A 72089-nucleotide genomic window follows, 5' to 3' on the forward strand; every position below is an offset into this window, starting at 1 on the left:
AAAATCTAAATTCATTGCTAGTAAAATTCTAAATATAAAAGTTTGCGTTGGCTTTTGCCGTACGACCATGAAACTTAATGGTAAGTTTCTCCGTAGTCGTAGATCGTCTCTTGTCCGAGGTCTTCTTCCAATACCGGGTAGTTCTCGTATTGTACGGAATAGCGGCTCTGATCTATTGAGTCGTAGAGACATTTCGATTAAATTATTGTCATGTAACATTTCGAAAATGTTTTGTCTAATTCTAATCTATCTTGTTAGTTCTAAGCTAGTTTGTTTTTAAGGTCTCATTTGAGACTTATGGTCGCACCAGATGAGTTATGTTCTTAGGTCTAACTCATAGAGTAATTTCGGATAGGGTACACCGTCTGCTCGTCACGCTAACTTATTTTTGGCCGGATAGATTCGTGCAACTTCTTAGTCTAATACCGATCCTAATCTTACCTTTATATCTACTAGTCTCAGGGTGTTTAACTAGTCTCTGCTAGGCTCAATAGATCTGGCTTATTGCGATTGCTAAAGATCTCTTGGAGAGGTAACTAATTTCTAAGTTAAATTCAAATCTCTCTGGTGCTGAAATTACTAGTAATTTCAGCACTTAAAAATAAGTGGGTTGTTAGTCAGATGAATCATGATTGGTTAATATCAAATATTTTGTAGTGATAAAATATCTAATTTACAACCAATGATAAAATGTAGTTTAGATCTGGTTCCAATTAGTTTATAAAAGTTGATATTTTTCTGTTTTTCTGCTCTTAGACCCATTCTGCTCTTAGTTCATTCTGCTCATTGACTGGCCACCTTTAAATACAATTCTGAGAAAAATAAAACTGAAATTTTTTTAACAATTAAACACACATCAGCTGTTATTTCCCAAGTTTGGGACAAAATGGAGGTCAAATTTATTCCGGATCAACCATACAATCTCTCCCCCCCTTTAGTTGTTCGTATTCACACCGCCGAAAATTAAAAACCTATTCACAACGCCAAAAAATAAGAAACTACTCACAATGCCGAAAATTAAAAAGCTCAAAATTGTTTCCTGAAAAATCCATATTTTCTCTCTTCGAAATCCTATTGGGGGGACTTTGCGGTTAATTCTTTTATTGCTTCCAATATTTATTGGGACGGCCTTGCTAGTATTTGTGGAAAGTTCAGATGCTAATACATTTTTGTCGTCTAAATGTCTTGTCGCCTTAATTATCCTGTCGCCTCATTTGCCTAGCTACAGTTATACCCGCCTCGAATAATCTGTGATAGATGTATAGAACGGCCTCAGAAGAGAACTAACCATTTCTGAGAAATGCATTCAAGAAGTAAAAACGCATACAAAGAAATTTATGACACGTTTGAAGCTAATTTAGGAAAGACCATTTTCACCTGTTCATTGTTAGGAAAGACCATTTTCACCTGTTCATTGTTATAAATGCGACCGTGTTTTTTTGCAGGTCTCAAAAAGCAGCTCAGTTAAATAACTTCCTCTATACTTCGTTATCCTCAGTGTGTTCATAGTCAAATTAATTCCCTATATTATTTTTTGTTTAGCTATAACAAACGTAAGTAAAACAAAATCCGATTAATGCTCATTTTATACCCATATTCAGGGACTCGCAAAATTAATTGCCATAATATGGAGCACTGAAAATCAGGCGCGGATCTAGGATTTTCTTGAGGAGGGGAGGGGCGGATTGAGAAAAGTTTGACGAGGATTGACGAAAACAATGATTTATTTACAATAAGAAAATGAACAAAATTAAACAAAATTGAGTCTTCGATTTTTTGCGGCAAATCTGTCGATGACCTCTTCGACATTGATTTCTACATCTTTGTGAATGGAAATTAGCGCCAAATTTGAGAGTCGGTCCTCCTTCATGTTGGAGCGGAGGTAACTTTTTAGTAGTTTCATGCTCGAAAAAGAGCGCTCAGCAGTGCATACCGTCACTGGGAGGGTAGCACCAATCAGGAGCAAAGTAAAAATTACTGGCATTGTGGCTTTGTGACACACTCTGAGTGCAGCTGTAAAGGTTTCTGGGGTATCGGTGTACAGGGGGAAGTACCACATATTTTTCCAAACTTCGAACTCGCTGGGGAAGTCACCATCTGGAAGTATTCCTTCGTATAACTGGTCCAGATCATCAAAATCTTCCTCCTTTGCATCCTTCTCACTTATCCAACGGGGTAGCAGCTTGCACACTTGGGCACAAGAAGAAGCTGCTCCAACGAAGCGTTCCTTGAGATCCATCAGGACAAAGTCAAGAAAAGGCAAGTAAACGGTCTGTCTGAAGTGATCATAAGCCGATGATGCTACAGGAGGTCTGCCTCTTCTACCCTCTATTTGAATATCGTCCAGCTTTGCGGCGTCAGAATGGACTTTTTCGTAGCGGCCATTGCTTTCACCATCGCGCCATTGTTGAAAGAGGTGACGCAAGTTCCGGATGTGATCCATTGACTGAGGCAATTCTAGCGAAGGTCCCAGAAGAGCAATGCTAGTAGCTTTAGTCGCCCCCAGCAGGTGCTTCATAGACATCAGGGCAATCAAGAACTCTGACCGCATCATGCTAGCCAGATAAGCACGGCAGTCAGAAGCACACCTTTCCCCAGGCCAATTGCTGATGTCTTCTAGTGTAGCTTCAATGGAAGGCTTCAGCTGGATAAAAGTCAGAACAGCATCGTGTCGTTCAACCCATCGAGTGTCAGACATCTTTGGTCTAATGGAGTATGTCAGGAACTGGTATCTTTCCAGGTGCTGGGGGCCTAAAGTTCGCTTTTCTTGTTTTCCTTGTTTCGTCACAAGTTCGTATGGCCAGACTTGCAGTGGGGGTTTGTTGGGGTTGTCCAGCAGTGCAAACATGATTTCCCTGTTCATGTCCAGTGAGCTGAAGTTGTAGATGCCGACGTCAATGTAGGATGGAGAGTGTAGAGCTTGCCCAGAGAGCGGAGATATAGAACTAATTGATGAAAGAGATTCATCTTTAATGGTGGCTAAAGGAGCCAGTGGCTCTAAGAGCCTTGAAGGTCCAGGTATGGGCGTCTCAGGAGTGGATGATCCAGGGTTGTCAGGCTCAGGAGTGGTTGCAGTGGATGAAGGTGGTGACTTCTTGGGTCCACTGGTGAAGAAAGCCTTGAGCGTCTTGAAGCCAGAAGCCTTGGAGTCCTTGGGAGCAGTCCGCTTTGACATCTGGAAGGTTGAAGTTGAAGTCCAGGGTCCAATCCAGAGTGCATTGTGAAGTCCAGCGAAAAAGATTTTAGAATGAGCTAGGTAGTTTTGAACGGGGTATATATACTGCGAATGAGGCAGGTTGACAGGTACCTGTTAGCAGGTACCTGCCTCGAGTCAAAAAATGAGTCCAATTTGAGGCCTCAAAAAAGACGCATTTTCACACCTTGAATTTTCACACCTCAAAATTTTCTTTGATATAAAGGCCAAAGGCGCCCTTTGAAAAAAAATTAAGTGAATTGTTCAAAGGGGGGACTCTTTGGTAATTGTTACGGTCAAACTCCCGAGGGGGGGGGGGGGCGTCCAACACTAAAAAATCCGCCCCTGCTGAAAATAAATAATTGCCCTACTACTCAATTCAAAATAAATTATTTTTATTTTGGTGGGAAGAAAATAAATAATTACAATAATTGTTTTTTTTCGGAAAAATATAAATATTGCAACAATTGATCACAAGTCAACATGATTAGATGCCAGTTGAGATACAATTTTTGCGTCCCAAAATTTTTTGTTCACAAATAGGAACAATTCCGCTTCCAAGTGCATAGGCGACATGTTGTGCCGTAGATAGCCGACGTTCAAAATAACAGTATGCTTCGTTGCTTTTGGCGCCACGCTATTGGCTTGCCGCAGCCAAGCAATTATTTTAACAATAATTGTAATTGCTTCCCTAAATAATTGCCCTAACGATTGTCGAAAATAAATTATTCTAATTTCCAAACAACGAAAATAAATTATTTATCAAAAATAATTTCCCTACAATTATTTTTGCGGAACCCCTGCCCATATTTCGCCCAAATTTTTCCCTATCACAAATGTTAGTAATCGACTCTGAAGGCTCCCTTATGCTGTTAACCCTTGTCGAGGTCTGCGACTAATTATTCGACTTGGTCGGTCGGGCCGGTAAGTTCCGCGACCGAATATCTGAGGTAAAGATATTTCGCGCCTTCTAAGTGAAGTAACGCGAAGGAGGCGGAGCTTGTTTTAAAATTCTGCTGACTATCAACATCGGTACACAAAAAAACTGCTAAGTTCTCTCACAAGACTGCTCGCAAAGCCCTGAAGATTTCCGAAGGTGAAGCCCCATTTGCATCAAGGTTTCTTTGTGCCAAAATGAAAAATCGGTCCAATTTGTACCAAAATTATTCAACTCGGTTTCTGATTGGACGAATTCTGAGCCAAGGGGGTCTTATGCACAAAACGGCCCAAAATCAAAATCTTTGTAGCTTTAGCTAAAATTTATGCGGCAGAATTTGATTGGCTAATATGAGCCAATCAAATTCAAGCAATATGGTCAGGCATTTCAACCAAATGTTCCAGCAGAAAAAATAATAGCCGAATTTACCAAAAAAAAGAATCTTATTGTTGTCAAATTATTGTCAAATTATTGCAAAGCCGAATATTCTAAGCTCTTGGTTTGAAGTCAACGGTGGGCGCGCTTCGGGCGCGTTATCGCTTCGCGGCAATAACCGGCTCTAATTTTCGTATAGAGTCCTACTATATGTTGGCAAGCTTTCAACACGTAGGTGGCGGTCAGAATTATGCTGTTTAGTTTTCTGCTGCTTGAACAGAAAACTAAATTAATAATTTCTTGGCTGGGTGTTATGCATGCACTAAACGGCCCAAATTACGTATTTCTAAATCTTGATCATAAATCAATGTGATTCAATCTCATTGGTTAATTAGCCAATCAAAACAAACAACATGTGACATTTCATTTAAAATTTAAGGCATATAAGATTATGGGCCGAAATGACCAAAAAAATAAAACTTTTTTTTTGCCGGTGGAGCCATTTTACTGAGCTTTTCCCGTCTGGGCAAAATATCACAAATACATCACTTTATTTCATCAATTGACTCAAATAATAAAATAATTTCATGTTTTTTTTTGTAAAATTTTGCCCAGACGGGAACAGTTCAGTAAAATTGCTTCACTGGCTGTAAATTTACATCTATCTGGTCAATTCGGCCCATAATCTTATTTACCTTGAAACTTAAATGAAATGTCACAACATGTTATTTGTTTTGATTGGATCATTAACCAATGAGATTGAGTCACATTGACTTATGATCGAGATTTAGATATACGTAATTTGGGCCGTTTAGTGCATAACACCCAGCCAAGAATTTTTTAATTTAGTTTTCTGTTCAAGCAGCAAAAAACTAAACAGCATAATTGTGGTGTGGCCGCCAACAGAGCTTGCCAACAGATAATAGGACTCTATACAAAAATTAGAGCCGGTTATTGCCGCGAAGCGATAACGCGTGCGAAGCGTGCCCACCGTCGACCTCAAAACAAGAGCGTAGTATATTCGGCTTTGTAGTCGTTGGCCAATTGGGAGGCATAGCAAAAAGCAGCGCGATCCAAGGGCAGATTGGGTCCAAAGGCAGAAAAACCAAAAAACATCAACTTTTATTGGTCTATAAGGGCTTGATAAAAACAATTTTTAGAATCGTCAATAATACCAAGATGTATTAAATAAAATGTTGTTTAAAATTTTTTACCAACTCGATTAAATTACTCAAACTATGCATAAAATGTTAGTTTCTCTGGTAATATTGACAATTCTTATAGTTAATTCACCGATTAGCTGTTAAAAATTATTAGCCCATTCAAGGGTCTAGGACTATAAGCCGACGAGACTTCAAGCCGAAGGGACTTCAAGCCGAAATTGCAGCATTACAAGCACATCAAAACGCTCAATTTTCATCAGTAGAAAAATGTTTTTCAAAAATTTAGGCAATTTTAGTTCAGGATTTTGAAGTGTATAAAAACACATGAAAAAACTATCAGTATTGTTTTAATTTTTAATATTCCTAAGCATCAATTAGAGACTTAAAAATTATGAAAAAAGCCAAAAACTTGTTAAGAGAGCTCATAAAATTGAGAAATTCTTCAAAACAGTTTTCAAAGTAATCATGTTTTATAAGTTTTTTGACAAAAAAATTCGGCTTGAAGTTCCTAATTATGCGATTTGGCTTGAAGTCCCGTCGGCTTGATACCCGGTACCCCCATTCAAAAGTTCGTTTAAAACTGTGGTCCGTCACTCGAAGTATACTTCAAGTGGGTAAACACAAAAAGAAAACTGGGTGCCAGACATAAAGCCGACGGGAATTCGAGCCGAACCGTAAAATTAGGGATTTCAAGCCAATCATTTTGTCCAAAGTTCGAAAAAATGATTAATTTGAAAACGATTTTTAAGATGTTTTCAATTTCATGAGCTTTGTAGAAATTATTAGTTTTTTCATAATTTCTAGAACTCTAATTGTTCCGACTTTCGAAGAAAAGAGGATATTTTTACGCTTGAGGTGGTTTTTTTAATCAATCACTTTTCGGTGATTGAAAAGATATTATACCATTGATCATTTTTGCAAAGTTCTGGGAGTTTGATAGTTGCCAATTTGGTCATGCTCTGGACTAAGTTATTTGCGCTTTGAAGATTTTTTCATAATGCTGAAGGCGTAATGCGAACTATTTATGGGGCAGTACAGTAGTTCATAAGTACCACAGCCAAAAAATGAAGTGTTGTTGGAAATTTTTGTTTGAATACTGTCTTAACTCATCCTAAATCACTGACAAGCAACTCAATTCAAATGGACGGAAAACACAATCGGCCATTTTAATTGATGCCGCCTGTTAAACAAAACAATCCCCACGCGGCCTCATATTTCAGAAACAAAAGATGAAAGAATATTTCCTCATATTTCAGATTAAAAAAAAACAATTAACTCAGCAATTTTTTTCCGTTCAGTATCCGTCCAAAAAATAATAAAATTCCCGCAAAAATGCCAAAAATTCACAAACAGAATTCGCAATGTTCAAATATCCTCAATTTTGGCACTGCTAAATACAATTTCTAGTTCGGCACTGATGAGCTTCGGCAATGTTGAACGCACCCTTAGTGCGTGAAGAAATATCCCGCACAACAATGAAACAGTGTTGTGAACAACCGTACATTCTCCCCCCGCCTCTTGAATGGCCTACCGTAGAATGCCCTTCGCAATCATTTATTAATTCTGAAAAAATGTTTTGTATAAAATCTGTATTTCATACAAACGCGCAACTACAAATGGTTTAACATTTTTTTTGTGGGATTGCATTTGTATGCTATTAACTGGCCAAAATAATGTTTTATTTCATATTTCCTAAAACGGTTAATTTTGAACGAATCTAGGCTATACTCAAAATTAGTTTATGTAAAATCCGTATTTTCTACCATTAAATCGATATTGGAGAGATTGCACGGTTAATTCCATTATTGAAGGGTTTTTCATGCAATTAATTGATGCATTTCAAAATCCGCCGAACCTAACCATCTGAAGGAACTCTTAATTGATATGTTGAAAACTTATTATGAATTGAACTTGCCAAAATTTTTGACGACAAACATTTCACTGATGAAAGCTAAGCGTTTCGAGGTTCTTGTAAATTTTAAACTTCGGCTTGAAGTCCCTTCGCCTTGAAGTCTTGTCGGCCTGCTGTTCTAGTCCCAGGAAATCTTGGTTATCATTTTTTTGTTAGATTTGCTTCTAAGGTTTTCTTTAAAATGAAATTATCAAAAAGATCAATTAACTGGCATACTTGGAGAACTTACATTTCGACTAACTTATCTGTCTGACTTTGTATAGGGCCAATGGTAGTTTTTTTTGCGACCATACTTTTAAACGAGGCTTACAGAACGGGTACCAATTAATTTTTTTTGGTACTAACGCGATTGATTGTTCAATTTGGTACAAATGAGACTGATTTTTTTTGGGAAACTTGAACGTCCAACGACTGCCACTTCATCGGTATTGAATAGTTGTTGGTAAAGAAAATTGTAGGTCCCGCTTTTGAAATGGTTTACATAAACATATTTAACGTAAGCATAAATTAAGTAAACTTATTCCACATTAATTAATTTGTTCAATTATTACACGCGAAATACATGAGGGAGCTGTTTATCATAAAAGCTTATTTCTTGGGACCACTGCATCATTTTAGCACCTAATCTAATTTCATGATTATAACGCTTGAGTTTTTCTTTGTTTTCTTTTTCCAAAAACTAATCGATATGGATTATAAGGGGCAGTCGGAACATTCAGGGCTTTGTACGGTTGATTCCGTTGTTGAAGAAATTTTTTTATGCGCCTAATTTAAGCACTTTAAAATCCGCCTGATCTATGTAATTGATAGAAATCTTAACTGGTGTATTGTTATTTTCAAAATTTATTATGAATTGAGCTTCCCTAATTTTTTGAAAATAAACATTTTACTGATGAAAATTTAGCGTATCGAAGTTCTTGTAAAGTTTAAATTTCGGCTAAAATGAAATTATCAAAAAGATCAATTCACTGGCAAACTGAGAGAAACTACCTTTCGACTAACATATCTGTATGATTATTTTTTTTGTTCCAACGCGATTGATTTTCTTTTCTAATTTTGTACAAATGAGACCGATTTTTCTTTTTGGTACATGTGAATGCCCATCGACTGCCACTTCATCCGTAACGAATAGTTGTTGGTAAAGAAAACTGTTGGTTCCCCTTTTTACTGGTTCACATAAACAAATTTAACGTAAACATAAACGCACCAACAACATTAATGGGAAGCAGTCGAAATAATTAGTTTTTCAATTTTTGTTTTTTGTGCGTGGGTTGATACGAAGAGTCAGACGAAAGTTTAGATAACTAGTAAATTAGGCATAATCTAATACAATTGCATTGAACTGCGAACCAAAAAAAAATTAAAACATCCAAAGAAGTTTCTCTCCGTGTTCTGTGGTCGGATCAAAAAAGCGTTCTTTACGCTTTTGATTAACAAGCGTTATCAAAGCGGAATATAGACTTTTCGGGTTAAAAACTTGTGTAATAGAATCAGATTTTTCATGGCAATGAATTGGTTTTCATTCCTGGCCAATTAAAATAAATTGAAACAAGTAAACATGAGACATTAATTTTTTTCCATATGTTTTGATTTTCCAACAAATCGTTTTTGACGAATTTGTTAAACAGTGTTAAAAATATTGATGGCTTGAGCTCAAATTTTGATATATTCAAGAAGGCATAAAATTTTTTTCTTAAAAACTATTGTTTCTATCGCCAAAAATTAAGCGATAAAACAAACTACACCAAGCATAAATATTCCGTTTTCTTCGAAAGTCAGAATGATAAATCTCTGCTTAAGCGTTATATCATGAGTTAAGTGTCCCAAACTGGCAAGCTTTAAGCCCCCATAACTTTACAAAAAAAGAATCAGCGATGAAATATCATTTAAATTCTGAGCTTTTCCAGTTCTATATAAATATCCCGTCAATATTTTCTAGTTGAAAAATCCAATTTTGTCCAAGGAACAAAAACACCGCAAGCACAAATTTTCTCACTTTTTTCGGAAGATGGAACAAAAACATGATTAGTACGAAATTAATACGATCAATTAGCTTGCCTCAGTGTAGTTTGGAACGATTTTGTAGTGCGGAATAATGTGCCATACATAAATGCAACGCGTTGCAGTTTCAGAGTCATAATTGAAATATTCACAGACAGCATAAATTAGTCCTGAGCAAAGCACAACTAGCAATATTCAAGCCACCCCTTTTTTGCGTAAACAACTTTATTCACAAGCTGATCTCTATTTTTGATATCTCTTTTTTCAGCACGTTGCAAGTTTAACAGTGCCTATAGTTAATGCGTTCCTTGATGTACAGTTTAAAAAGTTCATGTAAAATTGTTTCGTAGGCTTAATTGATTTCGGCCCAATTTTTGTCGGTTTTTTGCCGGGTGTGTTTTTTAGAAGTTCTCTACAATTGATTATTAAATTCAATTCAAAGAGAAATTTACGATGAAAGGTTGTTTTCACACACGTTTTTTTACACGCGTTATACACACGCTAAAACCCTCAGTTCAAAAAGAAAAATCTTTTAAGCTAGTTTTTGTTTGATTTTTTTAAAAATTCGTTTTCAGTTTTCTTTCGAGTGCAAGGTTTCTGATTATAATTTCAAAATCAGTCAACCATCCGGCGCATTAGTCGTAGAGGTAACACGCCTGCCTGGTGTCAATCCGATCTGTTTTTGAAAACTTTTTTTTGTCGGCGTGATTCCCGTAGCCCAATTTTTTTAGCGTTCTTTCAAGTTGTAATAACACGATGCTTGAGACGACAAAGGTCTGGAGTTCGATTCCAGTTTGGACCTGTTTCTTTGCAAATTGAAAACTTTCGGCTATTTTAGATGTTCGTGCCTGCTTATATTTGCCGACTTAGTTCCCGCAGAAAAGAGTTTTTTGAAAGTTCGACTTCATCTTAGCATTCGGAAAGCCGTTTACGAAGTTTTTAACGGTGGAGGTAATTTTGTTCCAGATAATTTGGGCTTAGCAAATTTTTTAAACAAAAATGGGTTTTTTGAGTTTTTTCAGTGTTTTTTTTATTTGATTTCAATCATAGTCATTCACTCTTGAATCGCAATTGGTGCAAAGCTCAGTTTCGTCTCTGTGTCAAATTTTTTGTTTAAAACTACTAATTTGTTCATCAGAATTTTGCTATAAAATAAAAGCCACCCCAAGCATAAATGTTCTGCACTTTCTTCGAAATTCAGACCAACAATTGAGCTTAAAATTCGTTTCAAGTTGAATAGAGACAGGTTAACTGATCCATCAGTGACCCAAAGTTTGTAAAAATGTATTTTGACAATTTCAACAAAATTGGAAAGTTTATCATGTTTTTCAAAAGCTTACCACTTCTTTAACAAAACCAATATCAGTTACATTAAAGGACCATGAGAACATTCAGGTTTGCGCTTTACATTAATCAGTCTTGTTCAGCATTATAAACAAACTCATTTGGCCATACTGTTTTTGAAACCCCCATTACTTTACTAAAATTGATATCCGGTATAATATCTACCAGTTTTGAACTCAATTTCTTGATATCTTTCACGTGGTTCAAAATGTTCCCGCTGAAATGGTTTCGATCGTGTCAAAATTGGTCAGAAAAAGCAAATCAAATGATCGTTGAATAACTTCAAAAATCGGAGTCAAAAAACTAACCGCGACCCTGGATGATTTACTGTCCTTCCATAACTTGTTTTAAATTATTTTGTTTCAATTGATATAGTTTTTATAAGAACATGAAGGATAAAAATCAAAAGCGGTTCAGCTTTGAAGAAAAAACATTTTGATAAGAACTATAAAAATATTTTGCATAGGAAAACATCGCATATTTTTTGGATAACCCTCCTTCAATTTAATTTGAAAGGTGTATGATCCAAATTAATCCACCACCCATGCGTTGAGCATAATAGAAAGATCGGAAAGCGCGCATGAATATGACCACCATTGCACGAATATTTTACGTCATTGAATGATACCTGTGAGATGGCACCCGTTCAGAGAACCACAGCTGAAACAGTTTTTTTTTTTACATTCGGAACTGTAAACGTGTGGAATTCACAATATCTCTAGGCCGACCTCTCACTCTGTTCCGCGTCGCCGCAATATGTTTCCCTTTAGCACTGGGTCGGTGGGGCAACCAAATCCCAGTACTGTTCACAATCCCAAAAGGGTTGATTTGGTGGATAGCCGTTCTGTATCGTATTATGCTGCTCGCCCCTTGTTTGTGCTCTTTCGACTGTATCTCGCTCGCAATCAATAGTCAATCGCAACAACAATTCCAATAATAATAATGAATTAAGAAATAATCAATCCAAATACAGAATAGCCTATAAGTGGCTGGAACATAAATTAATCATTCAACCAAAGGAATGGGTCCGCGATTACTATTATTCAACCAACTGCCTCCTGCAGTTCAATTAACGCCTCACTAATATCTAATGTTCTCCTCGAGAACTTCTATCAATTATCAATCGTTCGACAACGATTCCGCTATCCTCTAGATAGCCTAACTTACTTCACTAACTAATCTACTTTAACTTTCAACGAGTAACTTAACTCGTTCTCAATAACTCTGAGATACGACTCGTTAACAATTAACTCCCCATCGTTCTGACGCCTAAAGGCCGTTCCGCAACATCCGTGCCTTATGTCTATTTACTCTTAGTTTTAGTTAGAGATCCGTCATTCCGTATAAGTCTTAACATTTACCTATATGCCTCCTACGCAGCGTTCCAGTTCATAAATCCCGCATGATCACATTAATTTAAATGCCAAGTTCAAAATGCCAATCAAAGCTATGCTAAACAAATAACAAGTGCAACTTCAACTTAATTCAAGCTATGTTTACATATCCAAATACCCAAGGACTTTATTTAATTATCCCGCATCTTTTCCTTTCTCCCATGACTAGGATAAATTCCCAATGAACTTAATTTCCTAATTATCGCAATCCAAAAATTCCAATACATAACCCATTCAAATTTCAATCTAATCGACCTTCAGGGTAAGCCGTTCCCTCAACTGGGGTCCAATTGAGCCAATAAAACATTCCCCAGAAGCCAATGGAATATCCAGTACATTTCTAATATTTATGTTAATTAATTCCCTATTCCCTCTGTCATATTGCCAAATTAATATGTGACTACTTTTCTGTGCCATTGACGCATTTCTATTAATAGTTCATTCGCCAAGTCAAAATTTAACCCAATGTTTATTTAACTAACTCGTATTAAATCCAACAATATACCACTATACATTAAGCCAAGATATTCCATCGAATTCCAGGAAATGCCTAACTAATTTCCTATGCACGCAAATTGTCACACAGTAGGGTCATCATCCTAATATACGATAGACCATGTCACTATCTACCATCCCTCCAAGTTTCAGCTCCCTAGGGTCATTGGGGGTCGAGGAGTAGCCTCCGGGAGTCGTGGGGGGGTTTGTTTGTTTAAGGCATAAATCGGGCCGGGGTGACCTTGAGGTTCCGAAACTTCAAACTTAAGCTTCCCTCATCCAGGGCTACCACATATATAAAAATGAGCTCAATCGGACCAGTAGTTAAGGATTTCCGGTGGGGCCATTTGCACTTCCGGGAACCGTTATCACCCGGCCCCAGGGGGTCAAGCGGGTCCGGCGCTTTGCATGCCCGGGTCAAATCATCTTTAGTATCACTCCATTAAATTTCATAACGTTCGCCCTTATAGTTCCCGAGTTGGGGGGGGGGGGGTTGGCGGGAGCTATTGCATTCACTATTTTCACTAAAGAGGGGGATTAATCCCACGAACTTAATTAAACACGAGTTTAATTCAATCTTAACTTAACCACTCTATTATTTACCGATCTTTACCAGACGCTATCAACGAATCAGCTCTACTACTACTTAGTTTGCATGTTCAAGGTTCAAAGAAAAAGCCATGTACGTTATACAGTAGAATTACCGATTCTACAGTCTTCCCTTCTAGTCTATTATTCTCCCGAATAATGAAAAAGTAACTCGTAAAAAGCCTAAGGTTAACTTACATAACGCTTCGCTCCGCTACGCCGTACTCTCGTCTTAATTTAGTTTCCACCCTTTAAATTAATATCCTTAAAGATCGCGGACCCATCAGTTAGTCCCCATAAAACAAACAATGATATAGCACAATGATTAACATAAGAGGGGACGTAACTGAAATTAATTTTACTCTTCCTGGTACGATCCAACCCTTTCACAATCATAATAATCACTATCAAATGTCCGCACAACAGTTCGGGTGGACTCGCACTCAAGTTAAATAAGCACCATATAATGAGATCAAGAAAAGAGTTTAGTAAACTAAGGTAAGTTTTAACTCACAAAATCGTCGATTCCAAACCTCACAGGTTGTCTCCTAACTCGAGTTGGTCGACCGCCATCATCTGCAGTGCCATTATCCATCACAGGTTCAGCTTCCACCGCATCTCCCGGAGGTATGCCTTCCTCCTCACTTGGTAGATTCGCTGGCTCCTCTTCCCTTCTGGCCTCGAGCTCCGTCGCATCGTACGTCTCAATCGCATCTTCTTCACTCCTAGCCACTTCTCGCATCCGAGGTGGGTCAACAAAATGTTCGGGCATCACCCTGTTTCGCACATTTTGCCCGGGTGGATTCACTGGTGGCTCTTCCGCTCGATTCCTCACAGGCAACAATCTCACTGGTCCATCTCGTGGGCCTGGGTCATGACTAAAACCCTCCCGGTTGTTCTGCCATAACAACTCATCTTCATCACGCATCTCCCGGTCATCGAAAAAGTTAACCGACCGATAGGGTGCCGGTCGCTTACTTGCTGTGGCCTCCTCTGACTGGATCGTCTCTTCTTTGACTCGTTTCAGCTTGTTGAAATGCAGGAACTTCACTTTGCTCGGAGTTGATTCCTTCGCAACTTTGTAGTTCACTTCCGACATTCTCGCCAGTACAACATAAGGTCCTTCCCACGGATCGAAGTGCTTCTTCGACTTGAACTTTTCCTTCGCCCACACCCATACTTTATCGCCAGCTGTATAGGGTTCACCATGAACTTTCTTTCAGTACTGATCCTCCTGTCTTCGTTGATCCGTCCCTACGAGTTCTCTCGCACTGCTATGAGCATCTCTGAAAAGTTCATCCAGTTCCTCTGCAAAGCCATCCTTCGTCAATACTTCATCGTGGGGTTTCGCGTAGAAGAGGTCAATGGGATACTGGCATTCCTGTCCGTGAACCAAACTAAAAGGCGTAGCTCCCGTCGTTCGATGAGTCGTCGTGTTATACACAAAGCCCAGATACGGCAACATCGTATCCCACGTCTTTGGGTTCTCTGCACAATACTTCGAAATCACCTTCGCCATCTTGTCGTTGTATCGACCCGTCAGTTCTCTGCCTTCAGGTTTGTAGGGTAAAGTCGCAGTTATGTCAATTCCCAAGAGCCGACACATCGTCTTGATCAGTTCGCTGCCAAAGACTTTTCCTTGGTCCGTACGTAAAGCATTGGGAGTTCCAAACTTCAGTACCCAATGTTCCACAATTGCTTGAGCCACGTCTGATGCATCTGTAGATACGAGAGGGACCGTTATCGCATACATTGTGAACAAATCCGTCATCACTAGCACATGCCTCGCCTTCGTCTGAGTTGCCATCGTCATTGGACCAAGTACATCCACTGCCACTGTGTTGAATCTGATTCCGGGATCAAACGGAGCTTGAACCGCAGCTCGCTTTCTCTTCCCGCTGACATTATGTGCACCCTGGCTTAAGCACCACTGGACTTTTCTTTCGACATCCGTCCTCATCGTCGGCCACCAATATCGTCGTCGTATCTTCGCTAACATCTTCTCGGTCGCAAGTTGTCCTCCCCCAGTTTCCATCGAGTCAAACCGTCCGAGGATCTCCTTTCGTCCCGCTGCTGGAACAACCGTCAAAAGTGTCGGCTTTGACCCATCTCTCTGGAACCATTTCTTGTAGAGTATTCCACCTCGAATACTCAGCTCATCCCATCTCGACCAGTATGCTAGTGCCTCAGGTCCGTACTGAATTGCCTGTCCCTTCGGAATAAGATTCGTTCCCAAAGAAGGCATATCGCTCGTCTCGTCTGCTGTTTCCGCCCAATAGAATACTTGCGCAATCGCTTCGTCTTCTTTCTGCATCGTCGCAATTTCTTCTTTCGTTCGTTCCCATCGAATCGCATCGCCGTCGTCCTCATCGCCCATTTTTGTCTCTTGAACCACCGCAACTCTCTCTGATCGGCCTCCGCCACGAGTCAATCCCAATGCCTCATCCAAGGAAACAGGCTTTGGGCATCCATACATTTCATCTTCTTCAGCTTCGTTCTCTTGAACCACATTTACACTGTGATCGTCATAACTAGTCGGCCATCCTTCTAAGATTTCATCAGGAGACTCTACTGCCGCTGTTATCTTCGCAATCAACCTCTTCCGCATGTCCGTTCTCGGAATATCTTTTCCCTTAATCCGCCCGCCCGGATCATGTGGCAGAGAGGGCATCCGTTCCGGAGAATACCGTTGATTCACGTGCCGGATTGGCACCATTGAACCCTCTCTCGTCCCTGTCCACAAGAAGTCTTCTCCACGACTGAACATCAAAGAGCACTGATACTCTTTCATCGATCGAAGTCCAAGAACCATCTCCGCTTTCAGTTTCGGGACCACAAGAGCTTCGATGTCTTCATCAATATCGCCCAACTTGAAGCGAGTTGTGACGACTCCATCGACCGCCATCACTTGTCCGTCTGCTGTCTCCAGTCGACCAGCGTAACGTTCCATCGTAGGTGTTTCCACCATTCTCCGAGCAACATCTGTCCTTATGAGGTCAGTTGTGGCTCCGGTATCAAGCAGCACCTCCACATGGGTTCCTCCTATGCGAGCATTGACGACTGCCCCGCGTGGTTCGTTCACATCATGACTAATCCCAACACGCTCGATGCGCATTCGCGAATTCTGTTTCGTCTCCAACTTTGGGTCGTTCTCTCTGATCCTGGGTAGTCGTTCCAATATCGATAGAACTTGTTCCTGCTCCATTATCTTCTCGCTCTGCCTTTCTTCGTCATCAATCGCATTCGTATCGTAACGCTGGCATGACTGAGTTCCTGTAGCTTGCGTTCGCCTTTCCGCCTGCTGTTTCTTGAATTCGGCCGGGACAAATCCTCCTTCGAACTCCCCTACTGTCCCGGCCCTTGGTAGTTTAAATGGTTCGCACTTCTTTGGGGACATCCTTTCGCAATGTGGCCCACCTGACCACAATTAAAACAAGCACCCTGAGTCCATGGAGTCCTCAAGCCGTATCGTCCAGCGCCATTTTCTGCACTGTTCTGACTGTTTCCTCCCGCTTCAAATGACTGCCGTGACTTTGGTGCCGCTTCATCTCGGGGCAAGCCCTCGTACTGGGGAGCCGGGGAAAAAGAAGTTACTAACTTGCTCATCATAGATGTCATGCTCTGCATCTGGGTCGTCATATTCTGTATCTGGGAGTTTTGCGAGTGCATCTGCGTCAACAGCTCGTCATGCCTGGAGTTTTGCGTCTCCACATGTTTCGCCAGCTGATTCTGGCGCGCCCCCTGCATCTGCATCTGCTGAGTGAGCTGGTCTAACCGCTGATCTGTACTTTTCTGCCATCTCGTGAAGTCCGTCCGCAAGTGCTGAGCCCCGTCTGCCTGCACTTCGCCTCCAATAACTCCGGATTCTATCTCTGGAATATCGTGCATTTCCCGAACAGCATTTGGACGTCTTCGGTTACGCAGTCTGGCTGTCCTACTAGCCATCTCTAGTGCTTGGGCTCGAGCCACGGCTTGACCAAAACTATCGAAATCTTCGCGTAGGAGCAACTCCTGTAGATCCGCATCGAATATCCCATCGATGAACTGCTCGCGATTCATATCGTCTCGAATCTGCACTGGCATATTTGCATTCGCCACTTCACCCACTGATCGCACTCGCCGGGAGAACTCCCTCAGATCCTCCCTTTCGCCCTGAATGAGGCTTTTGAATTCAGCCCTCGCAGTCGATCGTGTCTGAAACGGCATCATCCTCTGATCGAGCTCGGCCAGCATTCTGCCTAAAGTTGGCTCATCGAACCCTTCCACTTCCTCTCGAAAGTGAGCTGGCATACTGGTGAACTCATCCAATGCCCAGCCCGTCAAGCAAGTGGGCAAAACCATCCTCGCCTGCTCATCGTCCCATCGATTGGCGTCTGCTATCCAGGCGAAGTGTTTCCTCCAGTCTCGCCAGTTCTGATAACTGCTCGAGGGAAACCGATCTGGTCGTATCGTTCCAAATCCAAACACTCCCTGCTGTCGATCAAGAGCATTCGCCGCAGCCACCGCAGCCTCCGCCATGAGCTGTCTTTCCTGATCGTTCATCGCCATCGCAACTGTTTCGTCGATCGTCCGCTCTTCTCGTATTCGCACAAATCGTCGTTGCAACTACAATCCAGGATAGCGCCCACCCAGGAGCGCCACTGTAAACGTGTGGAATTCACAATATCTCTAGGCCGACCTCTCACTCTGTTCCGCGTCGCCGCAATATGTTTCCCTTTAGCACTGGGTCGGTGGGGCAACCAAATCCCAGTACTGTTTACAATCCCAAAAGGGTTGATTTGGTGGATAGACGTTCTGTATCGTATTATGCTGCTCGCCCCTTGTTTGTGCTCTTTCGACTGTATCTCGCTCGCAATCAATAGTCAATCGCAACAACAATTCCAATAATAATAATGAATTAAGAAATAATCAATCCAAATACAGAATAGCCTATAAGTGGCTGGAACATAAATTAATCATTCAACCAAAGGAATGGGTCCGCGATTACTATTATTCAACCAACTGCCTCCTGCAGTTCAATTAACGCCTCACTAATATCTAATGTTCTCCTCGAGAACTTCTATCAATTATCAATCGTTCGACAACGATTCCGCTATCCTCTAGATAGCCTAACTTACTTCACTAACTAATCTACTTTAACTTTCAACGAGTAACTTAACTCGTTCTCAATAACTCTGAGATACGACTCGTTAACAATTAACTCCCCATCGTTCTGACGCCTAAAGGCCGTTCCGCAACATCCGTGCCTTATGTCTATTTACTCTTAGTTTTAGTTAGAGATCCGTCATTCCGTATAAGTCTTAACATTTACCTATATGCCTCCTACGCAGCGTTCCAGTTCATAAATCCCGCATGATCACATTAATTTAAATGCCAAGTTCAAAATGCCAATCAAAGCTATGCTAAACAAATAACAAGTGCAACTTCAACTTAATTCAAGCTATGTTTACATATCCAAATACCCAAGGACTTTATTTAATTATCCCGCATCTTTTCCTTTCTCCCATGACTAGGATAAATTCCCAATGAACTTAATTTCCTAATTATCGCAATCCAAAAATTCCAATACATAACCCATTCAAATTTCAATCTAATCGACCTTCAGGGTAAGCCGTTCCCTCAACTGGGGTCCAATTGAGCCAATAAAACATTCCCCAGAAGCCAATGGAATATCCAGTACATTTCTAATATTTATGTTAATTAATTCCCTATTCCCTCTGTCATATTGCCAAATTAATATGTGACTACTTTTCTGTGCCATTGACGCATTTCTATTAATAGTTCATTCGCCAAGTCAAAATTTAACCCAATGTTTATTTAACTAACTCGTATTAAATCCAACAATATACCACTATACATTAAGCCAAGATATTCCATCGAATTCCAGGAAATGCCTAACTAATTTCCTATGCACGCAAATTGTCACCCAGTAGGGTCATCATCCTAATATACGATAGACCATGTCACTATCTACCATCCCTCCAAGTTTCAGCTCCCTAGGGTCATTGGGGGTCGAGGAGTAGCCTCCGGGAGTCGTGGGGGGGGGGGTTTGTTTGTTTAAGGCATAAATCGGGCCGGGGTGACCTTGAGGTTCCGAAACTTCAAACTTAAGCTTCCCTCATCCAGGGCTACCACATATATAAAAATGAGCTCAATCGGACCAGTAGTTAAGGATTTCCGGTGGGGCCATTTGCACTTCCGGGAACCGTTATCACCCGGCCCCAGGGGGTCAAGCGGGTCCGGCGCTTTGCATGCCCGGGTCAAATCATCTTTAGTATCACTCCATTAAATTTCATAACGTTCGCCCTTATAGTTCCCGAGTTGGGGGGGGGGGGGGGGTTGGCGGGAGCTATTGCATTCACTATTTTCACTAAAGAGGGGGATTAATCCCACGAACTTAATTAAACACGAGTTTAATTCAATCTTAACTTAACCACTCTATTATTTACCGATCTTTACCAGACGCTATCAACGAATCAGCTCTACTACTACTTAGTTTGCATGTTCAAGGTTCAATGAAAAAGCCATGTACGTTATACAGTAGAATTACCGATTCTACAGGAACAATATGAAAGCTTCAAACTCTTATAGCAAAAATAGTTCATGAAAAATGTTTCATTTTAGAAACTTCAATCATTGTGAATCGAAACTCCTTTTCGGTGATGGATTCTGACGAGGATCTAGCCGGGGAGGGAACGGAGTTTGGACAAAGAGAACCCCTGACTCGCAGAATTCGAACCCTCCTTAAAGACTACGCAGATGGTCTCCCAGTTCCAAAGGAGCTCATACAAAATGCAGATGATGCTCAGGCAACTGAAGCTTGTCTAATGCTTGACTTGCGAACCCACACAACTGAGCAACTCATTAACGATAAACTAGCCCAATTCCAAGGACCAGCGCTTGTCTTCTGGGACAACAAGCCTTTCCAGGATGCAGACTTTGAGAATTTGTGTGAGTTTGGCGGTGAGACGAAGCTGGATGACCGCAAGAAAGTTGGCAAGTTTGGACTGGGTTTCAACTCTGTGTACAACTTGACTGACCTACCTCAATTCGTGAGTAAGACTTCCCTCTGCTTACTTGATCCCCATGAGAAATTTCTGCGAGGTAAAAGAGGGGCCAGGTATGACTTGACTGCAATTCGCGAAAAAAACGGAAAGCACATTGCTGATTCCATGATCGGTCAGCTGAAACCATTCGATGGACTTTTTGGATTTTCGGTTGACAAAATAAAGAGCGGAGAAGTTTTTGAGGGCACCATCTTTCGATTTCCACTAAGAACCGAAGATCATGCCAAATGGAGTAAAATATGCGATGAACCGTACACCATAGAGAGTGCAATGGAGCTGATTGAAATGACAAAAGGCTCTTCGGATCTGTTTCTTATCTTCCTGCAGTTCGTTAACAAATTTGAGATCTGTTTGAAACGAGATCAGGGAACTGAAGTTCTGTCGAATTTTGGCCGTAATTTTCTGGACTCCAATGACATCGGAGCTCGCGTTCTTTTCAAACTTGAAGACAAGTTTAAGTCATCATACAAGATCCAAATTCAAGATAATCAAAAAAGCCAAAGCTACCAATGGGATATTTTTGTGACTGCGCCAGGCAAAAAGTCATCAGACGGAACCAGGTGTGTGGGATCTATTGCTTTTCCTTCACATGATTTGGACTTGAGGAAAAACTGCCAGGTTCGAATTCTGTTCTGTTTCCTACCTCTGCCCCACCCTCAAGACACTGGACTGCCGTTTCTGGTGAACGGGACGTTTGCGGTGACTTCTTCTAGACGCTACCTGGAGCTGAACTCGGCGGACGACAAGTCGGCTGATAAGTCAAGTGATGGATCTTGGAACCGAGACATCCTGCAGTTGGGTGCCGCTGAAAGTCTTTGCACAGCTGTACTCACCAGGAGCTGTACCCACTCTCAGGAACATCTTTTTCATCTGTTTCCAAAAATGTCCAACGATGCAGACCCGCTTTGCAAAATGGTGATGGAAACATTCTACACGCGAATTGCTTCCGATCCTTTGCTCACTGTATTCTGTTGTCCGAACTCGTTGAACTTAGTTGCTCTTTGCAACACGAAAGTGTTCCTTATATCTGATGATATTCCTGATAATATAAGACAAAGTCTTTCGACTTGCTCGGCAGTACTGAAACCAGAAACTTTGAATGGAGCAATCTACCTTGTGTTGCCGCCCAAAATATTAGAATGTCTGCGATTATTCGCCTCTGGTTTCTTCAAAGAAAAAGAAAAGTCTTTCGTGGATATCTTTCATCAGCTGATTCCTCTCTCGTTTGAATTGTATGTCGGTTCAAACGAAGTTTTCAGAGAAAACTTTCTTTCAATCGTGCATTACGCACTTGATCAGATGAGAGGAGACACAGCTGTAATGAATCTCCTCAAGAACTATTCCTGGGTTTCGACAAAAAGCGTGGGTGGTCACGTAGAGATGAAGAGACCTTTGGAGCTCGTGAATCCGGACTCGAAGATCGCCGAATTTCTTGACTTCACTGGCAGCTTTTTTCCATGCGAAGGAATGAAGCTCACAGAAGATCACATGGAGTTCATGAGCGCTAACTTGGGTCTCAACAATCTCCTTCTTCCCTGTGATGCACTAAACTGTACTGTTCAAAACATGAACACCATCGACGATTTTCAAAACCTTTGTGATCGAATGCAACAGTTGTTAGCCCACATAAATTTGAACGAAAGTTATTACGCAGATGAGAGGTTGAAAAAAATTCTTGCAGATCATTTAAAAATTCCCATTAAAATATCAGGTAAGTCCCTTTTTCATTATGTTTAATTGAAAAAGAAAGAAGTTACTGTTGCCATACAATTATAATTGAGCAACTTTTTTTGCCAATACACCGAAGCAGCTTTGACTTTTCTATAGTATCTGGCTGCTGAGCATGCAGAGCAGATTGTTCCGACCAGTAATTGAAGCTAAAAAACAACTTATTTTTTTGTTCCACCCACTTTAGTGTGGAAAAAATTTGGATTACATTCCACTCTTCTAATTCAGTTATGAAACAAACCGCGACCGAGTATAAAATTTCAGGAGATGCACTTGTGATTAAATTCGGTGCTAGAAAAATAAAACGTCAAGACATAAGGAGGACAAGACATTAAGACGACATGACATTAAGACGGCAAAGGAGAGTTAAAACGTAAATTGAATTGTTCGAATTTAGCCAAATTTTATTTCTCAGAAGGAAAACTATCGAAGAGTTTGTGCTGTTGTCTTAAATTCCCACCAAAACGGTTGTCGCCTTAACTGCGGCCGTCTTATTTGCCACACTGCTGAAAAAAATTGTTCAATTGTCATAGATTCGAACAAAAATCCGATAACTGGTCGAGTAAAAAAGAGCTGTCATCGTAAAAATTTATCCTTGTAATACGCAAAACACACGCACTCAGAAATATACATCCCACTCTTTCAAAAATGCCTGTGTTTCTTAGAAAAAGGTACACATTTATCCAGGTTTGCAATGTTTAAAACATGTTTAAAACACGTTAAACACAGTGTTTAAAACACTGAATAAATTAGTGTTCAAAACAACTTCCCCTGATTGTTAGATTTTCTTGTGTGCTTTGAATAACTGAACTGTATTCATGGAAAAGTTTCCTCAGTGGTTTTTGTGAACGAGGCATCGAACGTGCCGGGAAACGGTAGATACTACTGAAAGTGAAATGAAAAGAGCACTCAACTAGAAAAAGTACGGCGCACAGACTGCATATAATTGCATTGTTTTTTTTTGTTTATACAAACATATTTAGAACGTTTTAAATATTTTATGTTTTTTTTACTCGAAACATTTTTTTTGCAACCTGCATTTATCTTAACAATTAATGAGAAAAGTAGCGGGTATGAACCATAAAAGCGGAGAAGACGCCGCCTGTTTTGATTGTTCCTGGTTATTACACTTGCTAGAGCAAGTGTCTTTTAATCGAGCACTAGGCTTTACGATTAACAACATTTCTTACAAATCTTTAACCTGATTTCTTATTTGACCGTAACAGTTTCCAGGTTCCTTCTCATTTGGCCTAGAAGAAACGCCGTCGTTTTTGCACCCTAAGGTCTGAGTTAAAAATTAAAATATTGGACTTTTTGTTTGCTCTAATTTTGTCCGCTTAGTTGCCACCTCACGGGTTTTGCTTTCGCTGCAAGCAATTTTCGCTGTAGTGGCAAGTCCAAGTGTTGTTCATTGTAGTTTCAAGGGGGAGTTCAAACTTTTGAAATACTTTTTCATAAAATGAATTCTTTGGCTCGACTAGTGTCTGCTTGAAGATTGTCGACTTAGTTGCCATATCACAGATTTTTCTTATGCTTGAAGCAATTGTAACTGTAGTTGCAAGTGCAACTGTTGTTCATCGTTGTTTCAGGAGGGACTTAGATTTTGAAGACTTTTTTCTGAAATCATTTTTTCGGCTCTTTGTGTGTCTACATCATGATTGTCGGCTTTGTTTCCTCTTCGTAATTTTTGTTCCGTTGCTAAATTAAAAGTTGAATGTTTGACATGTTTCGAACATCTTTCGAACCATTTGAAAATTAAGTTTTCGGTAGACATAATTTTTCAACATTTCGTATTTTCCAGGCTTCTTATGTTAATGCTTCTTTTTATGTTTGTGTTGTATCGCAAGTGGTGCGAAACTCCGCTTCGCTTCTGTGTCAGACCCCACAAGTTATTCCACTGCTCTTGAATTCATTTTAAATTTATGCACGCGTGGGATATATAATACAAGAAATTGTGCAATAAGGTTTCCCCTTTTCAAGAAAAAGTTTTTGCTCACGTATTGGTGTGGAACTATGGTCTAGGGTGGGTTTTTTGTTTACTCCTTGAAAAATGTGATACCGTATTGAAGCGTTTTACGTAGCTATTCCAATTGCAAAACAGACATTTTTTCAATTAAAAATCTCAGTAACTTAATTAAAAGTTAAAAACCCTCATAAAACTACTATGACAAGACAATTAAAATACCAAAAAGGATTAAGAATATGGTCTCAGCTAAGCCAAACTACTATTAAAAGAGCTGATGGTTGATGGTGATGAACTATCATCCAGATAAAAATAGGTATTCGAAATTTTTTCAACTAAAATATCTGTGATTCCTTGGATATCGTTTGGGATATCTCCTTGACTCTAAAACCAGGAGCAGATCTAGGGTTTTCTCTAGGGGTCGGTTTTCAAAAAAAAAATCGTCGGTTTTTATCGGCCTTTTTTTGCAGACTAAATTGATTTTCTGAGCTTTCCCAAATCAATATAGAGACTCTATTTTGACCAAATTTTCTGCGTTGCAGTCAATTTTTAGAAAAAAAAACGCCAAAAAAGACACTTTAGGCACTTTTTTTGGAAGATGTTGACAAAAAAACGCGTTTTTTGGCGCGCGCTTCCTCCTCTATAATTAGTATATAGGGGCACCTTTAGAATCTGGATAGCTTAAAAGAGTAGCAAAGTGGACCCTTTGGACCGGCACGGGGTCGAATGGCTGAGGGGGTTCCCTGAGTCCGCCCCCTGCTTAAAACCCTCGACAATATCACCTCCGACAATTTTAAATTTGCTATAGGTAGTCGCTTTTCTTGAAAATGTGAGCTGACTTTGTGCATGTTTAAGGTCGATACATGAGAACCTTATAATTTTTTGTGACACCTAATTGTTATCTATTAATTCAAACAGCCTCAGAATTTACTAACTGTTTCGGAATATCTCGTTGTTGAGGACTTCTGAATTTAGGACTTGTTTATCAGACTCAATTTTTGCAATGGTTACTATTGGTATAGTTGATATAAAACTATCTTAGAGAATCTTCAACAATTAATCGATAAAGCTTAAAACTGTGCAAAGAAAGTAGATCTGTACAATTTTTTTTAGCTTGATGTGAGTGTAAGGGCTTATCAACATATGATATTCTTATTAAATTTAAAATAATAATAATTACAGTGATTCGAGGATCTATGAAAAACCATCCAGCCTGTCTTAGCGTACTTAGAGTCTTTTTCTCTTATTTCTAGTCTGAGTTATTTTGTTGAGCTAAGATCATTTTTGCTACTCAAGGTCGTTTTTTGCGTCTAGAATTGCTCGTGGTTCCATTATTGCAGCCGTAATCGGTCAGGCCTGTGGTAGACCTAGAGCTAGAGGTCAAATGAGAGCTCGTCCTCACACACTATTATTAACATGGCATGGGATCGAACTCACGATCTGGCGAATGAGAAGGTCATCCATGAATATTTCGACTATTTCTTTCGGTTGTCCATCCAACAGGTTGTTTCGCAGCGTCTGTCTACTTTTTTTGCTTGATATCTTGGTGTTGCCTGCAATGTTTTGCAAAGTCGCCCCTATTGCCGCAACTATTGTTTTTTTCTCTCACGGTGGGCGGACCAACAATTATTTCTTATTGAATTGTTGTTCAAGGTTTCTATATTACTGAATTTCCAAAATAGTTGCTTTTCTTCGATATACTGGTATTATCGAGCTATAAAAACTTAAAACTTTTTAAAATTTTTCCAAAGATGAGCTCCCAGCTCCAGAGAGTTCCAAACCCAGAGTAAATTGACTGCGACATAAAAAGTATTTGGATAAATTGACTATATACCGAAAGAGTCAAGAAGATGGTTCAAGCTAAACTAAGCTACTGGGTAAAAAAATAAATATATTCTATCAAAAAATGTAATAGCAACAATTTTAAGAGATCCAGAAGCAAAATTATACGCAGTTTTGGCGGCACCTTTTGACTTCACAATGCTGCGAAGATCAAATATAAAATTTCGCTTTCTTAAAGTTTGTTTAATCAAAAGACATGATTGCCTATTTTTTTCTCAAAAGCATATCAGATTCAGTGGAGTAGCTCTATCATTTCATTTGAAAGAACAATTACAAAAAACTTTTGAGGTTAAATTTCCATTTTTTGCAATAAGCAAGAAGATGCTAAAATGGTTCTTATCTTTAGCGATCTTTTTCGTGTAACGCTATTTTTTTGTTCAACCCTTTCAGAATTTTACTTTGCAACTCATTATTTATGCAACCATTGAAAATGGGGAGGGAATTTGAATTCGGGTGTGCAAATTCAGGTACCAAAAAATCATGGTTCGAGTGAAATATCATTTCAAAGCCCATTCATTCGTGAATCGAACGAAATTGAAAAATTTTCAAACATTTTTCCCAGTGTTGAGAAAAACCAGTTCGAAATTTTTAATTTCTCGTCTAATTTCGAGCGGGTAAAGCAGCGAGCATGCTAATTTATGCTTAATATAGGCCGTTTAATTTTTTTATGCCCAATTTTAGTTTCACTGGAGTAATTTCGTTTTTGGAGTTTTTTAACGCCATTTTGGAAATAAAAAACTTGAATTTGTTTTTGTTTTTTTTTGTCTATTCATTTTTCTTCAAAAACTGTTGTCCAGTTTGCTTTTTCTACGAGGACTGTCGAATAGGCCTAAGTTCTTGTTTTTCCTTCAGATGCTTTTATCACGCCCCGAAGAAAAAAAAAACGACACTAGTTTGAATTTAAAAGAAAAAAACTTTTTTTTTGTGTTTTTAAGAGACTATGGTCGAAACATTCTGTGCTACCTGCACAGCAGTCGCCTATACTTGTTAATTTTACTTCTCTGCAAAATTGAGAAGTTAGGAAATTACCTTTCGTGTACCCTCCCAGCTCTTTTCATCTCAATGGCATGTTTCATAGGATTGAAAAATTGATAACGTGGCAAATTTAGGATTTAATCGAAAGCGGAAATGACTCGGCACAAGATTTTTGTGTAAAACTAACTCAAATGGTCTCTGGTGGTAATTGGTAATCAATCACAAAAAACGGCGTTTCGCAAAAAGTCTTAGAAGCTTCTCTTTTGTATTCATAATCATTGGTCGACAATCTCCTACCAGTGAAATTGGATTTTTTTTTTGCTTCAGAAACAAAATTTCAAAGATCAGAACCAACCCAGGTATATCAGGTGGACTCAAAAGTTTTGGTGAGCTATCTTCACCTCACATGTGATTTTACAATCCTTGGAATTACCCGAGACTCTTTTGTTGACAAAACACTGAACATCTTCAAGTCAATTCCGATTTGCGATGTCCTGGAAAATTGGCGTCTTCTTGTGGCTGACAAGAACAAAACGTTCAACAGTAAATGTGAGGAGATTTTATGCATTCTTCGATACCTTCAAAAAGAATCGTCATTGCAAAGACGCGAAACAATTGCCCAAGTATCTAAAGCTACTACTACATCGCCGCTCTTCCCTTCGCACGTACAGGGAAAATTCTGCTTCGCTTCACAGATGTGTCTAAATCAGAATCAACCGGTATTTGAGTGCACCTTTTACCGAATTAATTCATATCTGTGCAACAACGATGAGATATCCGTTTTTCTTCAGAACTTAGGCATCGCACAAGATTTTGAACCAATTTTTTATAAAAGTTTTTTCGAAAATTGCGAGTCGATTGAAAACGAAGTACAGGCGATACAAGTTAGAGATATTTTGGAGTATTTGAGAAGCCATAAAGAAAAGGTTGGAAAATTGCCGGACGATAATGACAAGTTTCGAAATGTTGAGGAGTTGTGCTTGAATGATTTCCAGCTGAAAGAGTCATTGACTGAAATCAGCCCCCTGCACTGCCACAGAATCATCCCACACGACTTGGCTCGCTTTTTCGGAGTGAAGACAAAGCGAAACATGCTAGAGACTATGAGCAGTGACCCCTCGTTCGAGTCCTTCTCACAGAAAGAGGATTTGTGCAACCGGCTGTACCGAATCACCTCTAACTACTCGAATCCTATGGACATATTCAAAGAACTCATCCAAAATGCAGATGATGCGCGTGCCTCGGAAATTCAATTTATCCTAGATGACAGAAATCTTCCGAAGCAACGAGTGATCAACGATAACTGGGAGAAACTCTTGGAACCTGCCTTGCTAGTGTTCAACGACGCTTTCTTCACAAGTGATGACATCAAGGGAATCAAAGACCTCGGCAGGGGTTCCAAAGGTGATGATGTTGACAAAATAGGACAATTCGGAGTTGGTTTCAACTGTGTATTCAGCATCACAGACCATCCTTGTTTTCTGACACAAGTAGATGGACAGGGACCTGGAAACATGTGCCTTCTGGACCCTAGTTGCCAAATAACACCCCATCAAGGAAAGAAAATTAACATCAATCAAGATCTACTCAAGAACTTCCCAGATTCTTTTGGATGTTTTCTTTCTCAAAATCGGAAATTGGACGGCAGAAAAGGCAAGACTATGTTCAGACTACCGTTGAGACAAAAGGAATCTAGTTTAGGTAAAGTGGCTCCAAATTCTTCTGAGATGTATGAAAAGTTGCAGCAGCTAGCTGCCAAAGTGCCTGAGTACTTACTTTTTTTGCGAAATATCAAAACCATCAGAATTAGTCGAACTAACCCTGCCGGAAACTTGACAGAATTAGCCGCATTTTCGAAAAACGTTGATAAACTATCCGCTGAATTATCAAAAGTTCAAATCGATTCCATTTCAAGTCGATCAAAGAAAGTCAGCGAATGGCTTCTAAATGAACGGGAAATTTTATCCCAGCAGATTCCAAGTATTGTTCACCGATCTCTCCTCCTCCGCGATTTGAAACTAAGAGAATACGGCGCCGTGGCCTTCCCCTTGTTTTTAGACGGTAGCCTGAAGAATACAGTTCCAGGGGTGTACTGCTATCTTCCAATAGAGGAGGCCTCCGCCCATCTGAGGGATGAGACTGTGGGGATTCCAGTGGTAGTCAATGGACAATTCTTCCTCGACGAGTCCAGACGCATGCTCAGTCTGCAACCACAGGAGCCAAAAGGTGCCTGGAACATACATGTGCTGCAGCACATAGTAGGGCCTGCTTATGGTGGGTTAATCAGATATTTCACGTCTACTATTAGGAGGCAAATCGCCCCAGATGATTCGATTCACTATTTTTTGTCGATGTTGCCTAAATTGAGAACCTCATCCCAACTAGCACCGAAAAGTATGCAGTCGAATTTGGGGTACTACATCTCACTGGGAATGATGCGCTTTAATGCAGAATACGCATGGATTCCGAGGGTAAACATCGACAGAAAAATTGTTGATTTTTTGAATCTTGCCTCGATTCGAAACTTGATGGTGAGTAATGGTCAGTCTAACAATAAAGATTTCGTTCTGTACAAGATCTCTTCGGCGCTAGATATTCCTCTAACTCAAATCGGACCCGAAAATGTCAAATGTTGGGCCCAAGTTGGCATCTTTATGACATCATTGAGTCCCAATGACGTCATTTCAAAGCTGGCTGATGCGTATTTTCAACCAACCAGAATTGAAGAAACTGCATATGAGAATTCCTCCAATCTAGTAGTTTTTCTTAACTGGAGCAAAAAAGAGTTGAGTGCTCACCCTGATCCGAACAGTCTGCCCATATTTCTGTCTGCCAATGGAATACTTCAAAGAAACACTGCTAATAAACTCTACAGTAGTGCTCTGTCAATCGCAGATATTTTCCCTCAAATCAGAGACCGAATTTTGGACATTGATGTTGATAGATGCCTGCGCTCTTTGGAAATTGCCTGCAACTTGAAAGTTGACGAATTCTTCGCTTACATAGCAAGTCATTTTAAACAAATACTTGTCGACCAACTAGTGTGTTGGAGTCAAGTTACGGGAGAAATAAATGAGCGTTGGGTGCGCTTGGTTTGGGATTTCCTAGCTCATCACCAAAAGGAGATATTGGAAGGATTCCGGGTTGTTTTGGAAAAAATGTCTATCCTTCTTTGTTCTGACAAAAGGGGTATTTTGAAGTTGATGCCTCTTTCAGTGTCCACAGATTACGTGTTTGCATCTTTCCTGACCATAAGAATTGGCACAGTTAGTATAAACACTAAAGACTACTCCTGTTTCTATCGAATATCCGACGAACTGAACCACTTTGGGACCCAAAGGAAAGCATTCGCATCGAAGTTTATAATGCCGTCAATCCTAACAGTGGAGCGTCATCTGCACATACTGCATGTTATAAACAAGGAGAACCAATTTGATAAATTTTCTGAAAGTGAAAGAAAACAGCTTTACTCGTACTTTCGAGACTCTTTCTGCAATGATCGGTCAATTTTTCGAACTAATGAACTAGACAAGCTACGGCAATTGCCAATTTTTTCGTTTGTAAAATCAACATTTGGATGTCAGCCGTTGTCAGCCTTCAGCTCCGTAGTTTCAATGTCGCCCGATGTACCACTAGTTGGTCTAACCCTAGCTGAGAATGAAGCAAACATTGTGTTTGTCTATAAAGAAGCGACGATTCAAGGCGCTGTTTTCCAGGAAAAACTTGGAGTTGAATCAAGATCAGTTTCTGAAATTTACTCCATTTTCATCCCAAAATTCTTTTCTCAAATGAAGAAAAACGAAATGAAAACCCATTTTCAGTATTTAGAACGCGAACTTTTCATCATGAAGCAAGCTGATCGGAACTTGCTGAAATATGCGTTAGAAAAAACTCAAATTCTTAGCGACGAGTGTGGTAATAAAGTAGCTCTTGAAAGCGTCGCCCAGATTGAACTTCGAAACATGGTCGGATATTTAGTGCCGATTACCGATTTCAGCGCTGTTGGAATCGTTAAAAATGGAAACGTGGATAAATTGGTTGGAGCTTATAAGTTCCCAGCAGTCTCTGCAATCGTTTTGAACTGGAAAATGTTGATTGAAGATTCTTCAAAAGAGTTCGACCTGAAATGCTCCGAAATTCGCAAAATAATTGATTATCTAGCCAGAAATGTAGATAAGGGTCCATTTGAAGAAGTTGCGGATGCATTGAGAAAGCAAAATTTGCTTCCTGCTAACGACGTGAACCAGTTCTGTAAGAGTTCTTCAATTTGTCTGAACGAAAATGCTCCAATTTACAATGGTCACCTTTACCGAGTTAACTTCCTGATTATAAAAGGATTTCAAAATTTAAACAAACAATTTCTCAGAAATTGTAAGGTGGTTGATCATTTTGCGCCATCTGAGTACTCGGAGTTAATTAATAGCTTGCAAACAGTCGAGTCTCCTGAACAAATTCAACAAATTGTGTCAATTTTGTTGTTTATTTGTAAAGGTGATGCGGATATAAGGCAACTCCCCGACACTTATTCAATAATGAGGCCAATAGACGAACTCTGTTTAAACGACCTGGAGTTGAGTTCGAATGCCTTGGAAGATAGTTTGAATTTCTGCCACGAGGCTCTCCCGCATCAATTGTGCCAAAACTTTGGAGTGAAGACCAAACGAAGTAAGTTGAAAGAGATGAATAGTGACCACAGTTTCGAGCGCTTTTTCCAGAGGGAGGACATCAACAAACGACTGGCGAGAATAGCCGAGAGCTACTCTAACCCCATGGATATCTTCAAAGAGTTGATCCAGAATGCAGATGACGCCCAGGCCACACAAGTTCATTTCATTCTAGACCAAAGAATACTGCCTGCTAAACATGTCATAGACCATGGGTTCGAAAAGTTGTTGGACCCAGCGTTGCTGGTGTATAATAATGTCCCTTTCAAGACATCCGACATTGAAGGTATTCAGCGTGTTGGTTCGGGATCCAAAGGTGACGACGTGGAAAAGATCGGTCAGTTCGGGGTGGGGTTCAATTGCGTGTACAGTCTGACTGACTTCCCTTGTTTTCTAACCCAAGTTGACGGTGTAGGTTTGGGAAATTTGCTTTTACTGGACCCTCAGGGTGTTATAATGGAAATGGGTGGGTGTAAAATTGACGTTAGTAGCGATACGTATATGGAAGTGTTCAAAGATAGCTTCAATTGCTTTTTGAGAGAAAACGAACAAATGGACGCTACAAACGGTGGCTCTATGTTCAGGTTCCCATTAAGAGTCAGAAGATCAAAATTGGGCAATTCTGCACCAAAATTAGGTGAAATAGAAAAGAAAATGAACGAGTTCTCGTCAAAGATTGCAGAGTACCTTCTCTTTGTAAATAACATCACGTCAATCAAGGTTTCAGTTATAAAAGAAACGGGAACTATGAGATGCCTTGGTGCCTTCTCGAAAACTTTTTCTGGGGACAACGAAATCGCCCTGAGAGAGTTCAGGTCTCACACGAGACAATTCCTATCAGTCAGTTATCAGCATGAATTGCTAACTAAACGCAATATTATTTACAATGTTGACATCATTGATGACATACAGGGCAAAAAAACTGCAGCCTGGATAGTTTCTGAGCAACTTGGCTCGGAGCGATCTGTTCCTGACATTATCCGTGAAAGCACTACTGGAAAATACAAGATCAAACAACACGCTTCGGTGGCATTCCCCTTGTTTTTAGACGGTAGCCTGAAGAATACAGTTCCAGGGGTGTACTGCTATCTTCCAATAGAGGAGGCCTCCGCCCATCTGAGGGATGAGACTGTGGGGATTCCAGTGGTAGTCAATGGACAATTCTTCCTCGACGAGTCCAGACGCATGCTCAGTCTGCAACCACAGGAGCCAAAAGGTGCCTGGAACATACATGTGCTGCAGGAAATAGTAGGACCAGCCTATGCTAAAATTTTGGAGCAGTTCATTAGGGATTGCATTAGCTTGAGAAGTTCTTTCCAACTGCAAATTTTTCTGGACAAACTCCCTTGTTGCAGAGATGAAAATCTAACACTTACACCCTCGAACAACGTAGCTTCTTTTGTTACCAGAGGATTTCTATGTGAGATGAACAAATTTGACTGGATTCCCTGCATGAGCTTTGAGCTCGAACTGCTTGATTTTGAAGCAGTTACTTGCGCTAAAAACTTTTCTTATCTCATTAGTGATCATCTTTATCTCATAAGTGATCATCTGAGCTCTTCGATATATAGGACATCTCAAAATCTCGGAGTGAAAATAACGCAAATTCCCCTAAAATACACAATAGTCTGGGCATGTTACGGGGAGCCTCTATCAAAACTGACACCAACTGACATAATTGGGTTGCTTCGGAAGCTTCCGGACAACCCTTTAAAAATCGAACAGAGCGTGTTTAATAACGTGCAGAATCTTGCGGTATTTCTCAATTGGAGCTCCGCTGAACTGCTAAAATTAAGTTCTGCTGACGACTTGCCAATTTATTTGACAGCGGACGGATTTCTGCTAAAAAATTCGAGTATCCAGTTGTATAGCAGCGCACTGAGTGTCGCCCAAATCTTCCCCCAACTGAATAACCGAATTTTGCATCATGAGATTGATCAACTGCTGAAGAAACTCAAAATCACATGTGAAATGAGCCTGGAAGAATTTCTTGATTATTTGAAAAAGCACAAGCCAGAATATTGTCAAAATAAAGTGATTAAGATTAATCCCGGGGAAATTTACCAAGTGTCGAGAAGGGTGGAGCTTATCTGGAACTTTCTCCATGCTCGCATTAACCCTGATGTCTTAGTCACAGACAGCATATTTGACAACTTTTCGCTTTTGTTGTGTACTGACAAATATGGATCAACCTTCCTGCGGCCAATTTCTGCAGGGAAAAATGACACTTTTTTAAATTTTTACGTGTTGTCGTTTGGTTCAGTTAAAATACGCACAGCAAAATACAGCGGACTTTATAATCTCGTAGATAGCTTGAAAGACGAAGACTTTCCAAGGTCAAAGCTAGTAGCATCAGCTGTTCTTTCTAAAGATTTACATATCAAGCAACAAATAATGATACTATATTTGATCAAAGATGAATTTGACTTCAACAATTCTGAACGCGAACAACTGTATGAGTACTTCAAAAACGTTTTCCAGAATGATACTTCGAGCATTGATCAAGATTCAATCAACTATCTGAGAGAACTCCCTATTTTTGCAATTATTCCAGACCAAGTTGATAACTTACTTCCAGACCAAGTTGATAACTTACTCTGTGTGTACTCGGTTCCCAGAGAAATTCCCAGACAAGGACTGAACTTGTCTGCTTCAGTGGCTTATAAATGTGTAAATGAAGAAAAAACCCCAGAAGCGATAGAATTCCAAAAAAGACTAGGAATAACAAATTTCACAACAACCCAAATGTATGTTGAGACGATCATTCCTCTTCTTTTCGAGCGATTTGAATTCGAAGATTTGAGCGTTCACCTGAATTTTATCTCCGAAATTCTCCCTCGATTAGACATAGATAACCAAAAAGTCATTCTAATTTGCTTAAGCCAATGCAAATTCATCCATGCCAATAACGACGACAAACGAGAACCGAAGTACTTTTACGATTCGAGGTGTCCTTTGTTTCCAGCTTTTAAGGACGGCGATCAGTTGTTGCCTCGGAAATATTTCAAGTTTCGCGACTTGTTATCAAAATGTGGGTTCAATCATAAAGTCACGGAAGAAGATTTCTGGGATTTTATCCCCCGTCACAGTGCAAATCCGTCTCGGGAAAACAGTTCAAGAATATTAGATCACTTTTTAAAGTCTTTCAGTGATCTTAAGTTGTCCCCGAATGAATTCTCCAAAGTAGGACGTCTCCCTATTTTCGAAACACACAAACATGGATACCAGAAACTCAGCGATGTGTACCTAAACCAACATAAGATTCTTGTTGAATTTGTAGAGCCTGTTCTGAATTCCGACACCAGTGGCCTCTTACAGGCGAAATGTACCCACTATAAGTCCTTCTGGCAAATTTGGCTCGATCAGGAGAATTCCGGATTGGAAAAGAAACCTACAGCAGCCATTGTGCTGAAAAACTTGGAGAAGTTAATTCAATGTGAGAGCCTAAACGACTCGAAAATCTTTGAGTGCTTGCGTTTCATTACTGAAGAAGCTTCAAGCGGTAGTCAAGTGGATAGAAACATTCTTGAAAAACTGTCGTGCATTCCATGTGTCAGAAGTGGGAATGGGAAACTCCTGCCACCTCGTCAAATCTGTAAATCGATCGAGTGTCTTAAGTGGCACCGTTTATTTGAAGGTCCAAACATCAGTGACCAAAATCATTGTGAGTTAGAAACTTACGTAAATGAGCCTTCACCTTTGTTTATGGCGGGATGGGATCATCTTCAGATTTTGGGCGCAACGAAATCTGTTACACTTCAGCAAACTGTCTTTGCAATTCATCAGTTTTACGGCGTAGTTATGACCGGTGATATTTGGAATAAAAATCCAAACTCCCTGAATCGTTTCTTTTGGTTAAAAGATCATTTCGAAGAGCTATTGGTGAAAAAACCATCTGATTTGTCATCGCTGAGTAGCGAATGTCCGTTATATGATATCACTATAGAAGGTAAACTGGTTGACATAAGCGGTGCAGTCGTGATAGATAAACCATCACTTTACAGGAGCTTGCAAGAGAGCTCTCGTGGAACTGAATCTCACTTTCAGGATGACTTCACGAGACTCTTTCCTGATTCATCAGTTATCGATGTAAACTCACTGTATGCCGAAACCTTGAAATTACTGCCTGCACCACTACGGCCAAAATTCTTCTCTGAAATTTGTCAAATCGAAATTGATAGCAGTACTTTTGAAGAATCGAACTCAGCAGCTGAACAGTTCCGTTTGAAGCGAATCTCAGCGAAGCTCCAAAGTGACCTATTTATTGAGAAATTGGCGCATGTTTTGGAGCACCGAGAGAAGCTCGTCCAAAACTATCTCTCACAAAACGAGTCGAGAAATCACAAGAAATTTGAAACCCAGAGATTGGCGTTTTTGAAGAACTCTATGCTGCGTCCAGTAAAAAGACTGAATTTTCGATACACAATTGATATCAACGGAAGAGAAATGAATGGAATAGTGGAGAGGGAGTTTGAATACCGAGAAAATCCAAATCCTGAAATTTTTTTCACCTTTCCTGATATCACAAGCGAACCTCAATCACAAGCAGAGGCAAAGAGATCAAAAGAATTGTTCAAGGAAATCACAAAACACCTATTTGTTCCCGAAAAACTCGATTGTTACCAATTGGACACAAAAGTAACTAATTTTTTGGCGAAACTCATTTTTGTCTGTCAATCGGAAATCGAAGAGCAGGATTTGCTCCACAAGTCTAACATTCCGTCGTTTAACCGAGTTTCGATTGCTCAAGACCGAGGAGACTTGCTGGTCGGAAATATTGTTCCACTCGCTTCTTGTGCGCTGATCGATTACAGCCCCGACCAAAAAATTGTATCTGGCGAAATAGTTGCAATTCAAGAGAATTCTGATAACAAGCATGAACCAGTTTTTAAATATGCAAAGTACGTCGGCGAAGTTCAAGATAGTAATGATTCTTCAGATCCTTCCCTCTTTCGAATCCAAGTAGACAGGGACACCATTCTAAACTTGAACCCAAAACAAGTATTTACTTTCCGTTTTAAGCTGGACACTGGTACAAATGAGTCACAGGAACCATCTATTGACGAAAACACCGAAGAAGAGCAATTTGAAAGCGATATGATGAACATTCGGCAGATTATCTGGACTGCGGTTACATCCCAGAAGCCTGGAGAGCGCTTGGATTCCAACATGGACGACCTGGAACGTCGCCTTCTACAGAGTTATCTGCGAAAATATTCAAGCCCTGACCAGCAACAAAGACTTATTAGAGTCGTAAGTGAATCTATAAGAACAGAAAAAGAAGCGCGTAATTTTGAGCCAGTGGCTGAAGCTGGAGACGCGAGTACAACAACAAGTCAAACTCAACAACCCGAACCTGATATGGAAGTAAACAATTTCCTGGAGTTGAACTTTGAACGGATGAATCGAGAAATAAATGCTCATACCGAGCAGTTGAAGGTTCACAAAAAACGGAAAACTCACGGTAGTTTTCACACCGAATCCTTTCGGAGACCGCAGTCTTCATTGAATGGTCGAGGAAGTTTTTTTGATTCATACTTAGGAATACAATTCCACATCAAAGCACTGGCCCAACCACAACCAAACCCAACTCTGGCTAAACTCTGGCTCAAACAAGCCACGGAACACTGGATGTTCCTTAGTGGAAAGGTTGAAGAAGACGGCGGCACTAATCAAGAAAGTCATCGAAATTGGATGCTCGAGATTTCCTTGAAGGTAAGTTTTTTTTTAATTTATAAGTCAACTGAAAACAAGCAGGAGGGAGGGTGCAGTTTCTGCTTTGTTAGTAGCGTAAAATTTCTTGCTGTTTTCCAGGATGTTAGAGGAGTTGAAACTCTTCATTAAATAGGTATTAATAACTGAAATGAGCCAGAGACAAATGAATTACATGATTGACTGTATAGTACTGCTCTCTCACATCGACTCCCTAGGATTCTTCTAATTTTTGGACGCGGATCTGTTCCTTTTCATACGCGAGGGAGTATGGAATCACAAAAACTAGCAAATTTTAAAAGGAGCTTTTAGCGTTGATTATTTTGACCATTGCTATCGGTGTGAAAATTACGAAATAAATCTGGAACAAGCGTCAAAAATTTTTACTTCATTTGCGCTCATTTTCCCCGTATTTGCAAAGAAGCAAGGGAAGGAGGCAGTCAGGAAAGTGAAACTAAAACTTTATTTTCAAAAACTGGTAATTCTTTAACGAGAACTTAGAAAATTTGATTTTTAGTTTTTTTTTCAGCTGACAAAAGCAACAGCATCAGAGGAATAAGGCAATAAGGTTTCGAGGCTAGTTTTCTCAGCTATAACAGATGGCTGATAGTATCATAAATAACAGTTACTCATAACAAAATTTCTTTTTTTTCAGAATTCAAAAGTTTCCATAAAAAAGAGAATTTTAGACTCCAGTCGTGGTTTTCTTTGATTATATGTCGATGTTTTGTCCCAGCAACGAGAGTTCACAGTTGCGAAAATGCTTTGGTCCATATTTTTTCATTTCCATTGGAGTTTGTGGAAAGCTTTAATTTTTTTCTGTGAAAATCATCAAGTTACAGCTTCAGCTTAGGATAGCTTTAAATTATATATGAAATTTAACGAAGCTTAGCTGTTTTTTTAAACTAATCTCTGATCTTTTGTGATTAACCAAGTCTCAAATCAGGTATGACGTTTAAGGTGATTGAGAGCTCTTTGATTGTATTGACCTATATGGAAGATGGAAGCAGCAGTATGTCTATCTACGATCGATTCCAGGGCAAAAAATTAACGGAAACTGCCTTAGAGCTGATTGCTATCTTGCGAAATCTTGATTCTAGTAGTTTGAATCTCAAACTAGATGAGATCAAAACAGTTTTGAAACAACTGGGCGAGTATAACAATCTTCATCGACCCGATCAAGGTCAAAATGAAACTTCAGGTGCACTGGTTAAGCCAGAAGACGTAGAACAAACAATAAAGTGTGCTAAAAAGATGTACGAGCTGGCCCTGGAAAAGAGTTTGGCCGCAGGGCTGTGAACTAATGAAAACACTTCAACAATAACTGATTATTATAGTTGAAACTAAATAAAAGAAAAATACTGATTTTATATGCTGAGTTTGATTAAACCAGCCGAAAATGTATAATTAGCAGAAAGATTGTTACAATTTTTGCGTTTAAATTAGCGCAGCTTTTTCTATTGTTGCCTAACTGTTATTTAACTGAAGCAACATTTTCGGCTGCTTATATCTTAACTGACATGGTTCGGCTGTTTTACATACCTATATTTACTATACTTCTTGTTAATATTATCTCATGACTTGTTTGTTGAAAAAAAAACTATCTATTTTTTATTTGAATTTGAAACCAAGTTTAAGCACCAATGTTTAATCTATGACCGAACATTCATAGCCCTGTCACTGTTTTAAAATTGGGGTCAGTCTCGAAATATTGGTGTGAAAATTACGAAATAAATCTGGAACAAGCGTCAAAAATTTTTACTTCATTTGCGCTCATTTTTCCCGTATTTGCAAAGAAGCAAGGGAAGGAGGCAGTCAGGAAAGTGAAACTAAAACTTTATTTTCAAAAACTGGTAATTCTTTAACGAGAACTTAGAAAATTTGATTTTCAGTTTTTTTTTCAGCTGACAAAAGCAACAGCATCAGAGGAATAAGGCAATAAGGTTTCGAGGCTAGTTTTCTCAGCTATAACAGATGGCTGATAGTATCATAAATAACAGTTACTCATAACAAAATTTCTTTTTTTTTTCAGAATTCAAAAGTTTCCATAAAAAAGAGAATTTTAGACTCCAGTCGTGGTTTTCTTTGATTATATGTCGATGTTTTGTCCCAGCAACGAGAGTTCACAGTTGCGAAAATGCTTTGTTCCATATTTTTTCATTTCATTTAGAGTTTGTGGAAAGCTTTAATTTTTTTCTGTGAAAATCATCAAGTTACAGCTTCAGCTTAGGATATCTTTAAATTATATATGAAATTTAACGAAGCTTAGCTGTTTTTTTAAACTAATCTCTGATCTTTTGTGATTAACCAAGTCTCAAATCAGGTATGACGTTTAAGGTGATTGAGAGCTCTTTGATTGTATTGATCTATATGGAAGATGGAAGCAGCAGTATGTCTATCTACGATCGATTCCAGGGCAAAAAATTAACGGAAACTGCCTTAGAGCTGATTGCTATCTTGCGAAATCTTGATTCTAGTAGTTTGAATCTCAAACTAGATGAGATCAAAACAGTTTTGAAACAACTGGGCGAGTATAACAATCTTCATCGACCCGATCAAGGTCAAAATGAAACTTCAGGTGCACTGGTTAAGCCAGAAGACGTAGAACAAACAATAAAGTGTGCTAAAAAGATGTACGAGCTGGCCCTGGAAAATAGTTTGGCCGCAGGGCTGTGAACTAATGAAAACACTTCAACAATAACTGATTATTATAGTTGAAACTAAATAAAAGAAAAATACTGATTTTATATGCTGAGTTTGATTAAACCAGCCGAAAATGTATAATTAGCAGAAAGATTGTTACAATTTTTGCGTTTAAATTAGCGCAGCTTTTTCTATTGTTGCCTAACTGTTATTTAACTGAAGCAACATTTTCGGCTGCTTATATCTTAACTGACATGGTTCGGCTGTTTTACATACCTATATTTACTATACTTCTTGTTAATATTATCTCATGACTTGTTTGTTGAAAAAAAACTATCTATTTTTTATTTGAATTTGAAACCAAGTTTAAGCACCAATGTTTAATCTATGACCGAACATTCATAGCCCTGTCACTGTTTTAAAATTGGGGTCAGTCTCGAAATATTGTATTTCGGTAGTGATAGAAAATTAGTTGCGTTAGCCTGCACAAGTCCATCTATCTTTTAAAAAATGAAGAAGCTTGGTTAAATCGTAACGAAACTCTTGGCTGTCTCAGCAAATTCTGGCCAAAGAATCTTGGAACATATCAAAGATTCTTCAAGAAAGTTCAAAGAAATTTTGAAGAAAAACAAAGCAAAATTTTGTTGACGATTTGCGACGAAGACTATTTTAATTTCAACATTACGATGCCGAACTGCTTTTTGTGAATTGTAAGCGAAATCTGGAACAGATCAAAATCAGTTTTGTTGCAGCATTTGTTTTTTTTTCTCTGATCTTCTCTGCTATTTTGGAATCCACAAAAAGTAGCTAAAAGACTACCGCTTAAGATTGCTCCTAAAGTAGGCAAATTTGCGGAGCCCGCAACAATATTTGCGGAATCCGAAAGCTTGTCGAATCCATAAAAATAATTATTATTATGTATAATAAAATTTAGCTGCTGCAGTATCAGCAACTGTGCGGAATTTGCAAACTAAGGGAATTCCGCCAATTGTAAGCAGAACCCGCAAAGTCTAAGTGGAGTCCGCAAATTGTAAGTAGAAACAGCGTTTTGTTTGCAAACTCCAGTTATATGTGTAGTACCGTTTGAAATTAAATCTTTTGTTTACCAATTGGTCACAAGCATGTTCAATCTCAATTATTGCTAAGTTGATCAGCCACCAGCTGAGTTACCAAACGTTCGATCACATTTCTTGTCCCCAATTTCGATCGCAATTCCTGTCAAACTGACAAGTTCTATATCTGTTCTTATCAAACGCCCAAATTCAAACTCAATATTTTTTGAACACGCAACTTCGAAATCAAGCCCTACCAACTTACCATCAACTTTGATCTTAATTCATGCAAACTTACAAGAAACTTCGATCTCTATCGCTGTTAAAGACCCAACTTTGATCTCAGTTCCTGTCAAACACACCATTTTGATCTCAATTCCTGTCAAACACCCGACTTCGACCTCAATTCATGACAACTTACACTAACTTCGATCTGCGATCACAATTTATGTCAAACACCCAATTTTGATCTCAGTTCCTGTCAAGCAGCTAACTTCAATCTCAATTCCTGTCAAAAACCCAACTTCGATCTCATTTCCTGTCAAAAAAAACAAATTCGATCTCGATTCCTGCCAACTTAGCTCAACTTCGATCTCAGTTACTGCCATCTGAACAAATTGGACTCAACCAATTCGTCCGCTCATTTCAACTCAATTCAATTAAAAATAATCCGTTCAATTTGGTCTTATTTCAAGTTTTTCAAATTTCAAAACCGGAACATAAATTCAAAATGCAAAGTTTTCAGGTAATTTTTCGTGCCTCTTAAACTAGCTGTTGATTCAGCTGTAGTCCACAGGAAAAATTACTGTAGCAGCAACAGTTTATCTCATTTCATTTTGAGCTGTCGTTACATCCGTTGTTCAGGTTCTCCGTAGGAACAGTTTTGACTGGCCCACAAACATTTTAGACCATAATACTGAATACTGCATACAAAAAAGATTATGACAAATTACAATACGGTTGAACTGAAAAGCGGAAACAAGCATAAAGAGTTGCAAAAAATGTTCAAGTAAATCTTTCCAGGTCATAAAAACAATCTATTTTATGTCGAAATACCCCTCAGAATTTATCCTAGACGGCATATCTACCTCGGCATGCATTTATATGGCATCAAATTGTGCTCGTTAGGAAATCACTGACCTCGTTCAGCAGTTTGAGAGTTTTGTTTAAAGTGTCCGGCTCACGTTCGTTTTTTTGCCGGCAACAAATACCTTTTTCCTCAATCACAGAATCTCAAAATTGATTGCATCCTAAAGGTCCTGAGATTATGCGCTCAAAAAATTCTAGCACCACATTATGTGGTTTTTCAGGTTACTGGCTTAACTGGAACCATAAAGAATGTTAGCTCTGTTTTTTTTTCATCAAGCCAACGGGTCTTCTTACTGCTAAAAAGACAGCAAAAGTTTGGCTAATTGGCTGAATAAAGTTACTCAGATTGCAGATAATTTTGTTGTAGAAACCAACAAACAAGGGATTTAGTTAACTTTTTTTAAGAAAAAACTTCGAAATTGGTCACTTTTTGATAGAACTCAATCTAGCAAAAGCTCAAGTTTACGTGCAATCGAGGCTGCAATAAGCGATTTGGAACTTTTATCCAGCGCGCAAGATCATCGATCCTAGCGATAATCACAAAATTTCAGAGTCAGATGCAACCAGTGAACTGTAATATAAATGGTCAGAATATCATACGTAATCGATGATAATATATACAGGTAATGAGGATTTTGCATGTAATCAATTAGTAGTTAGTTATACGTTGATGAACTAAAAGATATATTTCCCTCCATTACACCGTTGATGCATGGCACGAGGTTCAACGCGACTCAAGACGATTCAAAATATGCTCCTGGAATTTTTCTTCCTGTTTAAGTTTTTTACCCCTGGGCTCTGACGGTTTTTGTTTGAGTCTAGGTTTAGCGGATTCATCATGTGACTCGTTTCATAAACTGGAGTATATCTACAACAAATAACTCACTATATGCTATAAATGATATCAAACCACATCGCTAAAGCCTTTCAACGTTCTCATTTTTCTGGACTGCAAGAATGTGACCTATGAAAAACATCTTTTCAGACTTTCAATGTCAATTCTCAAATTAAAACTTTTTATCTTAAAATTAAAAAGTTTTGGGGCGCAGTACAGCCCTGCCAACCATCAAACTAAAATTATCCTTCAACGTCTTATCCTTAATTCAATGTAATTCGTTTGGTCTCCGGGTAATACATTTTTTTCAGAAAATCCAAAAAATGGTAATAAGGATTCCGTTTTCATTCAAATTGAGAGCCAAACTTGGAACAAGCAAAACTAGTTAAAAAGTGTAATATGCCAAATTTCAGCAATTTTGCAGTCAAAAATGAGTGTTTAGACAATTGTGGCTCGTATTTTTAGTCTGAAACTGTAAGATTCGCCCGGAAGTACATACCGACGGAAAAAACTGATAGAACTTAAAGCAAATGACTCTTCACAAAATAGAATTTTACGTGATTTTTGTCGTCTCTACCATAATCAAATCAAGGTGTTTTTTGTAACATCTGGTAAGCAAAATCGTAACTGTCGAAAAGCTATCAGCCGAGCCGCGCAAATTTTTTTGAACAACCATTGAAAATAATGAACTCAGGCTGGGTCTCAGTATTCGCAGACGACGAGATCATTCCTAATAATAGAGCTGTTGCACTATTATTACTAAGTTTTAATATAACTATTGTTGTTGTACAGTAGAAAAAATTACCCTAACCATCGACATAGAATGACCCTTTCCCCACCTTCTAGACTCTCATCATCTGAAAATGAATTTTGATAAGTTCATTCTCAATTCAGGACATTGCAGGAAGCTTAAAATTGTTAAAAAACAAGTCCTCCAGTTCAACAAGAAACCTCTTCATTTTCTTTCACTTCGCTAAAGAAGCTGCAAAATCGTTATTACAATTCGGAAGGCTCCTTTTCTTCCTTTTCTTTTCAAAATGTGATACGTAGTTTTTGTCTGTTTTCTTCAATATCTGTAATTCTGACTGTAAAAACCATTGTGCTGAGTTTTGCTGTTCTCAAGTTGAACCAAAATCAATTGGTAAGGTGTCATATACGTCCAATTAGAAGTTTGAAAGAAATTAAAAACTCTCAATTATCAGTAATATTTCGTTCTTTTTTTAGCAGATAACAACATTTAGCGTCAAATTTAACGCATCGTACGATTGTTTTCTTCCGGAAAAAACCGCGTTCTGTTTGAATGGCATATATTCCTCCCCAGAAAACCCGTCCAAACACCTCATTCATTTTTATTATCTCAAAAATGATACAGTGCCATGAGACAAAATTTAAACAACAAACCAAGAAGCAAATATATCTACAACAAATTACTCGCTATATGCTATAAATAATATCACACCACATCGCTAAAGCCCTCTAACGTTCTCATTGTTCTGCACTGCGAGAAAATGACCTATGAAAAATATCTTTTTTGACTTTCAATGTCATTTCTCAAATTAAAACTTTTATCTTAAAATTAAAAAGTTTTAGGGCGCAGTACAGCCCTGCCAACCATCAAACTAAAATTATCCTTCAATGTCTTATCCCTAATTCAATGTAATTCGTTTGGCCTCCGGGTAAAACATTCTTTCAGAAAATCCAAAAAATTTTAATAAGGATTCCGTTTTTATTCAAATTGAGAGTCAAATTTGGAACAAACAGGACTAGTCAAAAAGAGAATTAAGCCAAATTTCAGCCACTTTGCAGTCAAAAATAAGTGTTTAGACAAATTTGACTCGTATTGTTAGTCTCGTATTTTTAATCTGTACATACCGACGGAAAAAAACTGATAGAACTTAAAGCAAGTGGCTCTTTTCAAAATAGAGCTTTACGTGCTTTTTTCGTCTCTACCATAGCCAAATCACGGTGTTTTTTGTAACATCTGGTAAACAAAATTGTAACTGTCGAAAAGCTATCAGCCGAGCCGCGCAAATTAATTTGACCAATAGTTGAAAATAATGAGCTCAGGCCGGGTCTCAGTATTCCCAGACGACGAGATCATTTATAATAATAGAGCTGTTACACTATTATTACTAAACTATTATATTACTATTGTTGTTTTACAGTAGAAAAAATTACCCTAACCATTGTCAGAGAATGGCCCTTTCCCCCACCTTCTAGACTCTTATGATCTAAAAATGAATTTTATTAAGTTCATTCTCAATTCAGGACATTGCAGGAAGCTTAAAATTGTTTAAAAACAAGTCCTCCAGTTCAACAAGAAACCTCTCCATTTTCTTTCACTTCGCCAAAGAAGCTCCTTCATCGCTACCAGGAAGGGTGGTAAATCTTTCTGTCAACTTTCCCGGCTCGTGGACTAGGCAGGTATCGAGATTAGCAGCACAATCAATACAACGCGGAGTGCTTCTTACGATGATTGTTCGGTCGTAGCTCACGTTCGTAACGCCTTTTTTTCTATTTCTATATTGCCGTCTTGTTTTGAGCTGCAAATTTCGTCGTTTTTTTTCTCGCGCTTTTTCAGTTATCGCGAAAAGTAAAACCGTTACGTGTCATGAGCGCTCAAATCGAAATTTTAAAGTTTATTAGTTCGAGTATTGCGTTCTTCACTTTCAGTCCAAAAGGCATTTTTTTTCCAAATAACCCCTTTCTTCATAAATCACTGATCAATAATTCGAACTTATCGTGCGGTCATTGAAAAATGAACTCTTTCTTTTCGAATGGCACATGCTTCCCGGACAGTCCAATCATTGTCCTCATTGAATTTGAGGTATCTTATCTAAAAAACGTTATGTGTCATGAGAAGAAAAATGACACTGAAAATCAAATTTAACTACATCAAATCATTCATTACGTTTCAGAAATGGCATTATTCACATCGCTATAGCCTTTTAAACTTCCCTCTAATCTGTACTATGAGGATTTGACCGAAGCAAAACATCTTTTCTGACTTTCAATGTCATTTCTCCAAATAACACTTTTTCTTTTATGTTTAAAAAGGTTGGGGCGCAGGACAGCTATGCGAACCATTGAACAAAAAGTGTCCTTCATTGTCTTGTCCCCTCTGGAGCTTCAATTGTTATTGATCCTGAGTTTTGAAAATAGGAACCACGTTCTGTTTGAATGGCATATATTCTTCCCCAGACAAGCCGTTCAAACAACTAATTCATTTTTATTATCTCAAAATTGATACAATGCCATGAGACAAAATTTAAACAGCAAACCAAAAAATAATTAAATCTACATCAAATTACTCACTATATGCTATAAATGACAACAAACCGCATCGCTAAAGCCTTCTAACATTCTCATTTTTCTGCACTGCGAGGATGTGACCCATAAAAAATATATTTTCTGACTTTCAATGTCATTTCTCAAATTAAAGCTTTTTCTCTTAAGTTTAAAAAATTTTAGGGCGCAGTACAGCCCTGCCAACCAATGTCTCATCCCTAATTCAATGTAATTCGTTTGGCCTCCGGGTGATACATTCTTTCAGAAAATCCAAAATTTTTTTATAAGGATTCCGTTTTTATTCAATTTGAGAGCCAAATTTGGAACAAACAGAACTAGTTAAAAAAAGTAATATGCCAAATTTTAGCAATTTTGCAGTCAAAAATGACTGTTTAGGCAAAATTGACTCGTATTTTTAGTCTGAAAATGTAAGATTCGCCCGGGAGTACATACCGACGGAAAAAAACTGATAGAACTTAAAGCAAATAGTTCTTCTCAAAATAGAGCTTTTCGTGCTTTATTTTGTCTCTACCATAGCCAAATCAAGGTGTTTTTGTAACATCTGGTAAACAAACTCGTAACTGTCGAAAAGATATCGGCCTAGCCGCGCAAATTATTTTGAACAATAATTGAAAATAATGAACTCAGGCTGGGTCGTCTCAGTATTCCCAGACGACGAGATCATTCCTAATAATAGAGCTGTTGCACTATTAATACTAAGTTTTTATATAACTATTGTTGTTGTACAGTAGAAAAAATTACCCTAACCATCGACATAGAATGACCCTTTCCCCCACCTTCTAGACTCCCATGATCTGAAAATGAATTTTATTAAGTTCATTCTCAATTCAGGACATTGCAGGAAGCTTAAAGTTGTTAAGAAACAAGTCCTCCAGTTCAACAAGAAACCTCTCCATTTTCTTTCACTTCGTCAAAGAAGCTCCTCCATCACTACCAGAAAGTGTGGTAAATCTTTCTGTCAATTCTCCCGGTTCGTGGACTAGGCTGGTATCGAGATTAGCAGCACAATCAATACAACGCGGAGTGCTTCTTACGATGATTGTTCGGTCGTAACTCACGTTCGTAACGCCTTTTTTTCTATTTTTATATTGCCGTCTTGTTTTGAGCTGCAAATTTCGTCGTTTTTTTTCTCGCGCTTTTTCAGTTATCGCGAAAAGTAAAACCGTTACGTGTCATGAGCGCTCAAATCGAAATTTTAAAGTTTATTAGTTCGAGTATTGCGTTCTTCACTTTCAGTCCAAAAGGCATAAAATGTCGTAAGCGATATATAATCAAAGTATCGTACGACCTTTTTTTCCAAATAACCCCTTTCTTCACAAATCAAAGATTAATAGTTCGAACCTATCGTGCGGTCATTGAAAATTGATCTCTTTCTGTTCGAATGACACATACTCCCGGGACAGTCCAATCATTGTCCTCATTGAATTTGAGGTATCTTATCCAAAAATCCAAAAAAAGTAATGTGTCATGAGAAGAAAAATGACACTGAAAATCAAGTTTAACTACATCAAATCATTCATTACGTTTCAGAAATGGCATTATTCACATCGCTATAGCCTCTTAACATTCTCTTGAATCTGGACCACGAGGATTTGACCTAACCATAACATCTTTTCTGACTTACAATGTCATTTCTCAAAATAACACTTTTTCTTTTATGTTTAAAAAGTGTTGGGGCGCAGGACAGCCATGCGAACCATTGAACTAAAATTGTCCTTTACTGTCTTGTCTCCTCTGGAGCTTCAATTGTTATTGATCCTGAGTTTTAAAAAAAGGAACTTCTGATCAGAAGGAGCAATGAAAAAGTTGTCATCATCGAAAGTCTTCTCAAGTTTCATCAAGTCACCACAAAGCCAACAGTTCTTTCAGTTGATTTAAGACACACAAGCTGGAATACTTTCAGAACAAGCTTTTCTGAACAAAAGAAACACAATCAAAACCGGCAAAAAAATCATATTTGGAGCAGTTGTAATTTCACTAATCAAAAACTAAAGTATTTTGATCAAATTTCGTTTTAAGCATAGTCAAATTAGTTGCTCGAAAAAAATTTTTTTTCAAAAAAAACAACTTTGAGTTTTTCTCTCATTTTTTGGGGCTTGCTTTGCATCTTTGTTTTGTTCTTCGTCATTTAACGTCAGCTCTTCTATTCATTTTTGCTTCTTGGAATTCTGCTGTTTTTATTACTTCACATCTTCCTGTGACATGGGTTCTGCACTCCTAGACTCGGTGCCTTGCTGGACGTCCTGTGCTGCTCGTCCTCCATTACTTTTGATCCTCACGCCTCTGCTCACAACAGGGCAGGTGGTCCACAGTGGATTCGTCTTTTCTGCAGCAACTGTAAAGATGGCATTTTTCAAAACTTCCTTTAGCACTTCTTCTTTTTATCCGTCAATCTCAATTGCCCTCACAGCTCTCTTCACCGCCGTAGTCACTGCACTCCAATGGGATGCAAAAGCTCGCGTGAAACTTCCTATCACATGTCCAGCTTCAACGAGCTGTACAAACTGATATGTCGGCGTATGTTTTTTTCTTTTGGGCATTTTCCTAGATCCAAGTAATCATGTTAGCTCTGAACCTTGGCAATAATCATTTGTCATTTCCTGGATCATGTATTTCTTTTGTCTACCGGAAATCAGGAGTTTGCACATTATCTTTATCACATCTGAATCTTTCAGGCAATTCATTTTTCGCAACTCTTCTATGGTCGGACCTTTTTCTATATTGTTTTCTCCCATGTAAGTTTCCAGCCATCTGACTGCCATCATCTCTCTCACTTTTATCGATTCCTATTCGTTCCTAGTCCTCTTAGGAATTGCGGAAAATGTCTTGCAGAGCATTTCGTAAGATGCTTCTGACATCCCTGCATGTTTAACACATTTTGGCATGGAGAACGGCTGATCTAGTAAATTCTTTTCGTTTTTCACATCCAATGCCACAAAAAGCACTGGGTACTGGCTTCTGCATAGGAAAACCATAGGCTTCTGACACCAAAAGTTCTATGATACGCGTCAATTTGCCTGAGATTCATCTTCCGAGTTTCTTCTGCTCAGTTTGCACCTATCTACACGGATGGCAATCACCACCTCATGCCTCTGTTCTAGAATCAATAGTGACTGTAAGGAACAGAAATTGGCGTAGAATCTTAGTGCTGACACCAATTTCAGTACTCTTTCCCCATGAAAACGTGCTATTAGCTCCGTTTCCTTCTTCGTCTTTATCGCGAGACTTCCGAACAATATCATCAATTGCTTATCAGCAATTGCAATTGCCCATTGCTTGTGAAAATATTCTTACTTGCGAGAGGTCCACCCGTGTGAAGTTTTGAGCTGCAGTTTTCCGCCAACCAACTATCAGATTCTACCCAGTGTTACGGTCCTCAACCAGGCAATTCGACAGTTCTCAGGATCGCTTCTCAATGCTTCAATCATCAAGTTGTGCATCTTGTTAAAGCCACCGGGGTTGCGGTCAGCGCTTGATTTCCCCTCACCGTTTTCTGTGACTCGCAATATCTTGTCAGCGTTAGGACTCACCCACCAATATTGTTTCACTAATTCCCACAATAACATGAGGTTCGTTCTCAGAAGTTCATCTGAGTGTCCAAATTTGGATGCTACTCTGCTATCGGATTTTGATACCGAAGATGCTTTCACGTTTTCTTCCATTGCAAATCCAACTTAATTTGTTGACTTACTGTGGCTCTCAAATTGATATGCTGGACACCCAGATTTTATCTTTACTGCTTGCATATAAACAAAGTAGAAGAGATATGTTTTCAGTTTGGAAGGACTTATAAGACGTTCCAACAATTCCGACTCAGATTATAAAATTTCTCTCTAGTTGATCTACAGTAATCACTGAACTCAACAAGTTTTCCCTTAGTTTTTTTTCGTGAGACTGAGGTTATTGTTGGAGAATCTATAATCTCGCCAATTCTTCTCAAAAGCTCCATTTCTACTGATTCTTTCATGCTCACTAGCAGTGGTTTGCTTTGGTGTATGGCAACGAGTGCTTGGAGGAGCAATGTTCGTTTAAGCTCAGAGTCTTCTTTCAACAATTTTGCGCGTCTGATCAACTCTAACGCCGATACTTGTTCTAAGATGAGTCGCATAAAACGAAGAGCTTCTCGCCGCTCTGCCCACGTCACTGTTGCTAACCCCCAAATCGTCAATATGCAACCAGCGCTTGAAATAACATACCACTTTTTTTTTCTAACTGGGCTAAATTTTCCTTGACCAATTTTTGCGTCAAAACCTGCTTTTAGTGAAACCTAAGGATAGAAATTTATCCATTAATTTGTTTTTTTTTATCAAACTGTTTGAATTTGATTTTTGATTGTTTTGTATGAGTAATTGTGATTAGTCCCACTTGTGGTTGGTCTGCGTTTAAGGTCGACTCGTACTTTTTCCAAATTCAACTAATTTTTAAAATCTCGGTTTTCTGTTTAAGAAGTGTCGGGTTTGACTGACCCATCAACTAAATAACTAACCAAATTAATTTGTTGACTTACTGTGTTGACTCACTCGCAGTGGTTTGATTTGATGTATGGCATAGAGTGCTTGGAGGAGCAATGTTTGTTTGAGCTCAGAGTCCTCTTTCAACAATTTTGCGCGTCTGATCAACTCTGACGCCGATACTTGTTCTAATATGAGTCGTATAAAACGAAGAGCTTCTCGCAGCTCTGCCCACGCCACTGTTGCTAACCCCCAAATCATCAATATGCAACCAGCGCTTGAAATAATATAGCACTTTTTTTCTAACTGGGCTAAATTTTCCTGGACCAATTTTTGCGTCAAAACCTGCCTTTAGCGAAACCTAAGGATAGAAATTTATCCATTAATTTGTTTTTTTTTTATCAAACCGTTTGAATTTGATTTTTGATTTATTTGTATGCGTAATTGTGATTAGTCCCACTTGTGGTTGATCTGCGTTTAAGGTCGACTCGTACTTTTTCCAAATTCAACTAATTTTTAAAATCTCAGTTTTCTTTTTTAGAAGTGTCCGGTATGACTAACCCATCAACTAAATAACTAATCAAATTAATTTGTTGACTTACTGTGGCTCTTATGATTGATATTTTGGACACCCAGATTTTTTCTTTACTGCTTGCATATAAACAAAGTAGAAGAGATATGTTTTCAACTTGGAAGGACTTATAAGCCGTTCCAACAATTCCGACTCAGATTATAAAACTTCTCTCTAGTTGATCTACAGTAATCACTGAACTCAACAAGTTTTCCCTTAGTTTTTTTTCGTGAGCCTGAGGTTATTGTTGGAGAATCCTATAATCTCGCCAATTCTTCTCAAAAGCTCCATTTCTACTGATTCTTTCAAGCTCACTAGCAGTGGTTTGCTTTGGTGTATGGCAACGAGTGCTTGGAGGAGCAATGTTCGTTTGAGCTCAGAGTCTTCTTTCAACAATTTTGCGCGTCTGATCAAAATCAAGTGAAGCAGTGATCGCAAATCTCAATTAACAATTAAAACAGAAAAGTCAGAGCACTCGAATTTTCAAGATTTGCCCGGGTCTTATATTCACACAATCGATATGATGCCAGATCGAAAAACAATCAAATTAAACCAATTTGAAAATCTTTATTTTGTGTTTCAACCTTTGCTCGTATTTTTTTCAAAGTAATACGCGGCGAAAGGATTTTCAAAAAATGATTGATCTCACAGGGACTAAGTTAACACATAATAAATAGGCAAAGGACAGAAACTTCATGGACAAAAAATTCTTAGAAAAAGCCTGATTTTATCAAAAGAAAAACTGTGTAAACACGCATTCAAGTAACAAGGTCATTTGAAATCAAGAAATCCCAAGGTCAAAAATCGGGTGCTTGAAGCGTAAAAAAAATACCACAGAGAGACTAACCGTATATCAGAGTAGCCCTCTAAGACAAATTCTGGAAAATTCTGGGCAAAAATTGAAAGATGGTAAAATAAAAAATTTTTCTCTGTATTCAATCCCCATCTTGCTCATTTAACGATAGAAGAAAATTTTAGCTTTTTATGTACTAATAAAACGAACAAATGACAGGTCTGATTTCAGTTCAGACCTCATTAATCTGCCGCATACATGTTTAATAAGGACACAAAAAGCGCGCAATAATTATCCCCATTTGGCCGAAAGAATTAATTTGACCCCATAAATTAGCAAAAATTGATCACAGGTAAATTATGTTATAAAATTAAGCTCAAAATAGACACAAGTTTTTTTCAAAATCAAGTGAAGCAGTGATCACAAATCTCAGTTAACAATTAAAACAGAAAAGTCAGAGCACTCGAATTTTCAAGATTCGCCCGGGTCTTATATTCACACAATCGATATGATGCCAGAACGAAAAACAATCAAATTAAACCAATTTGAAAATCTTTATTTTGTGTTTCAACCTTTGCTCGTATTTTTTTTCTAAGTAATACGCGGCGAAAGGTTTTTCAAAAAATGATTGATCTCACAGGGACTAAGTTAACACATAATAAATAGGCAAAGGAAAGAAACTTCATGGACGAAAAATTCTTAGAAAAAGCCTGATTTTATCAAAAGAAAAACTGTGTAAAACACGCATTCAAGTAACAAGGTCATTTGAAATCAAGAAATCCCAAGGTCAAAAATCGGGTGCTTGAAGCGAAAAAAAAATACCCCTGAGAGACTAACCGTATATCAGAGTAGCCCTCTAAGAAAAATTCTGAAAACGTTTGGGCAAAAACTGAAAGATTGTAAAATAAAAAAAAATTTTCTGTTTTCAATCCCCATCTTGCTCATTTAACTTTAAAAGAATATTTTAGCTTTTAATGTACTAATAAAACGAACAAATGACATGTCTGATTTTAGTTCGGACCTCATTAATCTGCCGCATACACGTTTAATAAGGACACAAGGAGCGCGCAATAATTATCCCAATTTGGCCGAAAGAATTAATTTGACCCCATAAATTAGCAAAAATTGATCACAGGTAAATTATGTTATAAAACTAAGCTCAAAATAGACACAAGTTTCTTTCAGAAATGCTTTGTTAAAAAGTCATAAATTGATGAAAAAAGTCAAAAAATGGTAATGCAATTGAGCGCAAGACTTTTTTTTGTACTTAACTTGGGTGAGGTTGTAGTCAAATGTAAGCGATTAGTAAACAATTTCTTGAAAGTTCAAAAAAAACTCAATTTGTTCTAAGTAGGTTTACGGCGTTTAGGTGTTAAATTGTTTTCAAATATTTTCCTTGAAAAAAATTTCGATTCCTTTTTTTGTACTGGCGTATGAACTGTTCCGGCAACCATTGGTGGATCTTGTTGTGTTTTTCCTCTGACATCAAATCGGAACTTTGATAGAATGTCGTGTTAATATAGACGCAATGGGTGAGTTTATACGATCCAGGTGATTCGACCGTGACTGAACACAGCTTTTCAATTCAGCAAATTGATTTTGATACACATATCTTAGGTTCCATTATGTTCTCCAATGGTTGCCATTAGCTTCTATCAACCTCCTAAGGAGTGAACAGAAAATTCAAACTGGACTCCTTGATTAGTGCTGTATCCTACCAGAGAAGTTCCAGAATAATTTGTCGTACTGCGAAACCTCGCTCTCCGTGAATTTGGGAAGGATGAGTCTGAGCGCAATGCCAACTGCAGTTGGTCATTTTCTTCCATCTTTTTCAGTGATAGCAATAAATTTTGCTCTGGATATGAAAAAAAAACTAAAACTTGAGGATTCGAGTAGTTCAAATTTTTCGATAAGATTAAGGAGCCTTGAAATCGATTAAAAAAATAAGAAAAAACTGAAGAAACTTGGAAAAAAATTGTGCAAACTGGCTCTTGAAGCAATGGGAAAAAATACTATTGCTGTGTATGCTCCAAAATGTTTTAAAGACTGACTTAATTTTTTTTTGCGGATTTGGGAAAAATATTTTAACAGTTTACGGGTGTTTTGATAACAGTTTTCAATAGTGAATTTTCAAAAACGGCAAAATCACCTGTTGAGCAGCAGGCCTTAAACCGCCTTTGTTTTCGCTAATGTCTTTGAATTTTATGTTTATAAGCTTTAACCTCCGCTTGAGATCTGCATGGGAAAAAACTTTAGTTGTGTCTGGGGTTTTTGCAGTGATGCAACGTTTGCTCGTGTTTTTCTGTGTCTCATTAAGCTGATAGCTGGCGCTTGTATGGGACAACTTTATGTAGGTTGCTTAAAAAAAACAGGGTTTAATTAAAAAAAAAACATCAAACGTGTAACGTTTTCTCAATTGCAGAGAGTTAAAATCATGCGAAATGAAAAACTTTTTGTTAAAGAAACACTCGAGTCCTCAGATAATTTTTTGAGAAAACGAATTTTTAAAATAGCTGTAATTACGTGTTGCTAGCACTTAGTCAAAATCAAGTGAAGCAGTGATCACAAATCTCAATTAACAATTAAAACAGAAAAGTCAGAGCACTCGAACTTTCAAAATTTGCCGGGGTCTTATATTCACACAATCGATATGGTGCCAGATCGAAAAACAATCAAATTAAACAATTTGAAAATCTTAGAAATTTTGTGAATCAACCTTTGCTCGTACTTTTTTTCTAAGTAATACGCGGCAAAAAGATTTTCAAAAAATGATTGATCTCACAGGGACTAAGTTAACCCATAATAAATAGGCAAAGGACAGAAACTTCATGGACGAAAAAATCTTAGAAAAAGCCTGATTTTATCAAAAGAAAAAAACTGTGTAAAACACACATTCAAGTAACAAGGTCATTTGAAATCAAAAAATCCCATTGTCAAAAATCGGGTGCTTGAAGCGAAAAAAAAATACCCCTGAGAGACTAACCGTATATCAGAGTAGCCCTCTAAGAAAAATTCTGAAAACGTTTGGGCAAAAACTGAAAGATTGTAAAATAAAAAAAAATTCTCTGTTTTCAATCCCCATCTTGCTCATTTAACTTTAAAAGAATATTTTAGCTTTTAATGTACTAATAAAACGAACAAATGACATGTCTGATTTTAGTTCGGACCTCATTAATCTGCCGCATACACGTTTAATAAGGACACAAGGAGCGCGCAATAATTATCCCAATTTGGCCGAAAGAATTAATTTGACCCCATAAATTAGCAAAAATTGATCACAGGTAAATTATGTTATAAGATTAAGCTCAAAACAGGCACATGTTTCTTTCAGAAATCCTTTGTTAAAAAAACATAAATTGATGAAAAAAGACAAAAAATGGTAATACAATTGAGCGCAAGACTTTTTTTTGTACTTAACTTGGGTGAGAATTGTAGTCAATTGTAAGCAATTAGTAAACAATTTCTTGAACGTTCAATAAAAAAACTCATTTTGTTGTAAGTATATTTTTTGCGTTTAGGTGTTAAATTGTTTTCAAATATTTTCCTCGAAAAAAGTTCAATTCCCTTTTTTGTACTGGCGTATGAACTGTTCCGGCAACCGTTGGTGGATCTTGTTGTGTTTTTTCCTCTGATATCAATTCGGATCTTTGATAAAATGTCGTGTTAATATAGACGCAATGTGTGAGTTTATACGATCCAGGTGATTCGAAAAACCGTGACTGAACACAGCTTTTCATTCAGCAAATTGATTTTGATACGCATAAATTAGGTTCCATTATGTTCTCCAATGGTTGCCATTAGCTTCTATCAACCTCCCAAGGAGCGAACAGAAATTTTCAAGCTGGACTCCTTGATTAGTGCTGTATCCTACCAGAGAAGTTCCAGAATCATTTGTCGTACTGCGAAACCTCGCTGTCCGTGAATTTGGGAAGGATGAGTCTGAGCGCAATGCCAACTGCAGTTGGTCATTTTCTTCCATCTTTTTCAGTGATAGCAATAAGTTTTGCTCCGGATATGAAAAAAAAATCGAGGCTTTGAGTAGTTCAAATTTTCCGATAAGATTAAGGAGCCTTGAAAGCGATATAAAAAAATTTAAGGAAAAACTTAAGAAACTTGGAAAAAATAAGTGCAAACTGGCTCTTGAAGCAATGGGAAAAAATATATTGCTGTGTATGCTCCAACATATTTTAAAGATTGACATATTTTTTTTGCGGATTTGCGAAAATTATTTTAACAGCTTACGGGTGTTTTGATAACAGTTTTCAATAGTCAATTATCAAAAACGGCGAAATCACCTGCCGTGCAGCAAGCCTTAGGCTGCCTTTGTTTTCGCTCATGTCTTTGATTTTTATGTTTATAAGCTTTAATCGCCGCTTGAGATCTGCATGGGAAAAAACTTTAGTTGTCTGGGGTTTTTGCACTGATGCAACGTTTGCTCGTGTTTTTCTGTGTCTCATCAAGCTGATAGCTGGCGTTTGTATGGGACAACTTTATGTAGGTTGCTTAAAAAAAACAGGGTATAATTAAAAAAAACATCAAACGTATAACGTTTTCTCAATTGCAGAGAGTTAAAATCATGCGAAATGAAAAACTTTTTGTTAAAGAAACACTCGATTCCTCAGATAATTTTTTAAGAAAACGAATTTTTAAAATAGCTGTAATTACGTGTTCCCAGCACTTAATCAAAATCAAGTGAAGCAGTGATCGCAAATCTCAATTAACAATTAAAACAGAAAAGTCAGAGCGCTCGAACTTTCAAATTTTTTAAACCTTTGATTTTTAACGTTTGCTTTTTTTGTTGATTTTTCCCAAAATGTTGCGCGTTGAAAAGCTTTTAAAACAATTTGATTGCACTCAAAAGGACTAAGTTGACCCGTAGTAGAAGGGCAAAAACTTCATGGACGAAAACTGTTTAAAAAAATCATTCTTTTTTTTATTAGAAGAAAAAACTCTGTCAAACACGCTTTTGAATAACAGCGTCACTTGAAACCAAGATATCCTTCGTGTGCTTAAGGCAAAACAAAAGTACCCTCCGAGTCCTTCCTTTTCCGATCTTTAGGCTTCTAGTTCTATCCACGGAAAGCTATTCGAAATGCTACTCAAAAACCGTTCTAGCAACCTTGCACGTTATGCTAGCAGGCTTCTAACGCAAAATTTTTTATCGCTCTAACTCTAAAATATCAAAAATTTGATCCTCGAATCATATTGACTACATTTGGAAAAATACAAAAGTTTTGATCGAACAAATTTATTTTCGCCAACTTCTACTAAGTCCTTTTCCGCGATGTGTCTTTTGTTAGTGGGCTTTGACTACGAAGTAGCTCACTGCGCAGAAACCTCTTGCTGTTCGAAAAACTCAGATATCTCAAACTTCTGGGGTTAACAGTTTGGTCGAAAATTAGTATTTTTTGACAAAATTGGGGTGTTTCTTTGGTCTAAATGAGAGATAAGTAAAATTTAATAAGGATAATAACATATACGTAGTCGTTAATCAGTATTACTATACCCTCCTTTGCATCCAAAATACCCGAATTAAGACCCTTAACTCGGAAATTCGCAACCGATTGGAGGGTGCAATTGTACCGCGCCAATGTGCCCCCACCACTTGAGTTTTAGTGAAATAGTACCCGAAGGATATTGAAATTGTGTTAACGATACCCAACTGTCGTTGTGGATGTTGTCCTTGTTGCCCCTTGTTGAGCCTGGAACACGTCTGTCAGCTTGTCAGCTTGCTACTCTACTCTCCGGCCATCGGCAAACTATCATTATCGTTCTTAAATACTCAAACAACACTCAAGGGAGGATTCTCAACCCACCACCAAAACACTCGATCTTTCGATCAGAAAATTTTGAAATCAATCTGAAACAATAACAAATAGGAAGGTCAGATCACATACCGTCCAGAATTATTATAAACTGTCATTTTATAATTTTTAATGTTTTTAGTCTTTTTTGGTTTTTTTGTTTTTGTACTTTTATGTTTTCAAGCAAATTTAATTTTGGCTGTTTTTGTTTGGTTTTACGCTTTCTTTTTAATTGTTTTTGGTAAGAGGGTCTTGAGATAAGCGGGCTCTAGACTTTCCACCCAACCTTCCGGCCCCCGGAATTATCGGTATTAACTAAGTTAAAAAACTAAAAAGTACCAGACGGCGGTTCGGTACCTTCCGCCTAATACAAAAAAGGATATTAAGGCCTCTAGCTCGGGCATACGCCCGGAGCGGAGAGTTCGTCGCTGAAACGTTGCTGATCATGGTTGTCTCTGCCTTTAACAGGCCCACCCAGGAGCGCCATAAAATTGGCTATGAAACATTCGCCCAAATACTATTTAGTGATGGAGCTTAGAAAGAGCACTATTGACAACTGGCCGGCATCAACTACCTTAATTCTACCCGTTTTTCACCGTCTATACCTAGCCAGTTGATTTTCTGAACTCTCTAGGGCTAAGTAAAAGTTACCAACTTTAGGCCATCAGTCAAACGACTTTTGATCAGCTTCCGTTTGCATGCGAAGACAATCACATAGCTGGGTCTCGGATCCCCAGACTACGTGATTATCATTGACAACACGGCTCGGATATCGTATTTTAGTATGTTGTTAGTAGCAGTTATGTACTAAGTCCATCGGAGGTGGATTGACCCTTTCCTCTTTCTAGCTACTCATGCTCTGAAATACAATTTAAAGTCGGAGTAAACTCAGCTATTCAGGCCATCACAGCAGCTAAGATGTGTCTATTATAGTCCACTAAGTCTCTGGACACCGGGCCTTCAATTCCACTCTTTCCTCAGAGATAACACTCTTATCTCCTTGATCTCGCGGCACGGGAGGGTACTGATCCGCCCCAGATGTCCCACTGGACCTTCCTTCCGTATGGTTTCTTCAAGGTAAGCGCCTTATCCAACTGATTTTTTTCTTGCTTATTCGGTTGTCTGTTTTTTTTCTGTTTTTTTTTTTGCCAAATTTGGCCGTTTTTGCATTTGTCAGAAAACAATTCCAGAATATTCTGACCCCTAGCTCGGGTCACATACATGAGACTACAAACCGTGTTACAGCTTAAAGGTTACTACCAAAATAACCCACCCAAACTCTAGAAATAAAAACGACCCCATGGTCAGGTCTCAAAATACCTAAAACACGCGAACGCCATTAAAAACAGGGTCGGAACCTTAAGTATACCGTTAGTTTTTATTGAACAGTGGACCTTCGATCCATGTCAGATGGATCAACCTAAAATCTCTCACTAACTCACCATAATCACATAAAAACACACTCAAGAAATTTAAATTAGGTACTCATATACCGACACGACCTCTAGAAATGAATAACTAAATCGTAAAGCAACTCTAGAAAAATTTTAAGGTAATAAAATCTGATTCAAGAAGTTTTGATTTAATAAGTTTTCAGTCCAGATTAAATTTTTCTATCTGGACCATTGGGCAGCGTCAGCTGTCCAAATTCCCACTCAAGGTTCACTCAGGTACAATTGACCGTTTTTCTTTCTCTATTCCTGCAATTTTGTCTTCCTATCAGGAACAAGATAGCTCTACTCGTGTCGTATAATTCCAGTAAATTTGTGAATAGCAATTTTACTCTAGTATTTTCCAGCTTTTCCTCGATTTTCACTCGAATCTTCTGATGTATTTTCTCGTATTTTCAGCTGTCGCGAGAAACGAGCATGACAGGCTCAATTCAATGATTTGAAAAATTACTTTTCCCCCAAAAATCAAAATTAAACGATCAGCTCAAGGTCAAGCTTTCAAGAGTGTGACCGACCCACTGGAACAAATGCCAAGAAACTGATGACTGGATCAACAATTTATCTTCAAGCAAACTAGGTCTTAAAGTGGCCTGTGGCCAACTTGGAATCGCTGCAGCGTTACTACGCTTGGAGCCAAAATATCTTTACCATACTTATGTGTTTGTGGGGCTCGGGCTAAAGTTATAGGAATTCACGTGTTGTCCTATGCTAAAAGCAGCAGTAGACATACCAGAAATCGACTCGGAAATGAAACTATCAAAAGCGCGTTCGCACAAGCAGATATTCCTCTTCTTTGAACCCTTTAGACACTCTCGAGACGATGGCAAAATACCGGAAGGTAAACGCTCATTCAGTGACTTAGTGGTAAGTGCCTCACCTGAGACTTCACTTGTGTGAACAGATTAGCCGTTTCGAACATCGGTCGAGGGTTGATTGCAGGGCCAACCATCGCCACCAAAGTGGAAGAAACGAAGACAGGGAACTACGAGCACCTAACCACCAACAGTTTTTTAACGGTAAATAAATACATATTTTTTGAAATCCTGAACAATTAATCCTATCTAGAATAAAATTGCGTAAATCTTTGCTTAACTTACAGTTTACACATGTGACATTCAATGAGAATGCCGTCAAAATGCATTTCCAATTCGAATTTTCATTGCAGCTTCTGAGTGATAAAAGTGACGGTTTTGGCTGATTAGTGCTTGTCTTAATCTGACGATTTGAAGAATCAGTAATATTTAACTTGGCTTGACATGTTGATTTTAAAAAACTTGATTTGAGCGTGAAAAACACGTAAGAATTTGAGATTTCGCGACAACTGAAACTGCGAAAAAAAACAACGATATTCGTTGGAACAGAACGGGTGAACGGCAATTGTGTGATACTGATCAAAATTGAAACAGGAACAACTGTTGTAAGACCATTCCGAGTGTTAACGATTGTGCCGCTACAATCGTTTCAAAGCAAATTCCGAGAACCCGGAACGGTGTTGGGACGACGTGACCAGCCTTCCGGAATGAGATAAAACAGCTCCTTGTCCGGATTCAAGAATCAGGAAGCGTCTCGGGAAGAGAACTCAAATATTATTTTAACTTACTTTTAGCTTGATGAGGATGTCCTGAGTTGAATTTAATTAACATCGAACTCATTTTCAGATATTTAGAAGCCAGGAATTGAGGGAAATGGTTGATCCATCTCCGATGGGAATGATGATTTTTATCTACTGAACAGAAACAATGGTAAAATAATAAATAAGAAGTAGCCCTGTTTTTAGGTGTGTCCTCGTGGTCTGTGACCTCGTGGTCGGAAGCCATGAGCTCACTATATTTACATGTAATTAAGTTAATCTGAGCGTTCTGGACGAAGCCGGAAAAAGTAACGTTTTTGTCGACCCGATGTTGAAAGAACCACACAAAAAAGTGGCTTTGGCAGAGACAGTTAGCAGCATGAAGAGCTGTGTTTAGACGCTAACCAGTCGTTTTACATCCTGGCTTTGTTTTCCGTCGTTATAAAATTCCGGGCGAATATTTCGTAGATGTTTTCATGGCGCTCCTGGGTGTTGCTCTTTTTAACATCATGACCGGCAGAGCCGGTAACGAGCACTCCGCGACGAGCGGATGCTCCAATTAAAACCCTAACCACAGGGGTGAAAGGGTAGTTCGGAATGCGGAAGCCTTCCGGATTGGCAAATCTAGCTTTTCAACCCAGTTGAGACCGAAAAGTCACGTATCGGGAAGGGTGGCGGGGTGAGCCGTCCCGTCGTTCCCTGAGCGGTATATGACCGAAAACACTTGAAGATATACAGGAAACCAAACAAAAAGTCGTATAGTACCTACGAAAAAACCATGAACATAAAAAAAACACCAAAAACAGTAAAAAAAAATTAAATTCTTGGAAATCATCCCCCAGACGAGATGCGAGCCGACCCTCCCGTTTGTTGATTATAGATTTTTTGTTGTTACAGAAATTTATATCAAACAGGAACGTTACGAGCAAAATTGTGGCCCGTTTCTGGTGCTTTTACAGTAGGGTTGTTTGAGTATTTAAGCACGTTAATGCTATTTTGCGCTCAATCCGGATGGGTCTTGGAATTAAAGCGGGAGACTGATCCAACAAGCAGTGCAGGGAGCAGCAGGAAGGGTCTCAAGGACAACAACAATCGACTGTTGGGTATCTTTAACAAGTTTTGTATCCCTTTTGGTACAGTAATTAAGATATCAATCTGTGGGAGTCTCGACCATGACTGCACTTAAGTAACCCTCCACCGAGTTGCGAATTTCAGAGTTAAGCACCTTAATTCGAATAATGAACAAACCCAGAGGGGTTTAATTTTAATAGTATTTTTAATTAAACTGCCTGTATTAATACTTCTATATCGTTTTTTCTTGAAAAACATAGCAAACAGACCGGTTTTTAGGGTCAAAAAAATGATAATTTGATCCCCCCACAAATCGCGATTTTTGAGACACGATATTTTTTTGAACGGAAAAAAGCGCTAAATTGGTTAGTTACGTCGTAACTGCACTAGTATATTAAGTGGAACCATTTAGTATTAGTTCGGACTTGGTTGGAATTAAATGGGTACCGAAAACCCTATTTTCGTGATTTTTGAAAAACAAAACGCAACAAAATAAAAAAAAATTGAAATTTTTGCGTTAGGGCAACAAAAATTGTTGTTCGGACAACGCTCATTAATGAATCGACCGATTTTTAAACCTGTTTGGCAATAACCTTCCGGGCCCCAGAAAAATCGAACTTAACGTGTTTGATTTAGTGGATTCGTCAATCCGTAATGGTCCAAATATCATTAATTTTTGGCAAATTTTTTCTGCTGGAACGCTTTAGACCGAGTTTTTTTTTGTATTGAACTAGAAGAGTACAGGCTTTCTGAGCTCGGATCAATCTTTTTTAGGTCAAAAGACAAGAATTGCGAAAAAAGGAAACTAAAAGTTGGAAATTTTCAGAAAACCTTAGAAAAAAGGCGTTTTGGAAATTTGGAATTACTGGACAGATCCAGTTGAACTTTGTACCATTAGAACAGCAATTTGGTGAGTTTACTAATAAAGCCTTTAATTAGCAAAAAAAGTAAGCATAGAAAATTTTTAAGGTTGTTTTTAACAAAATTAACAATTTGTGAAGGTGGATCCTTCACGTTTTGTAAAATAAATTTTGGGAAAGCCCTTATTCCTCTACCAAAGGGTAGTGACGGTTGAATGAGGCAATTTTACGCTGTTCTCGAGAAAAAGAAAGGGCTAAGGAACCCAGAAAACGATAGTCGAGTCAAAACTAAGCTATTTGTAAGACCCTTCACAGTTCAGGAGAACAGTCAAATAAGCAGCTTAGCTTCAATCCGGAAGGGTCTAGGGCCGGAATAAACCCTTCCTAGTTAGTTCATTTAGCATAATAGACTCGGAGACCGTATCAGGAAGGGTCTTGGGTGTGATTGTTAAACGCCCCGGAAAAGCACTTTTACAAACCGGGAGGGGTCCCAATCCGGAAGGGTCCTAGTTTTGCCAATCCCGAAAGGTCCCAGTTTCGACAATCCGGAAGGGTCCCAATTTTTCAAATCCGGAAGGGTCCTAATTTTGCCAATCCGGAAAGGTCTCATATTTACCAATCCGGAAGGGTCCCAATTTTTCCAATCCGGAAGGGTCCTAGATTTGCCAATCCCGAAAGGTCCCAGTTTCGACAATCCGGAAGGGTCCCAATTTTTCAAATCCGGAAGGGTCCTAATTTTGCCAATCCGGAAAGGTCTCATATTTACCAATCCGAAAGGGTCCTATTTTGCCAATTCGGAAGGGTCCTTTTTTGCCAATCCGAAAGGGTACCGGAAATTTTTAAATAAGAATAGAACGGAGGTGGTTTCAGGGATCCTAAAACTTAAGAAGACGAAAGAAAGGTAAACAGTAAAAAGTATTAGCTATTAGGAACCAGGCTAGAAACCAGTGACTGCACTGGTAACTTGCTTTTACATAAATCGGGAGGGACGTGGAATGGAAGAGAGTGGGAACAGAAGATTGGCAAGTGAATCTACTCCGGTAGAACAAGGCCAAGTATTTGCCACTTCCACCGGGACTCTAGATTGAGAAGAAATGTCGGCGCTATCCGACATCTCGAATGAAAACCTAGCGACAACAACATCACCCACTGATAAAACCATTATGCACGGGATGGTCGAGAAAAGGGCAACGTCGTCCTCGTTTTCAGAACGAGTAAAGAACACTTTGGGAAACTTCTTCCCCTTTACTATGGGAACGGATACAGGTGATGAAATAGAAACCCAAGGAGAGGAGGAGGACGAAGACGAGCAAGATGACTTCGGATCTCAACTAAGCCTCAACAGCTCGACTCATGAAAATCCAGCACCCACCAACAGGAAAACTGGATCTTCGGACCGATTTGGTGTAGTCAGGACAATAAACAAGACCATATATGCATCACAGCAGTCAAGAGAGTTTGTGATTTTTACGAATTCGGAAGTGCAACCTGGAATCAACAGGAACACAGGGTCAAGTAAACCACCAATGGAACCAGAAGTGGATTATAAAGAAACTTCGAGACAGAGAGGTAAGACTCGGGTATCGACTACTACTAAACTGTCTGGAACCAATAGGGTGAAAACACCACTAGTGACGCCATCAGTGGAAGAAAGGACTCAATTGAAGAGGCCTTGACTAGCATGTTGGACAGTATAGAAGAACAGAACGAATAGATGTCCCTAAGAATGAGTGAAATGGAGAGGGCAGTCCACGTCGAGAGAGAAAGCTTGCGGGAAGAGATCAACCGCAACAGGCAAGAAGTCAGCAGAAGTGAAAAACGCTTGAAGGAGAGGACGGATGTACATTTGGCCAAAAACATGTCGCGGATGACGAGGGAAGCTGAGCAAAGAGAGGTACGACTGAGAGACGATATGGAGAAGTTAAGAAGTCACTCAGGCTATCATGGATAGGTTGGAGGGGCTCGAGGAGTAGACAAGCAACCCCAGGACAACAGGGAGCCGAGAATGAACTTCAATGAATAAGCTAACAAAGAAGCACATATGGATTCACGGGAGGTCAGGGCAGTTCATCCAGCTATGCCACAGGGAATAACAGGCCGAGGGGCCAAATATCAGAGGAGATTCAAATGGCAACAGACCGAACTCAAACGAGAGACCGATGCAGAACGCAAATGCGACTGGGAGATGTGAGTCTTGCGGATCAAGGTAGGAATTGTCCCAGCGACTCGAACATTAAGGAAAATCCGGAGCTCCTATCGGAGGGCAATGACGCTCAAGCGGGGCATACGTGAGATGCAGCTACAGCGTTTGAACCCCTGAACAGGTCCATTGAAAATTTCCTGACGATGTTATCTAGGACCAGTGATCGCAGCGAGATGTCCAGGAAGGTATCTAAGAAACCAAGATGCTATAAAGACGAATATGACGGCTGTATTGATACCTGGATAAAAGTCATGAAACTGCATTTTGAGGAAGAAGACGTAGCAGAAAAGCAAGAATTCACTGCGCTCACTAGCAACCTGGAAGTGGCAGCCCTAAATTGTTCAATGGTCAAAAAGCAATACCAGCGGGACACAGCTGAAAAGATCTTTGAAATCTTGTTCAATCGTTTTGGCTCAGAGGTACAAGGACACCAAGCAATTATGCGCTTCGAGAAACAAAGGCAACGTGGAGATGAAACAATTGACAAAATTCTCGATGATCTGGAGATGCTTAGAAGGCGCAGTCAACCAGATGAGTCGAAAAGCAGGATGAATCTAGCAGTAGCCTCAAAATTCATCGATGGTGTGAAAAATGATGAGCTTCGAACTATGTTGGCAAAACATTACACACCACTCTCAACCAATGCGCCAACACCAGAAGAATTGAGACTGAAATCCAAGGACTATCTTTCACTAAAGCCTCCTTTGAGATCTGGATATTCAAAAACAATTATCGTTAACAATGGGCCAGCTAACCAGGGTAACAAGTCGTACAAACAAAGGGACGATATGGACAAGAGACGCACTTGTGCAAATTGCAGTTCGACGGACCATCATGTATCAGCATGCCAAACCTACAAACAGGGCATAAAAATGATAGGCCTCGAGGATGAAAATGCGTCAGAAGTCGATCATGAAGATTTCATGAGAGGAGTAATTGCGAAACTCGGCCCCAAATGTTTCTTTTGTATCTTGGAGTGTCATTTCAAATCGGATTGTCCACAATTTTGGGATGCTGTGGCAGACCTCAAGCATCCAAGGCATGAAGAAGCTTTCTCAGGTGTAAAAGCCAGCAAGGCATCCCTGTTGAGTGAAGCCGAGGCACGCTGGAAAGAGAAACCGCTAGAGCTGGCGACAAAAAAAGATGCAGGCAGTAACTGAAAAAGTGCGTGAACCTGAACCAGTGACAGCGGCATATGATTTCAAGATCGACTATAGGGCAGCAGCGAGAGTTGCTTTAAACAGAGTCCAACAGAAATTGGTGACAAAGGAGATAGACCAAAAAGTGAAGCTCGAACTAGAAAATGAGAAATTTCAGGAGAGGCTAAACGCCTTTGAAGCATCGGATGAGGAAAAAACAAAAGCACTAAGCAGTTTGAGCATGAATGTGATTTCCGGGCAGATGTTCGGCATGGTGCCACAAGGAAGCAAAATACAGTCAATAATCTCAGTGGCGCGACATCAGGTGATCAGGAGCCTAGAAGAACCCTCAGAGTTCACTATGATGCTTTTGGATACATGTGCAGATTATCTGAGACAAGTAGAGCCACGCACTGAGTCAAGGGTTGTGCGAGCCTTGTTGACAACGGGTGGCCCTCGAAGAAAGAAACTCCACAGGAAAGACACAGGTATCGACTACTACTAAACTGCCTGGAACCAATAGGGTGAAACCACCACTAGTGACGCCATCAGTGGATGAAAGGGCATCAATTGAAGAGGCCTTGACTAGCATAGTGGACAGTATAGAAGAACAGAACGAATAGATGTCCCTAAGAATGAGTGAAATGGAGAGGGCAGTCCACGTCGAGAGAGAAAGCTTGCGGGAAGAGATCAACCGCAACAGGCAGGAAGTCAGCAGAAGTGAAAAACGCTTGAAGGAGAGGACGGATGTACACTTGGCCAAAAACTTGTCGCGGATGACGAGGGAAGCTGAGCAAAGAGAAGTACGACTGAGAGACGATATGGAGAAGTTAGGAAGTCACTCAGGCTATCATGGATAGGTTGGAGGGGCTCCTCGGAAACAGGAGTGGATCGAGGAGTAGACAAGCAACCCCAGGACAACAGGGAGCCGAGAATGAACTTCAATGAATAAGCTAACAAAGAAGCGCATATGGATTCACGGGAGGTCAGGGCAGTTCATCCAGCTATGCCACAGGGAATAACAGACCGAGGGGCCAAATATCAGAGGAGGTTCAAATGGCAACAGACCGACCTCAAACGAGAGACCGATGCAGAACGCAAATGCGACTGGGAGATGTGATTCTACAAGCTGGAGTCTTGCGGATCAAGGTAGGAATTGTCCCAGCGACTCGAACATTAGGAAAATCCGGAGCTCCTATCGGAGGGCAATGACGCTCAAGCGGGGCATACACGAGATGCAATTTCAACCCTACAGCGCTTGAACCCCTGAACAGGTCCATGAAAAATTTCCTGACGATGTTATCTAGGACCAGTGATCGCAGCGAGAGGTCCAGGAAGGTATCTAAGAAACCAAGATGCTATAAAGACGAATATTACGGCTGTATAGATACCTGGATAAAAGTCATGAAACTGCATTTTGAGGAAGAAGACGTAGCAGAAAAGCAAGAATTCACTGCGCTCATTAGCAACCTGGAAGGGACAGCCCTAAATTGTTCAATGGTCAAAAAACAATAAAAGCGGGACACAGCTGAGAAGATCTTTGAAATCTTGTTCAATCGTTTTGGCTCAGAAGTACAAGGACACCAAGCAATTATGCGCTTCGAGAAACAAAGGCAACGTAGAGATGAAACAATTGACAAAATTCTAGATGATCTGGAGATGCTTAGAAGGAGCAGTCAACCAGATGAGTCGAAAAGCAGGATGAATCTAGCAGTAGCCTCATAATTCATCGATGGTGTGAAAAATGATGAGCTTCGAACTATGTTGGCAACACATTACCACTCTCAACCAATGCGCGAACACCAGAAGAATTGAGACTGAAATCCGAGGAATATCTTTCACTAAAGCCTCCATTGAGATCTGGATATTTCAAAAACAATTATCGTTAACAATGGGCCAGCTAACCAGGGTAACAAGTCGTACAAACAAAGGGACGATATGGACAAGAGACGCACTTGTGCAAATTGCAGTTCGACGGACCATCATGTATCAGCATGCCAAACCTACAAACAAGGCATGAAAGCGATAGGCCTCGAGGATGAAAATGCGTCAGAAGTCGATCATGAAGATTTCATGAGAGGAGTAATTGCAAAATTCGGCCCCAGGTGTTTCTTTTGTATCTTGGAGTGTCATTTTAAATCGGATTGTCCACAGTTTTGGGATGCTGTGGCAGACCTCAAGCATCCAAGACAAGAAGAAGCTTTATCAGGTGTAAAATCCAGCAAAGCATGCCTGTTGAGTGAAGCCGAGGCACGCAGGAAAGAGAAACCACTAGAGCTGGCAACAAAAAAAGATGCAGGCAGTAACTGAAAAAATGCGTGAACCTGAACCAGTGACTGCGGCAGATGATTTCAAGATCGACTGTAGGGCAGCAGCGAGAGATGCTTTAAACAGAGTCCAACAAAAATTGGTGACAAAGGAGATAGACCAAAAAGTGAAGCTCGAACTAGAAAACGAGAAATTTCAGGAGAGGCTGAACGCCTTCGAAGCAGTTTGAGCATGAATATGATTTCCGGGCAGATGTTTGGCATGGTGCCACAAGAAAGCAAAATACAGTCAATAATCTCAGTGACTGCGGCAGATGATTTCAAGATCGACTATAGGGCAGCAGCGAGAGATGTTTTAAACAGAGTCCAACAAAAATTGGTGACAGAGGAGATAGGCCAAAAAGTGAAGCTCGAACTACAAAATGAGAATTTTCAGGAGAGGCTGAACGCTTTCGAAGCATCGGAGGAGGAAAAAAACAAAAGTACGAAGCAGTTTGAGCATGGATGTAATTTCCGGGCAGATGTTCGGCATGGTGCCACAAGGAAGCAAATACAGTCAATAATCTCAGTGGCGGGACATCAGGTGATCAGGAACCTAAGTGAACCTTCAGAGTTCACTATCATGCTTTTGGATACATGTGCAGATACATGTGCAGAGACAAGTAGAGCCACGCATTGAGTCAAGGACTGTGCGAGCGTTGATGACAACGGGTGGCCCTCGAATAAAGAAGCTCCACAGGCATTACGTGGAAGTCTATTGACCATATCAAGTGATCTTGAACATGGACGGGATCAGTATCTATACTAGGACCTACATCACAACTGATAGTGACCAAATAGGACAGATTTACTTGGGTCAAGAAGAACTTAAGGTCCATTGAGTCGGCCATGACACCATGATAGAGCAAGATGCGGTACACATAGGATACGAACCAGATGTGACTGCACATCTGCTAGACACCAATGGGAAAATAAGGATCGGGTCAATAAGGATTAGAAATCCGGACGGGAAGTAAGTTAAGCGACCGATTAATAGAATAATAACGGATGAGAACAAGGTGCCAATTTTTTTGGACAGAAAAAAAACTACAGCCGCGACAGGCTGTTGTAGCGGTTTTTAGGATGAGAAATTTAAACTCATTAAGTGATATTAAACAGTTTTGTTTGGTCCCAACCCAAATAATCAACGAACAGTGATTTTGGGCCGGAGCTTTTCAGTAACACGAAACGGACTGTATGCAAGTGTGTTATTGAACACACTGGACACCACAGTTTCAATCCAGCGTGGAAAGAAACTTGGCTTTGCTTTGCCGATGAGGACCGACCATGGGGAGACAATATACTTGAAAAGACATAATGTGAAGGACTGTCCCAGCCATGCCAATAAAGATATGATTTTAAAGAGAACTAAATGAATTGAAATCTTTTAATAAACTGTTTTCAATGAAATCCAAACGGATGACGGCTTATCGAGCTGCTCGATTTTTCCGGAACCCACCTCGTCATATGAACTAGAAGCCGACAAACAGGTTTTGCCGGAGATAGAACACTTGAAATGGAAAATAAGTGAGGGTGAGTTTGAAATATTTAGGGCGGCTTTAAATCGGAACTCGGATGTTTTTTCAAGGCGGATATCGGTTGTTGCAATTTTGTCGAAACGGAAATCGAATTAAAAGAGGGCGCCGTTCCCCATAGTGAAATTGCAAGCCGCATGACACCTCACAAATTGGAGGCGTGCAGATTGGAAAAAGCTGTTTTGCTTGGATATGACATGATAGAACCCTCGAAGTCGCATTGGACATGTGGGGTGGTCATGGCCAAAAAACAAGGTTGAAGCTTAAGTTTTGGTTACCTGAACGATACCTACCCGATACTGCGGATAGATGAGAGCATCTCAAAACTTGGTGATGCCAAGTTCTTCACAACACTGGACTTGGGCTCTGCGTTCTGGCAGGTCCCTCTGCGGAAGAAGGACAGAGAAAAGACTGGATTTGCATGTGAATTGGGGTTGTACCAGTGGAAGAGGATGCCCTTTGGCTTATGCAACGCCACAGCGACCTTTCAAAGACTAATGGCTGAGGCTTTGACCAGAGAAACGAAGAAGTACGGGAATCTTGTGATGTGCTACGTGGATGACGTGGTTATAGCAATATAGCAACACCCACCTTGGCAGGCCACATTAATAGACTCGATGAGGTCTTTGGTTGCATGAAAAGACCGGGCTTGAAATGCAAACCAACGAAAAATGAAAATTTTAGGGATTTGATTAAGTACCTGGGAAGAATGGTGGACAGGCATGCGTAAGGCCTGACCCGGAAGCAGTGGAAGCCGTGTTAACATGGAAGGCCCCCAGAATGGACACACATCTCATGAGCTTCCTGGAGTTTACCAATTACTATCGTGAGTTCGCAAAAGGATACGCAGGCAAGGTGTATACCATGCGAAGACTGATGCGCAATAAAGAAAAGAAGTTCGAATGGAACGAAGAAAAGAAGAAGCTCAACCAGCCTTCGAGAATAAAAAGCGGGAACTAGATGAAATAAGGTGCACCGAAGGCAGAAGTATTCGCAATAGTTACACTCTTGGCGCAGTACCGCGCATACTTAGAGAGCGCTCCCTTTAAGCTACGCGTGAACAATAGAGAGTTATCCTGGTTGAAGACGTACTCGATGGACCAGAGCTATATTGGTCGATGGATAGTGAGGTTAGACGGCTACCACATGATATTCGAGCTCAGGATGCGTGAAAAACACCAGAATGCTGACAACCTCAGCAAGAAGACTGAGTTTATGAAAGACTGGAATAGAAGCAAGCCAATCAGGCGGAAATTAATGAAGAGCTCTCGTTTCTGAACAAAAAATTTATGAAGCGCTTCCCTTGACAAGATGGTTGGACACATCTGGACATCCAATTCCGGGACAACCCGAGTTACCGGTGGAGGAGGCAGCAGAAATAAAGATCTTATCACAGAAGGACCTAGTGCCTTTGGATCTGTTGGTCTAACAGGAACTCTCTCGTATGAACATAAACAGCTTCTCATTACTGGACAAAACAGTGCAGGTCACACCGCAAGTGATGCGGATGCTGGGTGGATTGCTGCAGAAAGAAGTAACTAGAGATGACCCCGAATGGGCAGCAGCCATGGCATCGCCGACAGTCAGAGAGAAAGTGAAGATCATGCCATCGAGGCGCCAACACAAGAAAAACGAAAGAAATTGTAGGACGGTAGCTCAACAACTGGTATCCTCGATTCCTCAGAGCGTTTTGATGAGTACATCAAATAAACAAATGAGCGGGAGATCGCAAAACAAAGGAAGACTGTCACCTTTGAGAATGCCGATCAGAAGTGGGGAGAAGTTTAAAAAAATCCGGAACAAAAAAGTTTGTCCGGGGAGAAGGACGTCAAAGAAAGTTGTTTAGTCAATGAAAAAAAAAAACCGGAACATGAAAATCTGACCGGGAGTTGGATGTGGAAGAAAATGGTTGTCTGCAGGAACAAGAACGGGAGGATAGGATATTGTCTGGTGAGTTTAGATGGATGAGCAGAGCGTATAAATCGGAACCAGCAATGGAGACTTGCTCCGTGGCAGACTCGTCCGTAGAAAACAACTCGAGAAATTCAGAAATC

General features: G+C 39.4%; 2 protein-coding genes across 3 annotated transcripts; both read left to right on the plus strand.

The window, feature by feature from the left end:
• Nucleotides 1-1441: 1441 nt before the first annotated feature.
• On the plus strand, nt 1442-21698 carry LOC134848652 (sacsin-like). The gene is made up of 3 exons (XM_063866169.1): nt 1442-1553; nt 20027-21610; nt 21679-21698. Exons 2-3 carry the CDS (start codon nt 20065-20067, stop codon nt 21696-21698), a joined length of 1566 nt encoding a protein of 521 aa, XP_063722239.1. The 5' UTR covers nt 1442-1553; nt 20027-20064.
• LOC134847730 (uncharacterized) lies at nt 21662-38761 on the plus strand. Of its 2 annotated transcripts, XM_063864923.1 has the most exons (3): nt 21662-22180; nt 34922-37356; nt 38314-38761. In XM_063864923.1, exons 1-3 carry the CDS (start codon nt 21769-21771, stop codon nt 38650-38652), a joined length of 3186 nt encoding a protein of 1061 aa, XP_063720993.1. In that variant the 5' UTR covers nt 21662-21768; the 3' UTR covers nt 38653-38761. The 2 variants fall into 2 exon arrangements, with proteins under 2 accessions (XP_063720993.1, XP_063720992.1); XM_063864922.1 differs by lacking the exon at nt 21662-22180 and having other exon boundaries at nt 34369-37356.
• The last annotated feature ends 33328 nt before the right edge of the window (nt 38762-72089 follow it).

The sequence above is a fragment of the Symsagittifera roscoffensis genome, chromosome 6 (assembly GCF_963678635.1).
Source record: "Symsagittifera roscoffensis chromosome 6, txSymRosc1.1, whole genome shotgun sequence".
Lineage (NCBI taxonomy): Eukaryota > Metazoa > Xenacoelomorpha > Acoela > Convolutidae > Symsagittifera > Symsagittifera roscoffensis.

What these genes read in the sequence shown, in the direction of transcription:
- LOC134848652 (XM_063866169.1), top strand. Translation starts at nt 20,065, where the DNA reads ATGGATTCTGACGAGGATCTAGCCGGGGAGGGAACGGAGTTTGGACAA. An exon ending in GCCGCCCAAAATATTAGAAT is followed by an intron (nt 21,611 to 21,678) that starts GTCTGCGATTAT and finishes ATCTTTCATCAG; the next exon opens with CTGATTCCTCTCTCGTTTGA.
- LOC134847730 (XM_063864922.1), top strand. Translation starts at nt 34,387, where the DNA reads ATGTATGTTGAGACGATCATTCCTCTTCTTTTCGAGCGATTTGAATTC. An exon ending in TGCTCGAGATTTCCTTGAAG is followed by an intron (nt 37,357 to 38,313) that starts GTAAGTTTTTTT and finishes ATGACGTTTAAG; the next exon opens with GTGATTGAGAGCTCTTTGAT.